At 38.9% G+C, this 72,089-nt stretch overlaps 1 protein-coding gene across 1 annotated transcript; it reads right to left on the bottom strand.

Moving 5' to 3' along the window:
- Positions 1 to 42,138: 42,138 nt before the first annotated feature.
- LOC124971204 (vomeronasal type-1 receptor 90-like) lies at positions 42,139 to 43,034 on the bottom strand. Its single transcript, XM_047534986.1, is given in 2 exon segments — positions 42,139 to 42,791; positions 42,794 to 43,034. Coding segments are annotated over 2 exon segments (894 nt in total).
- Between the last annotated feature and the right edge of the window lie 29,055 nt (positions 43,035 to 72,089).

Below are 72,089 nucleotides of genomic sequence, written 5' to 3'. Positions count from 1 at the left end.
CCTGAAATGTGGCACTCAGATGAGTGAGTTCATTCTGAAAAAAATTTTTATTTCAGCATCAAATAAAAACAGTTTAAAGATGAATCTTACCAATAAAAATACAAACTACTATTAGAAGCCAGTCGTGATATTTTTCTGGAAACAGAGAACACTAAATTACAAATTAATCTTATCAGAAACTATGAGACAATGAAATAATGGCAATAGAAGGTTATCTTTCAGTACAATGTTCAATTAAGTGTAAACTGGACCACAAGTCCTAAAATGAAAATTATCTGTAATGATTATGTAATATTTTTATTTGAAGCTTTTTTCTTATGTTTGATGACTCTATAGGATGTGGGTTTTTTTTGTTGTTGTTGTTTTGTTTTGTTTTGTTTTTACTGGTTTATCCAAAGTCTGGCTTTTAATGTTTGAAATAAATAAACATTAAGGAAATATTATATGAAACATGATTATAATATAATGAGATCGTATTGCTGTTAATTTTTTTTTAACACAGATGAAATCTTATTACAGCAAAGGAGCACTACCTTTCCAAGTCATTGTCTTGGAGAAGTGTAAGAAAATTCCATGTATCTGGCAATTGATCAAAGTATTTAAAAAACTCCCCTTGGAGTTTGTTAGAGCCAATTTGCACACCCCCAGAAAATAGTTTGTTGCTATGTAATTGCACCACATTTGTGAGACAAAATCAGCATTGTACATTTTATTTCCTTTTTAAAATTATTTTTTGATTCATGGTTTACAAATGGGGTACAACTTTTAGTTCTCTGGTTTTACACAAAGTAGTCCCACCTTTTGTGCAATCATACATGTACATAGGGTAATGATGTTTCTCTCCTTTTATTATCTTTCATTCCTTCCTCACCCATAAATTTCCTCTGCACAATCCATCTTTCCTACAATCTTTCCTTAACTCTGCACCCCCCATTATGTATTATCATCCACTTATCAAAAAAATGATTTGGTCTTTGGTATTTTGGGATTAGCTTTTTTCTTGCAGCATGATATTCTCCACCTCCACCCATTTACCAGCAAATGCCATAATTTTATTTTTATGACTAATATTCCATTTTGCATATATACCTCAGTTTTTTTTATCTATTCATCAATTGAAGGACATCTAGGTTGGTTCCACAATCTAGCTATTGTGAATTGAGCTGCTGTGAACATTGATGTGACTGCATCACTGTAGTATACTGATTTTAAGTCCTTTAGGTATAGTTTAAGAAGTGGGCTGGCTGGGTCAAATGGTGGTTCCATTTCAAGCTTTCCAAGGAATCTCCATACTGCTTTCTGAAGTGGCTTCATCAATTTGTAACGCCACCAGCAATGTATGAGTGTATCTTTTTCCCCACAAAAGTACCAATACCTATTGTTGCTTGTATTCTTTTTTTTTTTTTTTGGGTGCTGGGGATCAAAACCAGGGCCTTGTGCTTGCAAGGCAAGCACTCTACCAACTGAGCTATCTCCCCAGCCCCTGTTGCTTGTATTCTTGATAATAACCATTCTAATTGGGGTGAGATGAAATCTTAGGTTGGTTTTGATTTGCATTTCTCTTATTACTAGAGGTGTTGAACATCTTTTTATGTATCTGTAGATCTTCTGTGAAGCACCTTTTCAATTCCTCAGCCCATTTACTGATTGGGTTTTTACTTACTGTTTTGCATGTTCAGAAGCAAAGGATTTCAAAATGCTTAGTTCTGGTGAGAATTCTTTGGTGTGGAGCATCATAGAAGATGGTAATAGCAAAAGCTGATGTGGGTATAAATTCATTTTATCAAAAAGGAAGCAAGAAAAGTAGAGTGGAGCCCATGTTGAGCTTTGCTAGTAACCTCTTATGAGAACATACTAGACTAAGGTAATATTTTACTTCCTTTTGATGCTATCACTTGCAGTGAATTATCAGTCACCAAGGAAAAACAGTCTTTTTAATTCCCAGCAATGGTCACATGGTTGCACTGCAGATCAAACTCTCAACAAATGAACATTTGGGGGAAGCAATTAGATCATATCCAAGCCATAACTTTCTGTCCCATCTCCCAAGATCATGTCTATCTCACAATTCTAAATAAATTGATCTTGTGCCATATAGTTCCAAAACTTGACTGGTTGTGAAAGTACAGACTCCTGTGAGAATTAAGGAATTCTCTTTCTGAATTGAGCCATCTGTAAAAAGTTCCATACTCCTAAAATTCAATGGCTTAGGATGAATTTTTTTTAGTTTTAAGGAAGAAATAGAGAAGTAGAAAGAAGTGAACTCCAAGCAAGACCAAAATACAAAAGGGCAGAGATTAAATTCTAAAGCTCCATGTTTACCATTTTATGTCTATTTTGGTGAGCTATGCTCCCCCAAGGCCCTGGGAAGCTTCATCCCTATAGCTTTATTAGTCTAAGTACCTAGAATCTTGGGCTGTATGGTATATTTTTGACTTTAAAGGCTGGCATAGAAAGTTGGTAGGGAAACTTTTTATGAGAACCTCACTACACCTCCATTAGAAATGTGTTCATCTGGGGTTTTCTGTAGGTGTTCTATTCATGGGGAAATCATCCTGGATTTCCAAACTTTCACCTTATGCTTTGAGCAGAAATGATCATGACTTTATAACTCTTGCATTCTCTGCACCTGCAATCTCAACTCTGTAGGAATGTCAGGACCTGCATCTTGTACAAGATGCATCTGGATCTACTTAAACCTCAGCTATGTTTAGACCTGTTATCACTGGGGTGTCCAGTTGAGGCCCAGGTCCTTAGTGTTCTGAGTAAAAAATTGAGGAAGACATGCAGAACTAACTGGAAAAGTACAGATTTATTGAAGGTGAATGCAAAAGTGAGATAGGAAACTGTATCTTAAGAGAAATGCCCACAAGTCTTTGAGATGCAGTTGTAAGTTGCAACATGACCTTGGCCCATGCCTTGTAATGAGGGAAATATTCAAGGACAGGGGAGTCTGGCATAAAATTGTGATGTTCCATCCTAAATCCAGCTCCAGTTCAACCCCTAATATAGCCCTTCTATAAACGTTGAACCCCCACACCAAGGCAGGTATTCTGACACCAAGGCAGGTATTCTCACTCTTGAGATAGCCCACATTTTCCCTTGAATATGTATCTACTTTCCTAAATAACCTCTGTCTATATCTGACTCATATTCAAATTCTTTTCTTTCTTGTATACCAAGAACCCTGCCGGTCCTGAGTTGAGTTCCCCCCCTCTTCTCTAGGAAGTCCTTGGACACTTCTGTGGAGGCAATTTTTCTTCCATGACAAAAATAGTACTAGACAAGGTACAGCACAGCAGGCTGAATATGAGAGAGAAGCTTAAGACCCTGATGTCTGCAATTTAGAATCATGCTGATCTGTGAGGCATTCTCTTCCCTATACAGACCCAATTGAGGAACTTCCACCATATACTACCATTGCTTACCTTATAATACCTAATTAGAATAATATTCAACTTTCCCCCATTGGTTATTTTAGGAAAGAAAGCATGTGGTGGGAATTATCATGGGCAATAAGGCCTCAGTGGTGGGAGTTTTCATGGTATTGGTACTTCAAGTAAACAAGAACATGATGTCTCATCTCTCTGTCTTGTCCTCTGGCTGCATTTTTTCTGAACCCTGCTTCCACCATCTTGGAGTTCTTAAACTCTTTCCTAAAAGACCCATAGCAGAGTGCCTCACTAGTAAGTGGGATAATCAATGCAGAGGTATTCAAAAGGAACGGTTTATGGAAGTTCCCTCTGGCTATTAGCCTGGAAAGGATTCTTCCCTGAAATATTTCTGGACTTGTGATGGGGGTATAGTGGAATCAAAAAATTCTGAGATTTCTGGAAACCTGTTGTCATTGTCTTAACTTTGGCACATGGTTCCATTTGCTTATACTAATTTATTTACATTAACATACAAAAATTTTCATTTAAACTTTTTTACAAAAATACTCTTAGAACCATTGATTCCTTTAAATCTCTTATATTCACTGTTCCCCTTCTGTTTTTTTATATTTAAATCCACTTTAGAAAAAAGTCAAGATTTGTTTTTTCTCTTTTCTCAGTGAAGTTATATTTTAATGCTTTAATATAATATCTTTATTTTATAGAATTTCTATATAAAATTATATAGATATAATTGATATATATATATCAATTAGAAGTTTTACTCTCAGCAACTTTGCCTTCTAGGTAAAACCTAGGAAATTAGCAAATTTTTAAAGGTGTTTGCCTTATGCCAATGGTTCGAAAATACATATTTAAAAAATTCTAAGAACATGCTTCCATATAACCAGTTTTTACTGTAAAGTATTTATTTTAAAAAGATTTTACAGGTCTGTCAACCTCAAACTTACATAGGTGAATTATTTATTTCTTTCTCTCATTAGATGAGAATTATGCCTCAATCCTGTCTGAAAAAATATATAAAAATAAATCTTTTTAACAAATAAGTATCACCCATATCTTCCTCTATGTAATGTCAGGAGCAAATACAGAAATATACTTTTCTAGTCATCCTCTTATGCCAGATTTAAACCAAAATCATATAATTAAATGATGTGCATCAAATATATATGACTAAAATTGTAAATATATTTCTATAGTAATATGTATGCCTTTGTACAATTGTTAGAATGTGTGCTGTGGGAAAGGACCCAGCCATAAAAATAAGGTAAGAGAAATCCTGAGGCACATCCCTTCCCAGCTGTGCCCCATTTTGATCACACCTGGCATAGCAAATTCTAGTTGATCAGGGTACAGGACACAAGCTCTTGGCCCTTATTGGGGTGATCTGAGAAACACTTCACATATAAGGGTCTACAGGGTGATGCTACCAGTTTAGTACTTTCATGCCCTCTTTTTTTTTATTATTATTGTATACAAATGGGATACTTGTTGTTTCTCTATTTGTACATGGAGTCAAGGCATACCATTTGTGTAATCATAAATTTACATAGGGCAATGATGTTTGATTCATTATTTTTTTCTTCCCCCCACCCTTCCAACCCCTCCCACCCCTCTTTTACCTCTATACAGTCCTTCTTTCCTCCATTCTTACCACCCTCCTTATCCATAACCCTAAACCTAACCCTAACCCTTATACTAACCCCTCCCACCGCCCATTATGTGTCATCATCCACTTATTAGTGATATCATTCATCCTTTAGTTTTTTGAAATTGGCTTATCTCACTTAGCATGATATTCTCCAGTTTCATCCATTTGCCTGCAAATGCCATAATTTTATCATTCTTCATTGCGGAGTAATATTCCATTGTATATATATGCCACAGTTTCTTTATCCATTCATCAACTGAAGGGCATCTAGGTTTGTTCCACAATCTGGCTATGGTGAATTGAGCAGCAATGAACATTGATGTAGCTGTATCTCTGTAGTATGCTGATTTTAAGTTCTTTGGGTATAGGCCAAGGAGTGGGATACCTGGGTCAAATGGTGGTTCCATTCCAAGTTTTCTGAGGAATCTCCATACTGCTTTACAGAGTAGCTGCACTAATTTGCAACCCCACCAACAATGTATGAGTGTACCTTTTTCCCCACATCCTCGCCAACACCTATTGTTGCTTGTGTTCTTGATAATCGCCATTCTAATTGGGGTGAGATGAAAACTTAGGGTAGTTTTGATTTGCATTTCTCTTATTACTAGAGATGTTGAACATTTTTTCATATATCTGTTGATTGCTTGTACATCTTTTTCTGTGAAGTGTCTGCTCATTTCCTTGACCATTTGTTGATTGGATTATTTGTGTTCTTGGTATAGAGTTTTTTGAGTTCTTTATAGATTCTGGAAATTAGCGCTCTATCTGAAGTATGAGTGGCAAAGATGTTCTCCCACTCTGTAGGCTCTCTCTTCACATTACTGAGAGTTTCCTTTGCTGAGAGAAAGCTCTTTAGTTTGAATCTATCCCAGTTGTTGATTCTTGCTTTTATTTCTTGTGCTATGGGAGTCCTGTTAAGGAAGTCTGATCCTAAACCAACAAGTTGAAGGTTTGGACCTACTTTTTCTTCTATAAGATGCAGGGTCTCTGGTCTGATTCCCAGGTCCTTGATGCATTTTGAGTTGAGTTTTTTGTAGGGTGAGAGGTAGGGATTTAATTTCATTCTGTTGCATATGGTTTTCCAGTTTTCCCAGTACCATTTGTTGAAGAGGCTATCTTTTCTCTATGGCATATTTTTGGACCCTTTGTCTAGTATGAGAAAATTGTTTTTATTATCATGCCCTCTTGTGGGAGGTGCTAATATTGTATTTTATGCCCTGGAGGAATCAAGCTGCCCCCAGGCTGGACTTTCTTTCTGTATGGATGTGTAAATCACAGAGAGTCTGATGTGAATTTCCAAAATAGGTCATATTTGAAGAATCTACATCTGGTAAGAGGAAAGAAAGGCCAAATGAGCAGATGAGAAAAACAAAATAAATTAAAAACAGAAAAGTCCATAAAATTCAGAACTTTCATTTTTTAGTGCAGATAATGAAAACTGGGAAAACCTTATGGTCAGACCCCCTTGTATGGATCAAAGAAGCAGTCATGTTAGACATTTTGCCATTCTGCTATCGCCAAAATAATGGGCAGCTTTATGATACATGCATCATCATACGTGTTCCCCTCAAACAAGTGAGAACTGCTCAGGCTGTGGACATGAGCTAGAGGTCAGAAGTAGAGAGAATTATAGGAAGAGGACAACTCTCTGTGAATTCCACTGCAAGTTTAGTTTAATGGGACATTCTGGGTGGGCAGATCCAGGGTGAAGTAGTGAAGGAAGCACACACTTGTTCTCTCATCTGCAGTGTGAGCATCATGTTCCCTCTTAGGGATGCATGACAAGTAAATTCTTTCATTTACTCACCACATAGCTACATAAGTGCAGACTCATGTGCTTTGGATTATCATCACACAGCTCAGCTTCACCACTGTTGCCAATCCTTATCTTCCCCTTCTATGCACTAAGGCATAAGATGGATAATGGGGATCTGGGAGGTGAGACTTGTTCTGCTTCAAACAAGTGTTTTTGGGACTGAGATTCATGTAGGTGGCACCCTCTACCTTATGGCACTACATGTGCTGAAAATCTATGAAGAGTACTAGGGAGCAATGGCTGGCACTTCAGGAAAGGCATAACCATCACCCAGCAGATGTCAGTCCCACAAGCACATAAGCTTTGAAATACCATGAAATCCAGCAACATGATGAACCAAACCCTGGCCAGTGTTTGGGCAAATAATTGACAGCCATGTGTGAGAAAGAGGTGAGTATTATTGGTTGCTTTTATTAATTGTCAGAGTTTTATAATACAGCTCAGGGTTCATATTTACAGGTATGATATTTATATTACCATTATTTTAAATTTCTTCTGAGAAAAACCACTAGAAGAGAAAGTGTTCTCTTAAAGTAAAGAAATAGGAAACCCCAGAGATGCTTCTTTGCAGATCCCAAGCTGTCACTGTCATTACTGTGAAACCCGAGCAGTCTTGCAGGAGAGTCTGTGTCCCTGATTGATGTAGTGATGTATGATTCATATCCTGCTTTCTTGCTCAATCCTCTCTCATTTTGTTCTTTGTTTCTTAGTTAAAGACAATGAGATATGTTCAAGTTGATCTGTTCATGTGACATGAAAAATCAAGTTTGGGAATAAATCTGAAAGTAAGGTTCAGGGAGCAGGACAGGATCCATCCTGTCCACTGATGGTAATGTTCCACTAAACAATATCAGATTCAGATATTTCCACTGTAACAGAAGTTGAAAATGTACCTTTTTTTAAGTGACTAAAATATAAAAGACTAATGAACACAAATATTCTTCCCCAAACTCTCAAGAATTATATTCCTGTGTGCTTTTAAACCAGGAATGGGTAATAACTAGGTTTCTTGTTGATTTTTAAAATATGTAATGTATTTCCAAACCTTTTCATGATTTGGCATTAGATAAGTGATAGTGTAGAGGATAAGGCATTTTTAATAGGTGAAATTAAATTGGATCCAAAGAATTTATGAGAAAATGCAAGTACATAATTGATAGAAATGTGAGATTCCCCTCTATAAATATGGTTCTTTACATAGAATGTCATTTCCTTTTTTAATATTTCAAAACTTATAATGACTCAAACTATAGAAGTTGCTTATATCAATATAATTCTATTTGGTTTATGAAAATGAGAAGCAAAATCATAAGTCATAAGAGTGTTAAATTAAAACTTGTGTCTTCACTGATATCATTTATACCAATATATAAACCTTAAAATCTCTGGATGACATATGTAAGCTATCTGACAAGAAGTGATTTTATTTAGAAAAATGAAAAACTAAAATTAATTGTTATTCCCTATGAAAAAATTGACTAGCAGGATCTTAATTAAAGAAGCAAACCTTAGAAGAATATATCCTCATCATCATAGAAATCACAATCCTCTGGCCCAAATAGGACTGTTGGAGCTTTTGTCTCTTCTGCAGCTATTGGAAATCCCACTACTAGGCTCAAATTCCCTCCTCCTACAGCCTATCTAGGACCCACACACAAACTAATTTTGCATCTGTGGACACAAAGACACTCACCCAGATGACTGAGAAAGGGAGGACTTCGTGCAGCTGAGAAGAGCACAGACAGTTGTAAGTTTTATGGAAAGGATGTCTTTAAGTCCTGTCTCTGCAGGCCTGTAATTTTAATGTCTGCAGGAAGGTGACAAGATCTCACTGGAGAACACAGAACAATGGCTTCTGCAATGGAGAATGTCACCTGTCTCTTAGTTTTACTTTATTCCCTGGTGGATAATGGCAACCAAACTTTTCTCTAAGTTCCCTGGACACATCTGGAGAGGGATCTTGATTGGAATCATGTCCTCATCATTCGACAGATCCAGTTACTCTGATCGTAAGTTCAAGTTAGTTCAGAAATTTTTCACAATTTTCTGTCTCTACTTTGAGATGAGGAATTCCTGGCACCTTCCATCATTTGCCAGTGACTCTGAGTGTCCTCTCCCTACAGTGTGCGATGGGCCCCTATTCCCTTTCTTGTTCCCATATGGAGCACCTGGTGTCTGGGTATTGTTGATTCTGTATGCCATCATTTCCAAACTGCAAACTTCAGATTTCAAGCTCTGAATGAGATATTAAAATCAATTTTGAATGAAATGAAAAATAAAAAAGTAGAGGCAGAGCTGGAAATCACATGTTTATGTGATCAGAGGCAGATTGAGCATCGTTAGAGCTGAGCCAGAGCCCAAGGTGCAAGTTCACGCTAAGAAACCTGAATTATCAGCATTCATTCTTACTAATGGAGATGGGGGAGGGATGCATATACTCAGAGAAACCATGTAAAATTAGACTTGGTTTCTGTATACTTTATATAAAATTTTGTAAAGCTTTAATGTCAAAATGAAGTCCTGTGACCTGGAGTCAAAAAAAAAGTAAAATCCTTTCAAGCAGACTCCATATTTCTCTAGGTGTTGGAATCAGAAGATAGTTCTTTATGACCACCATTATCAATATGTGAAGGGTTAATACAGGTAAGATAACATGAATAATTAGTTACTTCTAGAGAGAATTGGAAACTTGAACAAATGAAAATAAATAAAATGAAAACTGTAACCTCTAGTGGCTAAAATGCCACATGGTTGGGGTTGGGGTGTTTTGAAAACTGCAGAAGAAATTTACAACCAGTCCAAAGCAAGAGACCTCCAAAGCCCTGTTAGAGGAAAATGTTACATAGGAGGAGAGTGCAAGAAGTTGAACAAGCATGCCAGCATATGTGTGAATATGCAAGATGCATCTGGGGAGGAGAAGGCCAAGGGCTTCATTCACTGTGGAAAATTTTACCCCCCACATGCAGCTCAATCCTGGCTCAGTCCCACCTCTGCCTTTGGTGACCTGGGTTTTGCCCTGCTCCTTTGCATAGTGTGATGGGCTGAGAAATCTGACTCCATGAGAATGTTATAGGCCAGACTCTAAGGGAAATGACTAAATAGACTCCATTTTGCTCTGAGACTCCATGTTATGTAGGAAATAAGCTTCTCCCCTGGGAACACACCACCTCTGTGCACATCAATAGTTACTTGGTGTGACATGTTTAATAATATACAATGGCAACTCCTATGTAGTAAAGAATTGCTCTCTTTTGATTCCTATTGCTCCTAAACAATGCACCATGTGAACAGTGATTGTGTGGATGTTAGTAACCATTCTTTAGTTTGTACCTAGGTAAGGGTCATTTTGACCCACTTCCCCCTCTGTTGATGATCTCATGATGTTAATGTGTAATTTTGAATCATAGCAACACTTATGATTAATGTAATTTTTGGTATTAGAACCCCTACAACCCTGTGGTCGGGGCTGTTCTCCCAATAGCCATTTTTTGGGGCATTATGTGAGACAGTCAGCTGGCCGGCTTAATAAAGACTCTCAAATTTGGACTTCTCAGTGGTGATCTGTCTCTTAAGTTGCTCCTCATAACACATAGCATGGTTAAGTTATCACCAAGGTCCCACCTTGAAACCTCTTCCACATGTACACTCATTCCCTGGGAGGCTTCTGGAGTGAGTTGAGGCAGAGGGGTTGGTTTCTGTCCACCCAACTTTGTGGAGTCTGCTTTTTTTGTGGAATCCCTGAGAGCTCTTTGGAGAGATGCAGAAGTATAGGCAAACATCCTTGTTCTACTGTGGACTTGCTATGTGATTTGGGGCAGGTGAGTCCAATCTCTCTTTGTCTTAGTTTCTCTGATTTTTAATAGAAAAATGACTCCATCTGTAACTGTGAGAATTAGGCACCAATATACTGATACTTGAATGCCACACCTTTTTCCTACCACTCCAACTCTTGACACGGTTCTGTTGGAGTAGAGGATCCAACACTTGACATGGTTCTGTTGAAAGATCATCTTCCCTCTTGGGGGGCCATAGGTGTGGCATGTCACCATGTGCAGTTGCTTTTAATACTAATAATATATCCTTAGAAAAAAATATATCCTTAGTTTCAGATTATAGAGAATACTGCAGAGATTTCATGGTGCTGGGACACAAAATAATGTAAAATAAAGTTTAATATTAATACTTAGATGAAATTGTAAATAAGCAATTATGATTTTCTCAAATTTATAAGGAGTCCTGATTTCTTCAGTATACACATTCTCTAAAAGTTATATATAGGTATATAAGAATGTATTCCTCTGAGTTTTGATGTGGTGTTTGGTCTTCATTGCTTTCTTAGGGTTTATAACTAAGTTTAAGAATATTTTTCCCACTTAATAAAAAATAAATAGGTTAATCGTAAATACAATTTGTATTCTTCCTATGACTAGTTCTTTAAAGATCAAAATAGGGATTTACTCTGCCATTGAGTACATGAAATAGAATAAATATTAACTATTAGCTGATTCCTCTCTTCTGTGTTAGTAACAACAAAAACTTTCCACTGTTAATAACTAACAGAGTTCTTGGAAAGAGTAACTTCTATAGAAACTTAATGACATAGTCTTTCAGGGAAATTATAACTAAATAAATCATGGTGCTCTGTACCTTGCTGGGAACATTTTTTTTTTAATTTAAGCTATCATACAGTAAGAACATGTTTCTTGAATAAGATCTTTAATTTTTCTCTTGAAGATTTTTTACTTAACATTTCCTTGTATTAACCATGAAATGATGTAATCAATACCAAAGGAAAAAACATACAAAAAAGATTCTGTGAACAATAAAGATTCAGATTCAGCCTCAGAACACGTGGTGTCTCTGTGTGCTGTTTCTTCACTGCAGATGCCTCCCATCCACCTACGACCCCCAACTGCTATTAGGGCTGGACCCGGCACCTGGTGTTGTGATGGACAATCACTTTGCATCTGTATATCACTTCTGGTAATGTGGCCATATTATCAATATTAATTCTGCCTATCCAAGAACACTGGAGTTGATTCCATTGTCCAGTGTCATCTGTCTTCAGTGTTATAGAAGTTTGACTGTAGAGTGCTTTCACCTCTGTGGTTGGATTTATTTTTAAAGTTTTTAGTTTTATTGTTGAAGGATATTGTGAATGGGTTTTTTTAAAAATTTCTATTTCAGTGGATTCATTATTGATGTCTTAAAAGGGTATTGATTTTCTTATGTTGGTTTTGTGGCTTGATTCTTTCTTGAGTTTGCTTATCAATTTTGGAAGTCTTCTTGTGGAGCATTTGGTTCTTGTATGTATAGGATCTTATTATTTGCTAACAGTGATAATTTGAATCTTTCTTTCCTATTGGTATCCCTTATTTCCTTCTCTTGCCATTTGCTCTGCTAAAATTTTATATTCTGTATTGACTAGGAGTGGAGAGAGTAGACATCCTTGTCTTCCTTCTAATTTACAATTTTTCCCTGCTTGGTATAGTATTGGTTTTGGGTTTGTCATGTGTAGCCTTTTTCATGCTGAGGTAAGTTCCTATTATGCCTAGTTTCTTCAGGGTTTTTATTATAAATTAGCACAATTTTTTTAAAAAATTCTTGTTCGACATCTATTGAGATGACCATTTAATTTTTAATTTGCATATGTTGAACCGTCCTTGTACTATGGAATGAAACAAACTTGGTCTTGATATACAGTCTTCTTAATGTGCTTTGGAATATAATTTGCTAACATTAACTCAAGTATTTTTGCACTCTGTTCTCAGGCATGTTGCTCTGCAGTTTTCTTTTGTTGACGTGTCCTCACCTGGTTCTGGTATCAGTGTAATCTCAGCTGCATTAAATGAAATTTGAAGCATTTTTCTTCTCTTTCTGTTCTGTGGAGTAATTTGAGAAGTAGAGACATTAGTGTTTTTTTTTTTTAAAGTGTGGTGAAATTCAACCAAGGCTATATCTGGTCCTGGACCTTTCTCTTTCATATGACTTTTAAACAAAATATTTTTAACTGGTCCCAGCTGTGCATGCCTGGTATCCCAGTGGCTCAGGAAGCTGAGGCAGAAGGATCGCAAGTTCAGAGTCACCCTGAGCAATGTAACAACACCCTGTCTCAAAGAAAAATACAAAAAAGAGTTGGGGATGTGGCTCAGTGTTGAAGTGCACCCAGGTTCAATTACTGGTACAAAAAAATCATTTTATTAGCATATTATAATTATCTTATTAGTAGGTTCTCTGTGACATATCTGTGTATGTGCAAGACATCATTTGATGGTTTCATTTCTCAGTACCTCACTTTTCCCTCATCCTCCATTCTATGAGCCTCTACTCCACTGTTCTCCATCCTATTTTTGTATGATGCTCTTTCTTCATTTCATTGGAAATGAAGAAAAAATACTTGAGTTAATGTTAGCAAATTATATTCCAAAGCACATTAAGAAGACTGTATATCATTTTTTTTCTAGCTTTCACATTGAAAACACTTGTTACTTGACTCTCTGAGCCTGGATTATTTTACTTAGCATGAAGTTTATTCATTTCCCCACACATGAGATAATTACATTCTTCTTTATGACTGACTGGAACGAGTACATATGTATAGAGATGTGCTGATACACTTTTTAGAAATTTTACCTGCCAACACACTGGACCTCCCATGTTCAATCCCAACCTGCTCTTTTGTGAATCAGGGAACAATGACCCAGGGAGTGTAAGATCTCATATGAAGCCTGTGGGGCCCTCTCATTGTGACTTTCACTGCTTGTATACCACCGAACCAGCCTAGTGACCTGAAGAGTGTCCTTCATTTTCTATGTTGACTACTAACCTGTCTCTGTGGCCCAGATTTTCAATACAGTATTGGGCTGAGAGAAGAAAGTCAGCTGGAAGTTGAAATCTCACCATCCTTTAGGTGTTTGATATAGGACTTGGCCCTTTCCCACAATTCTACCCCTTTTGTTCATTCATTAAGCTATCTTTAGCAACTTTACAGTGGCCAGATCTTCATATAATACTTTTGTTGTTCTGGCCCTAAGTTCTGGTTGGAGGCAGGAAATCGGGGGTCAGAGCAGGCCTGGGCGCACTGGCTGTGTGAATTTTATTAAATGGCTTCACTCTTCTGGAATTCACATTTTCTGTGTTGTGAAGTAGGATTGACAGCTAATAATGGTGACAGTTAATAACAGCAGGGGCCATTAAGGAGCATGTGTTTGACTAAAGTGTTGAGGACTTTTATACCTATTCCCTTCACTGGAAGCAAGAACTCCATGAGCAGAAACCATATGTATATCCATCAAAGAGAAGAGGAATGCTGAACTATGTAGAAGTTAACTTCCTCCAGATCATGCAGCTAGCAAATGGTAGTTTCATTGAAGCTGAGGGGACAGAGATGCAAACACAAAAATGATCATAATAAAGTGATGGCAGGGCTTGATCTTGGACTTGGTGCAGGTGATGGGAGGCTGTGCTATGACTTGGAGTCAGTGGGGTCCCCAAGGAGGTTAGAACAGAGGCCAGAGTGCAGGGCAGAAGCAGGCTGCACTCCTGTCTTAAACAGGTGGCTCAGAGAGGAGCAATGCAGGAGGACTTGACCTGTATGACCATTCGCTTGCAAGGATGGGGCCCTGTTGTTGCTTCAGAATTTGGCATGTAGAAAGGTAGGATGTGGTGATAGGGCCTAGCTGGGTGCCCTGAGCTCCTTGCTGTTTTTTGTACATGTACAAAGGTGCACAGAGGAAGGGAGGCCCAGAGAGTAAATAATCTGTGTAAAACTCGTTCATTTTGGGGTGAACATCTTGAATGGACAGAATTCTCATTTCAAATTTATTTTAATCTACTGGGATTTCACTAAGAAAATACCAGAAACTATGCACTGTATTAACAGCATAAGTTTATTTGTGCACTTCTGGAAACTTGGATGTCTAAGATCAAGTCATAATTAGTGTCTGGTGAAGAATTGCTTCACCACAACTTCATATAGAACTGTGTTCTCAAGCATTTTATCCCCTCAAATGCATATTTTGAACCCATCAATGATGAAGATATTAGGAGGTTGTTTCTTGGGAAGATGATGAGGTCATGAGGCTGAAACTTTCATCAGTGGAATTAGTGAGTTTATGAACAAAGTCTCATAGAAAAGGAGGTCCCTTCCACCATGTCTGGACACAGGCAGAAGCTACCATCCATTATAAATGTCCTCACCAGACATTGAATCTCCTGGTGCCTTGATCTTCCACACTGAAAAATAAACATCTGTGTCTTTTAAACAAGCCAGTCTACTGTAATTGATTATAGTACGCTGTCTTGCTGTTTTGTCAAAGGGTGAAATGAGAGGTCCCTTTTTTTGTTTGTTTTTTGAAGGACAATAATTCCATTCATGTGATTCCACCCACATGACTGAATAACCTCCATGTCCTCACCTCCTATCATCATCTTCAGGGTTTAGGATTTCAACATACAAGTTTGGGAAAGACATTCAGACCATAATAAAAAGTGATGCGCTTTCTTCACTACAAGTGTCATATCATTGCTCAATGAATAGGCCTCAGTGCTTCTTCTCCTTCACTTCCTGTATCCTTGAGGACATGTGTACCATCAAGTGGTCCTCAGGGAGAGTCTGTCTTCGTATTTGATGGAATAGCTGCTGTGCAACCACCCTGGGTTTAAGACTGAGTGTGACATCTAAGTGGTTATCAGCCCACACTGGCAAGAACTTTAGGATCTGGCAGCTGGGCAATAAAACCCAGCCCCCAAAGGGGTGAGGAGAGTGTGTCCAGAAGTGAGTATATCAGTCTTACCCCAGTCTTGGGATAATTGCAGGATGTCATAGGGACAGAGAAATCATATATTGGGCACACAGGAGAGATGGAGAAGAAGTTTGGCCCTGGATAGACATGAGAAATTTTTGTTCTGCCAAGGCTCGTGCTAAGCCACCAAGATATTCAAATATCTACTCATACAGGGGTCTAGAATGGGCCATTTTGTCCCACATGTGTATAACCAAGCAGGACCTGTAAGTAAGTTTTGACTCCTTTCTATTTTGTGGGCATTAAATTGGCAAAGAATCCTTCAGGGATTAAGAGAAGTATCTGTGTATTCATCAGGGTAGTCACTCTGAATTTGAAGTGGCCCCTGTCCTTGTGGCCTCCAGTCTAATGGAGAAAGCATGAAACCCATGTGGCCCCTTATGCTGACAGTAGACATTGCTAATGAATTGTGGCACCATTCATTGCCAAAAGCTGACTAGCACTGTTATATAGAGACAGCATTGCTACCTCAGGTAAAACTTGTGTGCACATTGGACTACAAAATCCTGAGAATCATCTAAGGTTAAGGAATCATTTGTCTGAATAGCTTGGCTTATGCTGTGGTGGTCATGCTTGCCTGTCTGTTGGGCCTCATTTTTGTCTCTTTGATATAATTCCATGTTTCAAACATGTAAGCTGCTTATGTGGTTTGAAGTTAAACCCATGGTGAAAGTACACTGAAGTCTTGGCTCTACCCTTGTCATGTCTAGTTCCTCTCACTTCCCTTTGTGAATATCTGCTTAAGTGGTTCTGCTTTCTACTGCTGCTTGTTCTGGTAGGTGGCAAGCATAATGATATGTTCTTAAGTTCCTTCCTTTCTTACCCAAAAGGTAGTGCTACTTTATATACTGTCTGTCCCTTGCTTTTATACTTGATGAAATAACCTGAAATTACTCCACATCTCTAAAACTTTTAATTTTCCATGGTGTCAATAGGCCACAGTGTATTGGAACTGATTTCCATGATAGACATTAGGACTACTTCTGAGCTTAATTTCTTAACAATTTTGTTGTAATGAATGGCTCTGGGCCTCTACTTTATTGTCCTGCAAATGCATCTTCAGGGGTCCATTTGTACAAGGAATATTTCTTGAACAATAAATAAATATGTCTTTGATGTTTAAAAATAGAACTAATTTTCTGAGGAGTTGCATAATTTCACTATATCCCAGAAGGTATAAAAGGTTATTTTTCTCTGTAGACTCCACTGTAGAAAATGGCCAACCTGTGGAAATTCTGTGCATGATCACAATGTACTTGTCATTTTGTCTGCATTTTTTTGAGGGAATCATTTTTCTTTTTCTCTATGTTTTTTTTTTTCCTTTTTGATGTGGTTGATACCATGCCATGGTTATAGAAAGAAATAGCTGTGTGCTACCCTTAGTATTTCCTGAACAAAGAAAGAGAGATGCTGAAACCCACTATTTCTTCCTAATATGATGATCACCAAGACCACAGTGAGTTTTGGTAGCTTGTGTATTTCAATGAAGTAATTAATTTAAGTTCTCAATTCTATGGACTGAGAGTTGTACACAATTTTTTTAAATTTAATTTTATTTTTTTAATTTATTTTTATTGTAAACAAATGGAATACATGTTGTTTCTGTACATGGAGTAACAGCATACCATTTGCATATTCATACATTTACATAGAGTAATGATGTTTGATTCATTCTGTTATTTTTTCCTTCCCCCCACCACTCTCACATCTCTTTTCCCTCTATACAGTCCCTTCTTCCATTCTTGCCCCCCTCCCACCCCCCATTACATATCATCATCCGCTTATCAGTGAGATCATTTGTCTTTTGGATTTTAGAGATTGGCTTATCTCACTTAACATGATATTCTCCAATTTCATCCATTTGCCTGCAAATGCCATGATTTTATTATTCTTTATAGTTGAGTAATACTCCATTGTGTATACATATATATATATCTCACAGGTTCTTTATCCATTCATCAATTGAAGGACATCTAGGTTGGTTCCACAGTCTGGCTATTGTGAATTGAGCAGCAATGAACATTGATGTGACTGTATCTCTGTAGTATGCTGATTTTAAGTCCTTTGGGTATAGGCCAAGGAGTGGGATAGCTGGGTCAAATGGTAAGTCCATTCCAAGTTTTCTAAGGAATCTCCACACTGCGTTCCAGAGTGGCTGCACTAATTTGCAGCCCCACCAGCAGTGTATGAGTGTACCTTTTTCCCCACATCCTCTCCAACACCTATTGTTGTTTGTATTCTTGATAATCATCATTCTAATTGGAGTGAGATGGAATCTTAGTGTAGTTTTGATTTGCATTTCTCTTATTACTAAAGATGGTGAACATTTTTTTCATATTTTTGTTGATGGCTTGTAGATCATCTTCTGTGAAGTGTTTGTTCATCTCCTTAGCCCATTTGTTGATTGGGTTATTTGTATTCTTCATGTTGAGTTTTTTTAAGTTTTTTATATATTCTGAAAACTAGTGCTCTATCTGAAGTATGAGTGGCAAAGATATTCTCCCACTCTGTAGGCTCTCCCTTCACATTGCTCATAGTTTCCTTTGCTGAGAGAAAGCTATTTAGTTTGAATCTATCCCAGTTATTGATTCTTGCTTTTATTTCTTGTGCTATGGGAATCCTGTTAAGGAAGTCTGATCCTAAGGCAACGAGTTGAAGATTTGGACCTACTTTTTCTTCTATAAGATGCAGGGTCTCTGGTCTGATTTCAAGGTACTTTGTCCATTGTGAGTTGAATTTTGTGCAGGGTGAGAGATAGGGGTTTATTTTCATTCTGTTGCATATGGATTTCCAGTTTTCTGAGCACCATTTGTTGAAGAGGCTATCTTTTCTCTATTGCATATTTTTGGCCCCTTTGTCTAGCATTAGAAAATTGTATTTATTTGGGTTTGTGTCCATGTACTCTATTCTGTACCATTGATCTACCTGTCTATTTTGGTGCCAATACCATGCTGTTTTTGTTACTATTGCTTTGTAGTATAGTTGAAGTTCTGGTATTGCGATACCCCCTGTTTCATTGTTCCTGCTAAGGATTGCTATTCTGGGTTTCTTATTCTTCCAGATGAATTTCATGATTGCTTACTCTATTTCTGTAAGGTACGTCATTGGGATTTAAATTGGAATTGCATTGAATCTGTATAGCACTTTTGGTAGTATGGACATTTTGACAATATTAATTCTGCCTATCCAAGAACATGGGAGATCTTTCCATCTTCTAAGGTCTTCTTTAATTTCTTTCTGTTGCTCACTGTCAAGCAACAAGGTCCGATGTATCTCCTCAGGGCCCGCCTGAGGAGAATATGGGGCTGACCATGACTGGTTACTTTTTGTTTCTTGAGGAACCTATACAATTTTCCATAGTGGTTTCACTAATTTGTGTGCCCAGCAAGAGTGTGTTTTCTTTTCTCCACATCTTCAGCACCATTTGTTATTTACTGCTTTTTTAAAAATGGCCCTTCTAATTGAGATGACATGATATCTCATTAAAGGTTTTCCTTGCATTCTCTTGAAAGCTAATATATTGAACATTTGTGTATAAATTTATTGGCCATTTATATTTCTTATTTTGATAACTATCTACTCAAATATTTTGTCCAGTTTTGAATTGAATTCTTTGATTTTTTGAAGTTCATTCCTCAGTTCTTTTCTTGTTCTTGATATTAATCTAGCTTCCTAAGAATAACTGACAAATTTATCCCACATTGAAAATTCGCTCTTCACTCTTAGCTGTTTTCTTTGCTGTGCATCAGCTTATTTGTTTGCTGTAATCACATTTATTTGTTTTTTTTTGTTTGTTTGTTTTTCCTTTGTGTTTTGGAGGTCATTAACTTTAATGTAAATCATTAACATTCAAAAATTATTTGTCCAAAGTATGAAATTATTTTCCCTATGCTTTATTTTATTTTCAGAGATTCAGGTCATAGGTTGAGGTCATATATTGAGGTCTTTCATGGTTTTGAGTTGATTTTGTATGGGTTGAAAGATAGAGATCCACTTTTATAGATTATATAAAACCAAGACTGTAGATTATAGTATAAACCAAGATTAGCAATTGGGAAACATGAGTCTTCCAATTTTGTACTTTTATTAAAGTTTGTGTTGATTAAATACAATTCCCTAAACTTCCATATTAATTCTAGTGTCACCTTTAAATTTTGTGAAAAGGGAAGGATGAGAGTTTGATAGGTTTGCATTGATGTGTAGAGCAAATTGGCATTCATAATTTAACATTATATCCTCTAATCCACATGAAATTCCTGTTTATTAAGTTCTCAGATTTTTTTAATAAAATTTTCAGCAAATAGACTTGGAATTGTTTTGTAAATTAATTGCTAAATATTTATATCTTTGATACTTCTATACATGGAATTTTGAACTTAATTTCATGTTTTTTTGTTCACTGCTAATGTACAGAATATGACTTACTGAATGAATGAATTTATTTATTGGTGCCTTGGATTGAGCTCAGATTCTTATCACTGAGCTATATCCCAACATTTTTCTTTTCCTTTTTAAATTTTTGAGACAAGGTCTCACATATTTGCTTAGAACCTCACTAAGTTGCTGAGCCTGACATTGAACTTAAGGACCTCATGCCTCAATCTCCTGAGTTGTTGAGGCCACAGTTGTGTGCCACCACACCCAGTTCAAATTTATTTTTCATGCATTGGTTTTAGGTCCTACAACCATTCTGAACTTTTTACTCTAATCATTGTTACATAGATGACTTAGGATTTTCTATGCACATAGTCAAACTATTTGTTAATACAGATTCATATTGAAATTCTCATTTAGATGTCATATATAGCTTCATTGCTTATACATTCTCTATCTGTTATAGCATCTTTAGATTTTTCTATTAGTTTTCAAATCAGTTTTGGTAGCTTTGTTTCTAGGGATTTTTCTATGTCATCAAATGTATCTTCTTTCCTTTTTTTATTGTAAAAAAATGGGATACACGTTGTTTCTCCGTTTGTACATGGCGTAAAGGCATACCATTTGTGTAATCATAAATTTACATAGGGTATTGTTGTTTGATTCATTCTGTTATTTTTTCCCTTCCCCCCACCCCTCCCACCCCTCTTTTCCCTCTATACAGTCCTTCCTTCCTCCATTCTTGCCCCCCTCCCTAACCCTAACTCTAACCCTAACACTAACCCCTCCCACCCCCCAGTATGTGTCATCATCCACTTATTAGCGATATCATTCATCCTTTGGTTTTTTGAGATTGGTTTATCTCACTTAGCATGATATTCTCCAGTTTCATCCATTTGCCTGCAAATGCCATAATTTTATCATTCTTTATGGCAGAGTAATATTCCATTGTATATATATACCACAGTTTCTTTATCCATTCATCAATTGAAGGACATCTAGGTTGGTTCCACAATCTGGCTATTGTGAACTGAGCAGCTATGAACATTGATGTGGCTGTATCTCTGTAATATGCTGATTTTAAGTCCTTTGGGTATAGGCCAAGGAGTGGGATAGCTGGGTCAAATGGTGGTTCCATTCCAAGTTTTCTAAGGAGTCTCCACACTGCTTTCTAGAGTGGCTGCACTAATTTGCAGCCCCACCAGCAATGTATGAGTGTACCTTTCTCCCCACATCCTCGCCAACACCTGTTGTTGCTTGTATTCTTGATAATCGCCATTCTAATTGGGGTGAGATGGAATCTTAGGGTGGTTTTGATTTGCATTTCTTTTATTACAAGAGATGTTGAACATTTTTCCATATGTTTGTTGATTGCTTGTAGATCTTCTTCTGTGAAGTGTCTATTCATTTCCTTAGCCCATTTGTCAATTGGATTATTTGCATTCTTGGTGTAGAGTTTTTTAACTTCTTTATAGATTCTGGAGATTAGTGCTCTATCTGAAGTATGATTGGCAAAGATTTTCTCCCACTCTGTAGGCTCTTTCTTCGCATTACTGATAGTTTCCTTTGCTGAGAGAAAACATTTTAGTTTGAATCTATCCTACTTGTTGATTCTTGCTTTTATTTCTTGTGCTATGGGAGTCCTGTTGAGGAAGTCTGGTCCTAAGGTGACATGTTGAAGCTCTGGGCCTGCTTTTTCTTCTATAAGATGCAAGGTCTCTGGTCTGATTCCGAGGTCCTTAATCCATTTTGAGTTTAGTTTCATGCATGGTGAGAGATATGGGCTTAGTTTCATTCTGTTGCATATGGATTTCCAATTCTCCCAGCACCATTTGTTGAAGAGGCTATCTTTTCTCCATTGCATATTTTTGGCCCCTTTGTCTAGTATGAGAAGATTGTATTTATTTGGGTTTGTGTCTGTGTCCCCTATTCTGTACCATTGATACACCTTTCTATTTTGGTACCAATACCATGCCGTTTTTGTTACTATTGCTTTGTAGTAGAGTTGAAGATCTGGTATTGCGATACCCCCTGCTTCACTCTTTCTGCAGAGGATTGCTTTAGCTATTCTGGGTTTTTTATTCTTCCAGATGAATTTCATAATTTCTTGCTCTATCTGTAAGGTACATCATTGGGATTTTAATTGGAATTGCATTGAATCTGTATAGAACTTTTGGTAGTATGGCCATTTTGACAATATTAATTAACAATAATAATTAACAAGAATTAACAATATTAATTCTTCCTATCCAAGAACATGGGAGATCTTTCCATCTTCTAAGGTTTTCTTTAATTTCTTTCATTAGTGTTCTGTAGTTCTCATTGTAGAGGTCTTTCACCTCTTTTGTGAGATTGATTCCCAAGTATTTTATTTTTTTCGATGCTATTGTGAATGGGGTAGTTTTCCTAATTTCTCTTTCTGAAGATTCATCGCTTATGTATAAAAAAGCCTTAGATTTATGTGCATTGATCTTATATCCCGGTACTTTACTGAATTCACTAATGAGATCTAAAAGTTTTCTGGTGGAATTTCCTGGTTCCTCTAAGTATACAATCATATCATCTGCAAATAGGGATAGTTTGAGTTCTTTTTTTTCTATTCGTATCCCTTTAATTTCTTTGGTCTGTCTAATTGCGCTGACTAGAGTTTCAAGGACGATATTGAAAAGAAGTGGTGAAAGAGGGCATCCCTGCCTTGTTCCAGTTTTTAGGGGGAATGCTTTCAGTTTTTCACCATTTAGAATGATATTAGCCATGGGTTTAGCATAGATGGCCTTTACAATATTAAGGGATGTTCCCACTATCCCTATTTTTTCTAGTGTTTTGAGCATGAAGGGGTGCTGTATTTTATCAAATGCTTTTCCTGAAACTATTGAAATAATCATGTGATTCTTGACTTTAAGTCTATTGATATGGTGAATTACATTTATTGATTTCCTGATGTTGAACCAACCTTGCATCCCTGGGATGATACCCACTTATCATGGTGCACTATCTTTTTAATATGTTTTTGTACACGATTTGCTAAAATTTTGTTGAGAATTTTTGTGTCGATGTTCATTAAGGATATTGGTCTGAAATTTTCTTTCCTCGATGTGTCTCTTTCTGGTTTAGGTATCAGGGTAATATTGGCTTCATAGAATGAGTTTGGAAGGGTTCCCTCCTGTTCTATTTTATGGAATACTTTGAGAAGTATTGGAATGAGCTATTCTTTAAGGTTTTGTAGAACTCGGTTGAGAACCCATCTGGTCCCAGACTTTTCTTTGTTGGTAAGCATTTGATAACTTCTTCTATTTCATTACTTGAAATTGGTCGATTTAAATTGTGTAGTCCTCCTCATTCAATTTAGGCAATTCATATGTCTCTAAAAACCTGTTGATGTCTTCGAAATTTTCTATTTTGTTGGAGTACACATTTTCAAAAGAGCTTCTAATTATGTTTTGTATTTCAGTCGTGTCTGTTGTGATATTTCCTTGTTCATTCCGAATTTTAGTGATTTGGGTTTTCTCTCATCTTCTCTTTGTTAGTGTGGCTAAAGGTTTATCAATTTTGTTTATTTTTTCGAAGAACCAACTATTTATTTTGTCAATTTTTTGTATTGTTTCTTTTGTTTCAATTTCATTGATTTCAGCTCTGAGTTTAACTATTTCCTGTCTTCTACTACTTTTGGTCTTGGTCTGTTCTTCTTTTTCTAGGGCTTTGAGTTGTAGTGTTAGGTTGTTTATTTGTTGAGTTTTACTTCTTTTATTAAATGCGCTCCATGAAATAAATCTTCCTCTAAGTACTGCTTTCATAGTGTCCCAGAGATTTTGATATGATGTTTCTTTGTTCTCATTTACCTCTAAGAATTTTTAAATTTCCTTCCTAATATCTTCTGTTATCCATTCATCATATAATAGCATATTGTTTAATCTCCAGGTGTTGGAGTAGTTTCTGTTTTTTACTCTTTCATTTATTTCTAACTTCAATCCATTATGATCTGATAGAATACGAGGTAGTGTCTCTATCTTCTTGTATTTGCTAACATTAGCTTTGTGGCATAATATATGGTCTATTTTAGAGAATGATCCATGTGTTGCTGAGAAGAAAGTGTATTTGCTCTTGGTTGGATGGTATATTCTATAAATGTCTGTTAAGTCTAAATTACTGATTGTGTTATTGAGATCTATGGTTTCTTTGTTCAATTTTTGTTTGGAAGATCTGTCCAGTGGAGAGAGAGGCATGTTAAAATCACCTAGTATTACTGTGTTACGGTCTATTTGGTTTCTAAAATTGAGAAGGATTGGTTTGACATACATGGATGAGCCACTGTTTGGGGCATAGATGTTTATGATTGTTATATCTTGCTGATTTATGCTTCCCTTAAGCAGTATGAAATGTCCTTCTTTATCCCTTCTGACTAACATTGGCTTGAAGTCCACATTATCTGAAATGAGGATGGATACTCCAGCTTTTTTGCTGGGTCCATGTGCATGGTATGTTTTTCTCCATCCTTTCACCTTTAGTCTATGGGCATCTCTTTCTATGAGATGAGTCTCTTGCAGGCAACATATTGTTGGATCTTTCTTTTTAATCCAATCTGCCAGTCTATGTCTTTTGATTGATGAATTCAGGTCATTAACATTCAGGGTTATTATTGAGATATGATTTGTATTCCCGGTCATTTGGTTCATATTTAAAATTTTATTTATTTATTTTTTGACACATCTTGTTTCCTCATTTATTTGACAGTTCCTTTAGGATAATTCCTCCCTTTTATGATTTGCTTCTTTGTTTTTTATCTCTTCCTCATGGAATATTTTGCTGAGAATATTCTGTAATGCTGGCTTTCTTTTTGTAAATCCTTTTAGCTTTTGTTTATCATGGAATGATTTTATTTCATTGTCATATTTGAAGGTAAGTTTTGCTGGGTATAAGATTATTGGTTGGCATCCATTTCCTTTCAGAGCTTGAAAAATGTTGTTCCAGGCCCTTCTAGCTTTTAGGGTCTGGATTGAAAAGTCTGCTGATATCTGTATTGGTTTCCCCCTGAATGTAATTTGGTTCTTTTCTCTCACAGCCTTTAAAATTCTGTCTTTATTTTGTATGTTCGGTATTTTCATTATAATGGGCCTTGGTGTGGGTCTGTTGTAATTTTGTGTATTTGGAGTGTTATAAGCCTCTTGAACTTGATTTTCCATTTCATTCTTCAGATTTCAGAAATTTTCTGATATTATTTCATTGAATAGATTGTTCATTCCTTTGGTTTGTTTCTCTACGCCTTCCTCAATCCCAATATTTCTCAAATTTGGCCTTTTCATGATATCCCATAGTTCTTGGAGATTCTGTTCATGATTTCTTACCATTTCTCTGTTTGTTCAACTTTGTTTTCGAGGTTAAATATTTTGTCTTCAATATCTGAAGTTCTGTCTTCCAGGTGTTCTATCCTATTGGTTATGCTTTCTATGGAGTTCTTAATTTGGTTTATTGTTTCCTTCATTTCAAGGATTTCTGTTTGGTTTTTTTTTTCAATATCTCTAACTCTTTATTGAAATGATCTTTTGCTTCGTGAATGTGCTCTGTTAACTGTCAATTGGTGCGATCATTCAATGCCTGCATTTGCTCTTTCATCTCATCATTTGCTTCCCTGAACATTTTAATTATGTACATTCTTTTAAGTTCATTTAATTATGAACTTCCTTCTGTCATTTCTTCTGCCTTGCTGTCATTGGATTTTATTGATGTAACATCTAGATTTGATTGGGGCATTTTCTTCCCTTGTTTTCTCATATTGTTCAGGAATCAGTGGGTCATTAAGATATTGCAGATTTCCTCTATTGACTTATAATGTCCCTGAAGATTGCTAGTATATCCCCTCTTATCCTTCAGTAGCCTGAAGTCTTGGAGGAAGTTGATAATGCGGAGCTCCACGAAGAAGCTGCCTCTCTAGGGGTGGTGATCCTGAGGTGGGGTATATTCCCTGATAGTGGGCAGAGGTGCCTTCACTTGTTGACCAATGGTCATCCAACAGGGAACTAGGCTGTGGGCTGAGGCAAGGCTTGTTTGTGCCTGTGTCTCTGGTTTTACTGTCTCTGTGGGAAAACCTCACCCGGCAGGGAAGACTCACTCGGTGAGAACATCTCGCTGGTCAGTTCCCCTCCTAGAGGTTCCCCTCAATCTACAACTACCGCCTGGGCTGGGCTGTCTTCCTCTGCAACATTCCCAGGGGCCCGGACCTACGTCCTGGACCTGGGAGCCTCACCCTTCGCAGGCGAGTCTCCTTAGGCTGCCTCTCCCAGAGAATCTGCCCGCAGTCCTGGAAACTTCGCTCTGCCCCTAGGCGTGTCTCTGTGCGGATCTTCTAGCAAGAAACCGCCTAGCTCCTGGGACCCTGCTCTGCACCTAATCTCCTGGCTATGTGGCCCCTCCTCTGAGCCGCCACCTGGAGCTCTGTACAATAGCTCCGAGACCCAGAGACCTGCCACACACCTCCTCCTCCGGACAGCCACCCAGTTTCCGACACAGTCACTAGGAGTCCAAGCAACTCACTTCATGTCTCCTCCTCCCGCCAACTGCCCGTAGCCCTAGGCAGTCACTCCAAGTCCAATGACCCGCCCTGTTCCTCCTCCTCCTCCTCGGGGTAGCCCCCCAGGTGTTCAGGAGTGGTGGCTCCAAGACCAAGGGACCCACCGCGCTCCTCCTCCAGGCAGGCCACCCGTGATCAGGAGCGGTCGCTTTGAGTCCAATCAACTCACCACTTTCCTCCTCCTCTGGCAGCCACCTGTGGCTCTGATGCAGTCACTCCTAGACCAAGTGACCCACCGTGCTTCTCCTCTTCCTCCAGGCAGGTCACCGGTTTTCAGGAGCGGTCCTTCTGAGTTCAAACAGCTCACCACGCAGCTCCTCCTCTGGCAACTGCCTGTGGCTCTGATGCTGTCACTCCTAGGCCTAGCGACCTGCCGTGCTCCTCCTCTTTCTCCGGGCAACCCCCCAGTGTTCAGAAGCGGTCATTCTGAGTCCAAACAGCTCACCATGCAGCTCCTCCTCAGGCAGCCGCCCGGAGCCCCAGTGGTCACTCCAAGTCCAAGTGCTGTGCTGAGCCGCCTCCTCTAAGATGATCCCAGTAGTCTGTGTTTACCGCTCCAGTAGGGGGAGTGGCATCTCGCTGGGCAACTCTACTTCACAAAGTTCCCTGCATTCCGGGGCTACCACCCCATCCGGGACGTCTCCCCAACGGGAGAGACTCACCCAGCGGCTTTGAGTTGGTCCCAAGACTCTCACTATCTCCTCCTTTGAATCCTGCATCCTGGAGCAACGTGAAATGCAGCCGTCCTCTAGTTCGCCATCTTGAAAAACCTGTATCTTATTTCTTGACACACAATTCTTCATAAAATATTATTAATGGCTTGTAATGGTTAATTTGACTTGCCAACTTGATTGAATTAAGAGATGCTGATGATTAAAAGTCCTCTGTGTGTGTCCATGAGAGCATGTCTAGGAATGATTACTATGTGGGATAGTGAACTAAAGAGAAGTCCCTCCCTAATCATGGGAAGCCCTGCCCAATAGGATGGAGCAAAAACTGGATGCAGATGTAGATGTAAGCTCAGTTTTTCTTGAACAGATTCTTGATGGCTGCTTTGGTTGTCTGAGGATATCAGACTTTCACTTCTTCACTCTGCTAGAGAATCTCCAAGTAGTTTCCAGAAGCCTTGTTTTCAGACTAGGGTAGCACTGTTGATCTTTCTTGTTCTGGGACTTCTGCCTCTTGGACTGCACAGCTGCTGTTTCTTCCAGTTCTCCAGCCTGCAGATGGCCATCGTGGAAAATCCAGCTTTTGATTATGTAAGCCAATCTAATAAATCCCCATTTATAATCATACTTCCAGGTTGATTCTGTTCCCCTAGAGAACCCTGAATAATACATTGTTTTTTTGTCAATTCCATATTGATAAACTATTTTACTTCTGACTTTGTTAATTTGAGTCTTTTTCACTTTATTCCTGGTTTTAATAATTTTTTCAATCTTTATAAACAATCAATTTTGTTGTCCTTCAATCTATTTTCTGTTCTCTATTTTATCACTGCTCTGGTTTTTGTTGTATTTACCTTCTTATGCTAATTTTAGGTTTACTTTTTTTCTTTTTCACTTAAATTATAAAGTTAGGTTATTCATTTGAAAGCTTCTTTAATAACGTAGGGTTTTATAGCTCTGACTTTCTGAGGAGATAATGACTGTCACCAGATAAATGTCCCTGTGCTGCATCAATGTAGAATGCTGATTTAACATCCTTTTGATATATGCTGAGGAGAGGGGTAACTTGGTCAAATGTTGGCTCCATTCACCAAGTTTTTGGAGAAATCTCCATACTACTTTCCAGAGTGGTTGTACCAATTTACAACACCACTGACCATGTTTGAGTGTACAGTCTTACCAAAATTTTTTCTTGCTTTTGTTATTAATACTTGCCATTCTGACATGTGTGAGTTTATATCTCAATGTAGTTTTAATTCACATTTCTCTAATTGCTAGAAATGTTGAACATTTTGTCATATGCTTTTGACTATGTGTTTTTTGAGATGAGTCTGTTCAGTTTCTTTGTCTCTATTGATTGAATTACTATTAATTTTTTGGTAAGTTCCTTGAGATCTTGGTATATTTTGGAAATTAATGCCCCATGCAAGGTGCAGGTGGGAAAGGTTTTCTCCCATTTGACAGGCTCTCTCTTCATATTCTTGTTTCCCTTGTTGAGAAGAAGAGTTTTAGTTTTGTGCCGTCCAATTTATTGCTTTTTCAATTTAATGCTTGCACTTTAGAAGTCTTATGAAGGACGTCAGTTCCTGAGCCAATATGTTCAAGTGTTGGGACAACATTTTATTCTTCTATGTGCATGGTTGCTGACCTAATTCCTAGGTCTTTGATCCACTTTGTGTTGATTTTTGTGCAGTGTGAGAGATAGGAGTTCAATTTCTGTCTACTACATTTGGACTTCCAGTTTTCCCAGGACCATGTGTTGAATAGGCTATCTTTCCTCCAGTGTATGTTTTTGGCATCCTCACCTAGTATGAGATAACTGTATTTATGCATTTTTGTCTCTTTGCCTTCTGTTCTCTTCCATTGTCTTCATGTCTGTTTTTGTGCCAATACCAAGCCATTATTGTTACTGTAGCTCTCTAGTAGAATTAAGAACAGGAATGGTGATGCCTCCAGTGTCACTGTTCTAAGAATTGTTTTGCTAACTCTGGGCCTCTTATTTTTCCAAATGAATCTCATGATGGCTTTTCTGATATCTATGAAGAACATCATTGGGATTTTAATAGCAATTGCATTAAATCTGCATAGAGCTTATTGTAGTATGGCCATTGTGATGTTAGTTTTACCTAACCAAGAACATGATAGATCTTTCCATATTCTAAGGTTTTCTTTAATTTCTTTCTTTAGTGTTCTGTATTTTCACTGAAGAGGTGTTGCACCTCTTTTGTGAGATTGAATTCCAAGTGTTTTATTTTATTTTTTTACCTGTGGTAAATGGGACAGTTTTCCTAAGTTCTCTTTCAGCTGACTCAACATTTATGTATCAGAATGCATTTGATTTATGTGTTTTGATTTTATATCCTGCTACTTTTCTGAATTGGTTTATGAGTTCTAGAAATTTTCTAGTGGAGTTTTTGGGAGTCTTCTAAATATAGAATCATGTCATAGGCAAATAGAGATAGTTTGAACTGTTTTCCTATTCATATCCCTTTAATTGCTTTCTTTTATCTGATTGCTCAGGGTAGAATTTCCAGAACTGTGTTAAATAGAAGAGGTTAAAAAAAAGGCATCCCTACCCCATTCCTATTTTAAGAGGGAATGCTTTCAATTTTTCCCCATTTAAAATTTTGTTGGCCTTGAGTTTAGTATATATAGCTTTTACAATGTTGAAGTATGTTTCTACTATCCTGGTTTTCTGGTACTGAAAGGATCCTAAATTTTGTCAAATGATTATTGTGCATCTATTGATAACTGTGTGATTCTTGTTTTTAATCTATTGATATGATGAATTATGTTTATTGATTTCCATGTGATAAGTCCACCTCATTTCCCTGTGATAAACCTCAATTGGTCTATCATTTTAATATGCTTTTGTTTGTAATAGGCCAGTATTAATTTTTTTAAAATTTATTCATCAGTGTTATTGGCCCGTTTTGCTTTCCTTGATGGATCTTTGGTTTCAGTAACAGGTGATATTAGCTTCATAGTATGAGTTTGGAAAGGTTCCCTTATTTTCTATTTCATGGAATAATTTGAGGAGGACTGGTGTTAGTTCTTTAAAGATCTTGTTAAACTCAAATGAGGCTCTGTCTGGTTCTGGGTTTTTCTTTGAGGTATTCTTTGATGGTGCCTTTAATTTCATTGCTTGATATTTATTTTGTTACTTTTTCTGTGTTCTCCTGATTCAATTTGTTTAGGTACTATGTCTCTAGACATTTGTCAATGTCTTCAGGATTTTCTCTTTTATTGGAGTATAAATTTTCAAAATAGTATTTTGTTTTTTAAATTTTTATTTCAGGAGTGAATGTCATAATATTTTGTTTTATTTTTTTAAACAGTTTTGTCATTGTAGATGTGCAGAATGCCTTTATTTTATTTATTTATTTTTATGCAGTGCTGAGGATCAAACCCAGAGCCTTACATGTGCTAGGCAAGCACTCTGCCACCGAGTCACTGTCCAAGTCCTATGATATTTTCTTCATAATCTTCAGTAATTTGAGTTCTTTCTCTCTTTGTAATTGTTAGATTGGCTAAGTGCTTATCAATTTTATTTATTTATACCAAGAATCAATTTTTGATTTTTATGAACTTTCTTGGTTTGTTTCAATTTCATTGATTTGTGGCTCTGATTTTTAATTATTTCCTGCCTTCTGCTTTTTTTTTTTTTCAGTGCTGGGGATTGAACCCAGGGCCTTGTGCTTGCAAGGCAAGCACTCTACCAACTGAACTCTCTCCCCAGCCCATGCCTTCTGCTTTTTTGATGATTTCTTTTATACCTAGGACTTTGAGGTTAAATGTTAAGTTATTTGTGGACTTTCTATCCCTTTAGTGAATGAGCTCAATGCAGCAAACTTTCCTCATAGAACTGCCTTCATAAACAGATGAGGCAGACAAGTTTCATTTTAAAGCACTGTCCCCCATATGGAGATAAACTCCTTTCACTTATTCCCTATGATACAGTTACAAAAATACTGAATATTACAATAAAGGTTTATGGATAACAAAAGAGACAAATATAGAAACTAGCCTACATCAGATAATCTGGCACCAAAATACTCTTATGGCATGCTTCTTAGGATTGTTCTTTATTCTGACCTCTGTTGTCCCCCCATGCCACCCAAGCAGCCAAACCACCTTTAATACCTTGAAGCATCATCAGTCATGTTTAGATACTTTGAAACCCAAACTGAGACAATGGAGAGAGACACAGTTTCTCCCATGAGTTTCAGACAATTTTGCAGTATTTCAAATGATCAGTTGATTCATTCTTTTATTTTCCAGGTATTTGTTGAGTGTTTACTAGACATTCCAATAGGGCTGAAGATGACGTGATAGAAAACCTCTATCTTTGCCCCCATGCTATTGTGTTTGGTGATCTATAGGTTTTGTTTTTGTTTGTTTGTTTTTGTTTTTTGCAGTGCTGGGGATTGAGCCCAGGGCCTTGTGCATGCGAGGGAAACACTCTACCAACTGAGCTATATCCCCAGCCCTTTATCTATAGGTTTCTGCAGAAGTCAATGGAGGATCATGCTTCTGTCCTGAATAATTTTTATGATTTTATCAAATGTCATCTTCTATTCATTTCAGTCCTCCCCCAAAGGCTGAAATTACAGAAAGGTCTCAGTGGCCACTTGTACTTTGGTTGGAGTGGGGTTGATGATCAACTGTCTTGGATGACCTTAGTGTCCTTAGTTCTAATTATCAATATCACAGATAGATCCAACAAACACTTTGAGAGGAATTTTTTGTGTGTGTGTTGTGCTGGGGATCAGACCCAGGGCCCTGTGCTTAACCCAGGGCCCTGTGCTTGCAAGGCAAGTATTTTACCAACTGAGCTATCTCCCCAGCCCCGAGAGGATATTTTTCTATTAAAGCATGTTGTGTGTTTACTCATAGCATTGCATTAGGCATCATGGCCTAATGATCATAATCTCTGGATATCTTAGGACTCCAGAGGGACTCCTTTGGCCCTGGGAATTTTTATTACATGTACTCCACCCAGGGATATTGATGGGACATCTCTTCCAACCTAGGAATTCCTGAAAGTTGGATTAAGGCCAACTTGGACCAAGGATGTGCAGGGTCTTAAGTCAAGTGAGAGGTCAGGGAACAAATCTCTGTTTCTCTCATATCTTTCATGTCTGGGATGGTCAGACTCAGCTCAGTATATGCATTAGTGTGACTAGAAAGGGGCACATGACAGAGGGGATACCTAAGGTGGAATAAAAGAGCAGAAGGTTTCTTCCACCTGAGTCATCCTCATAAACACCCCTATATGGGGATACTACACAAAGTCCTAGCTCTGTAGTCTGTCCCCTTTCAATTTTGATTCCCCATAGCAGATTTACAGAGTTCCTATGGGTACTTACTACTTCCATCAAACAGAACAAAATGATAGACACCATTGTATGTTGTTTTTAAAGTGTTTCTCATAATAGTTTCTATTAATGTATAGCACATTCAAGCCTATATTTTTCTTGTATTCTAGAAGTGTGCTATATTTCACTATTTGAATTCCAGGAGGGTAATTGCCCATTGGGTTATTGATTACTGATTTCACTACATGTAAAAATTTTGGGGCAATTTGATTTTGCCTTCCAAGTGGATGTTGTGGATAAATAAGGAATGTTTTATTTTTTTTAAAAGAACTACCTTCATAATATCCCATAGATTTTGACATGTTATATCATTATTCTCATTTACCTTAATTCATTTTTTAATTTCATCTGTGATTTCTTCTGCTACCCAGTAGTCATTCAGTAGTGTATTATTTAGTCTTGTTGTATAAGAGTAGTATCAATTTTTATTACATTGTTGATTTCTAGTTTCTTTTCATTATGATGTGATAGAATGCAAGGTATTATCTCTTCTTTTCTGTATTTTCTAAGAGTTGTTTTTGGCCTAAAGTATGGTTGAATTTAGAGAAGGATATCTGTGTGTGATGAGAAAAAAGTGTATTCAGTCACTGATGGATACAATATTCTATATATGTCTGTTAAGTCTAAATTATTAATTATGTTTCTTAGTTCTCTAACTTCTTTATTTAGTTTTTGTTTGGAGGATCTATCCAGTGATGAGAGACGTGTGTTAAAGTCACCTAGTATTATTGCTGTGGTCTGTTAGATTCTTGAAATTTAGAAGAGTTTGTTTGATGTATGTAGATGCTTCACTGTGGCATAAGTATTTATGATTATTATGTCTTGTTGATGCATAATTCCCTTAAGCAGTATAAAATGATCTTCTTGGTCTCCACTGATTAACATTGGCTTGAATTCACTTTCTCTGATATGAGGATAGAAATCTGTTATTTACAAGATCCTTGTGAATAATGTGTTTTTTCCCATCCTTTTCCCTTCAGACTGTGGATATTTGTCTATGTGGTTAGTTTCACAGAGACAGCATATTGTTGGATTTTGTTTTTTAAGATGCCAGTCTCTGTCTTTTGATTGATGAGTTAGCCATTTACATTCAATGTTGTCATTAAGAAATGACATTTATTCCCTATCATTTTGATTTATTTCTGGTTTTTAATTTCATTTAGTTTATCCTTTGACCATTCGTCTAGTGTAGCTTCACCCTCTTCTGATTTTCATTTTTATTCTCCATTTGTTCTTCATGAAATGTTTTATTAAGTATGTTTTCTAGTGCTGGCTTTCTAATTGTGAATTCTTCTAAATTTAGTTTATGATGGAAGGTTTCTACTTCATCTTCAAACCTGAAACAATATTTCTAGATATAGTTTCATTGGTTGGCATCTATTTTCTTTCAAAACTTGGTATATATTATTCAATGACTTAGCTTTTAGTGTCTAAGTTGGTTTACCTCTCAGTGTTACCAGGTGTTTTTTTATGGCCACTTTAAAAATTCTACTCTTTCTCTGCATGTTGGGTCTTTTCATATTTATGTGTGCCTAAGCTGGGTTTGTTCTAGCTTTTTATGTTTGGAGTCTTGTATGCCTCTTGTATTTGATTTCCCATTTTATTCCTAAACTTTGAAAATTTTTCTGATAGCTTTTTAAAAAATGTGTATTCCTTTAGTTTATATTTCCAAGCCATCATCTACTCTGATGCATCTTAAATTTGGCCCTTTCATATTATACCATATTTCTTGAAAATTGTGTTCATGATCTCCTAATATCTTTTCTCCATGGTCCACTTTATTTTCAAAATTATATATTTTGTCATTGTTGCCTGAACTCTCCCTTCCATGTTGTGGGGTCTGTTGATGATTATTTCCATTAATTTTTAATTTGGTTTATTGATTCTTACACTTTGAAGATTTCTAATTGATTCTTCTTCAGAATGTCTATCTCCATATTGAAGTGATTTTAACTTCTTGTATTATATCTCAGATTTTATTCCTTTTATCATTTTTCCCTCATAGATCAGTTTAACCTCCACTGTGATATCAATGTGGTCTATTGTTAAGGTATTCTGTATTGTGTGGGATGGTTTGTTCCCTTGCTTTTTGATATTATTTGTGTGTCCACCCATCTATCCAGATGGATCTGAAGCAGCAGAATTTCTACCCTATGAGGTTATAATATGCATGTAGGTCTCTAGTACCTTACAGATTTGAGTGGAGCACAATAACTTCAACAACCTTTGCAAAAAATAGCAAGAGACTAGGTATCTATTTCCTATCATGATTCTACAATGTAAGCAGAAATAGTAGGATCAGCAATTTCCATCAGAAAAACAGTAATCATAGATTATGTGTAGCATAAAATGAAACAATAGGTATTCTCTATGACTTACCCCATATAGTTACAGCTATAGCATCAGTGGTAGGAACTGGCATCATATAAACCAATTACTGTTGAGATGTGTTAAGGATAAAATAATTAAGAGAAAGAAGAAGAGATATGAGGGTAGTAAAGTGTGGGATGGGGGATCTTGTCCATCACTGCTTGTGTTTCTCATGGATACTGCCCTTCCTGGCCTCCTGGAGTCAGTTGCTAAATGACACACAGAAGGTGCTCAAAATGTGCTGAACCATATGCTAATAAAGTATTATCATCAGCTGCACTGTGTAAACAAAAAGAATGTTTCTCAGAGTTGAGCGCCATGGTCCAAGTTCCATTGGTGATGTGAAGCCCTGAAGTGACCAGACCATTTGTCCCTCAGTCTAAGCAGTGTTCATGACCACAGCCAACTCTATAAAACCCTTTTCCTTCATTTCAGACAGAGTTTTCAAGAAGCAGCAGAGTAGCCAGGTGGGTCATGTGGTGGCAGGTGTAGGAATGAATTTGATTGAAGAACATGGCTAATCAAGAAGAACAGAGACATTTGGGATACTACAGGATGTCAGTGGGATTAGTCAAGACAGACCACCACTGAGATTTGTGGTGTAGGTCCTGTGAGGTAGGTAAGGTTGACTCTCTGATGTGCGTATGGAGTTCTGAATAAATTGTGCAGAAATAATCTATGAGGGTTCTCAGAGTGTTTTTGAGTGACAATGCTGACTCCATTGTGTAGAAAGCGTCCTTTGAAGTGAGTAGTGAAATATCTCTCAGATGAGTATGAAGAACACCCCAAATTATAATGGGAGGATAGTTTGAGGAGTGTAGAGAAAATCTCTTAAATGTTCAAGGAAGGCACCCAAAGGAGCATCCCAAGGGCTCTCTGAAGTGTATAGGTACAGCTCTTGATGGTATGCAGGGCGGGATTGTTGAGAAGTAGTGAGGTCTGTATGAAATGTGTACTTTGGGTTTTCTGAGGTGTGTAGGAATGGCATTCTGAGATTTGTATGGAAGGCTATATAAGATGTGAAGGGAGCACTCTCTGGGTTGTATAGTGTGGGTGATCTTAGGTGACTGTAAAGGACACAAGGTACATAGGGACAACCCTCTAATGTGAAGAGTGAGAACCTTTTGAGATAAGTAGGGAGAACACACAGCAGTTTACAGGAGGGCTCTATGAGGTGTGTAACAGGGCTTTCTGAAATGTAAAGTGAGGGTTTTCTGTGGTGTGTAGAGAGGCTGTATGTGATGTGTACTGAGGGTTCTCTGAGGTGTGTAGGAAGAGCCTTGTGAGGTTGTAGGCATGGTTGTAGTGTGGATGAAGTGTCTCTAAGGTGTGTATGGATAGCCTTCTGCAGTGTGTAGAAAGAGCACTCGGTATGAGTAGGGAGGGCATTCTGAGGTGTGAACAGAGGTGACTGTGGTGTGTAGAAATGGTTCTCTGAGGTGTAAATTTAGGGCTCACTGAGGTATGTAGGGAGGGCCCACTGAAGTGTGTAGGTTGGCTTTATGAGGTGGGTAGCAAAACCTATTGATGTGAGAGTGCAGTTTTAGGTAAGTAAGGGTTGTTTGAGGTAAACTGGGAAGGTCTCAGTGGTGAGTAGAAAGGACTTTCTCAGGTGTGTAGGGAGGACACTGTGACATAGTAGAAAGGACTCATCCACATGTGTAGGTACTGCCCTTTAAAGTGATTAGTGAGATTTCTAATATGATTAAATGGGAAAACTGAGGTGTAAAAAAAAGTGCTGTATGAGTGTGTAGCAGGGCTATCTAAAGTGTGAAGGAAGGACTTTCTGAACTTTGTAAAGATGCTGTGTGTGGTTTGCAGTGAGGGTTTTCTGAGGTGTGTAGGAATGACATGAAGAGAGTAAGAACTGCTCAATGAGGTGTGTAGAAAGCATCCCTATGTTGTGTATGGATGGCACTGCATGTGTGTAGGAAGGGCTTTCTTATTTGTGAAGGGAGGGCACTGTGTTGTGTGGTTAGTAGTCTCTGAGCTGAGTAGGGAATGCTGTCTGAGCTTTGTAGTGTAGGTCCTCTGAGGTGTGTAGGAGGGATCTTTTAGGGGTGTTAGAGGGTTTTTGACTAAGAGTACTAACTCAGTTATGTAGAAGAAACCACTGATGTGATTAGTGAGATTACTCTGAGATGAGTAGGTAGAATACATTGAGTTGTGATGGGAAGACATTTTTGGGGAGAGTAGAAGAAATCTCTGAGGTGTTCATGGAAGACAATCAAAGGAGTATTGTGAGGGCTCTCTGAGGTGTGTAGGTACAGCTCTCAGTGGTGTGAATAGAGGAATTTGTGGTGACTGAGTGTCATCTGAGATGTGTACTTAGGGTTTTCTGAGGTGTGTAGGATGAGCATTCTGAGGTATGTATGGAAAACTTTCTGAAATGTGAGAGGAGGACACTTTGGAGTTTGTAGGGAAGACTCTTTGGGTGTCTAGAGTGGGAGTTCCCATTTATTTAGGGTTGCTCAATTAGGTGTGGAGGAAGAGTCTCTAAGGTGTGCATGGATGGCACTTTGAGGTGTGGAAGAAGTTTCCTTTTTGAGTAGGGAGGGATCATTTAGGTATGTAGGGTAATGCCTTTGAGGTGCATAGGAAGTGCTCCTTGAGGTGTGAAGGGAGAGCTTTCTTAGGTGTGTAGTGGGGGCTTTCTGAGGTCTGTAGGGAGGGCACTTTGAAGTGTGTTGCAGGACCTTATGAGGTGTGTAGGAGAATTTCTTGAAGTCACTGGAAGTGTTCCCGTAAGTGAGGAAGGAGAGTTTTTGCAAAATATGGGAAAGACCTGTGTGGGAAGACAAAAGGGCTCTGAGGTGTGCAGTGAGGGCTCCAGATGTGTGCAGCAATGATGATTGATGTGAGTAGGGAGGGCTTTCTGAGGTGTGTAGGGAGGTGACTTTGTGTACAAAGCACTTTCTGGGGTGTGTAGAAATTGTTCAATGAGGTGCAGAAAAACCCTGTCTAGGGTGTATAAAGATGGCCCTGTGTAGGAAGGGCTTTCTGACCTGTGAAGGGGGCTCTGTGGTGCATAGGTTGGAGTCTCTGAGATAAGTAGGGACAGCTCTCTGAACTTTATAGTGTAAGTTCAAATGAGTTGGGTAGAGAAGGTTCTCTGAGCTGTGAAGGACTCTCTGATGTTTGGAGGGACTGTTTTTGAGGTTAGTAGTGAGGACTTTCTGACATTCATAGTGAGGGACCTCTGATCTCTGAAGGACATTCTGAAGTTTGTGTAGAAGGCTCTCTGAAATTGTGAAGATCTTGCTGGTGTGTATTGGGTGGGCAATTCAAGGTGTTTAGGAATTGCTCATTGAGTTGTGGAGGAAGTCTGTCTATATTGTGCATTCTATGGCCCTCTGAGGTGTTTAGGAAGAGCATTTGATGTGAGTAGGGAGGGTTTTCTGAGTTGTGTAGGGAGGTGTCCTTCAGTTGTATACTAATGGCTTTCTGAGGTGTGAAGGGAAGACTCAGAGCTGTGTAGAGAGATGTACTTATGAGTAGAGAGGTCTACATGAGGTGTGTAGGCAAGTTTCTTTGAAGAATGTAGAAAGGGCTTTCTGAGTTGAGAAGGGAGGGCTCTCTGAGGTATGTCAGATGTGCATGCACAGGAGTAGATTGAGGACTTACTGAGGGATATAGGGGCATCTCTCTGAGTGTATAGAGTGGTCTTGAGGTGAGTAGTGAGGGCTGACTGAGATGTGTAGGGAAAAGCACTCGTGTATAGGGAGGAATCTTTGAGGTTTGTAGGGAATGGCCTCTGAGCAGTGTAGGGAGGGCTTATTGACATGTAGGAGGGCTCTATTAGGTGTGTCAGGGGGTGTTTTGACATGTATGGGTGGGCCCTCTAAGGTTACTAGGAATGGTTCACTAAGGTTTATAAGGAGGGTACACTCTAGTGTGTATAAATGGCTCAGTGAGTTGTATACAGAGGAAATTCTGAGGTGAGTAGTGAGAGTTCACTGAGATGAATAGGGAGGAAACACAGATGTTTCAGGGAGGCCCCTATGAGTTGTGTATGGAGGGTTCTATGAAGTCTATAGGAGGTCTTCATGAGGTGTGAAGGAGGGCACTTGACCCAAGTTGGGAGTGTGCCCTTAAGTGAATAGGAGGGCTAATTGAGGTATGGGAACATCCTCTATATAGAATAGAAAGGGCTTTCTGAGGTACATAGGCAGTTGAGTTTGAGGTGTGTACTAGAGACTCAGGTGTGTAGGGAAATCCTTTGATGTATGTATGGAGAGCACTCTAAAGTTTGTAGGAGGGCTCCATAATGTGAGTGGGAATGTTCCCTAAGATGAATAGGAGGATTAGTTGAGGTTTATGGGGAAGACTTCTGTGGTGAGTAGAAAGGGCTCACCATGGTGTGTAGGTTCTGTCATCTAATATGAATAGTGAGAGATTTCTGAGATGAGTAAAGAGGAAACACTGAGTTTTGAAAGGAGGGCTCTACTTGATGTATAGCAGGGCTCTCTGAAGTGTGTAGGGTTTGCTCAATTATGTGCAGAGGAAGCATCCCTAGGGTGTGTATGGATAGTCATGTGAGGTGTGTAGAAAGGGTTTTCTGAGGTATGAAGGAAGGGATCTGTGATGTGTGGGTGGAGCCTCTGAGGTGAGTAGGGAGGACTTTCTGATCATTTTACTGTAGAATCTATGAGGTGTGTAGGGATGGCTCCCTGAAATGTGAAGATTGGGCTCTCTGTGGTGTGGAGGGAAGGTGCTCTGTGGTGTTTAGGTTCTGTCATCCAATATGAATAGTGAGAGATTTCTTGGAGAAAACTCCAAGATGAGTAGGGTGGGCTTTCTGATTATTGTGGTATAGTTTCTCTGAGGTGTGCAGAATGGCTTTCTCAGATGTGAAGATAGGGTTTCCTTGAGTGTATATGGAGGGCTCACCGAAGTATGTAGTGAGAGTCATCTGAAGTATGTGGGAGGGCTCTTTAATGTGAGAGGGCGTGCCCCCTGAGGTGCATAAGGAGGGTTATTTGAGGTGTATAGGGAAGGCCTGTGGTGAGTAGAAAGGACTCTCTGAGATGTGTGATGGCTCTCTGAGGTGAGTAGAAGGGACATTCTGAGATGTTTAGTGAGAGCTTGCAGAGTAGATTGAGAATTCACTGAGGTGTGTAGGGTATGCTATTGGGGTGAGTAGTGAGGGCATTCAGAGATGTGTAGGGAGGGCACTCTGAGATATGTTGGGAAGGATCTCTGCTTTGTAGGTAAGAAGCTCTAAGCTGAGTAGGGAGAGCTTTATGAAGTGTGTAGAAGGGCTCTATGAAGTGTGATAAAGGGCTCCTTCATGTGTGTGGGAGAACCATCTTCAGTTAATAACTACAGTTAATAACTCCCTAATAGGGAGGACTCCCTGAGGGTTATGTGGAAGGCAATCTGAGGAGAGCATGAAGGGCTCAGTGAATGGGCTCTGAAGGGACTTTTGAGATGAGTAGTGAGAGTTCACTGAGATTAGTATTAAAGATGTTGAAGGAAGGACTGTCTGACGTGTGGGGTGATTACTCTCTGCAGTGTGTAGGTAGGACTTGCTGAGATGAGTAAAGTGGTCTCTGTTTCATAGTGTGGTATCTGTGATGTGGGTGGGGATGGTTCTCAGATGTGTAGGGAGAGATAAGAGATGCATAGGAATAGCAGTTGATGTGAGTAGGGAGGGCTTTCTGAGGTGTGTAGGGAGATATCTTTGTGGTGTGTAGGAAGAACTCTCCGAAGGGCGAGTTCCCTGAGGTGTGTAGTGAGCACTCACTGAGTTATGTAAGCTTGGTCCTCTGAAATATGCTGGAGGGCTATATGAGGTGTGTAGGCAGGCTCCTTGGTGTTGAGTAGGAGGGCTCCCTAAGAGGATTTAGGAGGGCTATTGGGTGTATAGGGAAGGCCTCTGTTTTGAATAGAAAATGCACTGTGAAATGTAGTGAGGGTTCTCGGAGATGAGTAATAGGGCACTATGAGGTGTTTAGTGAGGGTTTGCAATTGGATAAAATGAGGACTCAGTGAGGATTGTAGGGACATCTTTCTAAGGTGGCTTAAAACTGCTGTTGGAGTAATTAGTGATCCCCAAAATGTGTATTGGTGTACACTGAGTTGTGTCATGAGGGAGAGCTTAGGTTTGTAGAGATGGGCCTCTAAGCAGTGTAGTGAGGTCACTATGACATGTGTACAAGGGTTTTATGAGGTGTGTCAGAGGGCTCCTGGATGTCTGTGGGAGGGCCACCTCAGGTAATAAGGTAGGACTCACTGAGGTATTTATGGAGGGCAGTTTGAGTTGAGCAAAGAGGGCCCAGTGAGGTGTGTATAGAGGCACTTTTGAGGTGAGTAGTGAGTTGGTTCTTTCTAAAAATAGTTTTAGTTGTAGATGGACACAATACCTTTATTGTATTTATTTTTATGTTGTGATGAGGATGGAACCCATTGCCTCACGCATTCCAGGCAAGTGCCCAACCACTGAGTCACAACCCAGTCCCAGCATTGATTCTTTAGTGACTGACAGTTCAGCTGCAATAATATCTCCAAAGTTCATGAGATACTCCCTCAGGCATTTATGTTTCTTTTCCAGGCTGAATAATATTCCAAGGTGTGACCAGAGCACATTTTGTGTATACATTTATATACTTTTATGCATTGACTTGTTTTCAATGTAGGTAATTATTAGAAATGCTACTATGAGAATTGGTGTACATACTATAAAGTGAGTCCCTTCATTCAATTATATTTTGGCAGATCAATAAAAAGACATCTGGTGGATCACTTGATAATGAATGGCATTGAACATTGACATATTTAGCTTGACAAATTACAGCTAACTGGAGCATTTACTTAAAAGTACTTTACACTCAATGTATTTATAAGTGGTTAACCCATGCCTTGAAGGTGACACACAATTCATAAGAATCACTTGCTGACACAAAGAAGATATATTGTGCCTTTGTATTAAATCAAAAAGGTCCATTATTGACATTTCTATGACATTTTTTTCACATGTCTCAAAGTAAACAAATTTAACAAAACATGCATATCTCCACATTGATTTAATTCAGAGAGCATATATTCTATGCCATGATTTATTGTTCAGAAGCCAGTATACTGGCAGATTAGGAGAACTTGTTTATCACTTAGTAAGTTAAATATATACTATCTTCCCCCAAAACCATTTCAACAAGTGAATAATTTGTTTTTCAGTACAGAGGAGCAGAAAAGGACTTGTGGTTGCATAGCCACTTGCCACCATCATCTGGATAGAATGACAAACAGGGTCATTGTTCCACATAGTTCTTGAAGAGGAGAAGATGCAGTCCAAACAGTACATGAACACAAAGAAACTCATGAGAAGAAGGATGATCCAGGTGGCCCTCTGTACAGGGGATGCTTTTGGAGAAGGGCAGGTACTGTGAAGTTGCTGGATGTGCCTCTTATGCCTGACCAAGAGGGTCACCATGTACCCACTCGAGAGGGCCATGAGCCCTATAAGAAAGACATCCCGGAATGCACCTAGTATAAAAAATAAATGCCTGAGGAAGTAACTCATTGGTAAAATCATGCAGGATTCAGTAATAAATATAAGACCATGTGAAGTCACATTGAGGATGACAGTAGAAGAGAATGAGAAGTGAGCACTAAAGGACATATAGAAGACCCACAGGAACACAAGGGAACACAAAATCTGATATGGAGGTTTATATTTGAACTTTTCCAGGCAGGAGCTTCTGGGGCTGAGGGTGATGGCCTGGAGGACACTCAGCAGGCAGGTGGCACAAATTGAGAGTCCCCTCAAAACTTGTGCAAATAGATTAGTACTTTACATTTTATGTCATCCCAAATATTCTGAGACACAAAAACATCTGTAGTTATGAACCCCATAATTATCAGCATCCCTATGTGGATTAAGGCCAAGAGACAAATGATGAGGTCAGTGGGCTTCAGCCTGTGCTGGAGAAGGAGCGTGAAGATGTGGAAGAGAAGAAGGATGGTGTTGGCTGAGATCCCAATGCCAACTTCAGAGAAGAATGCATATCTCATACTAATAAAATCATATAGTTGGTTGGTCACTTCATCTTATAGGCAAGAAATCACATAGTGTATATCTTAGGAGAAAATGAAGAAAAAGTCTTTATTTCAAATAATATCACTGTCATGAATTTCAACCTACACTCTTACCATCAGGAAATGGTAATACACACACCCTTTTCTCACTTTAGCCCTCAAGTCTCTCTGACACACTCCAGGTTCCATTTTGCTAATAATACCAAATCATGTCAAAGTATGTAAATATTTTTGGACTCCCACTGTACACGAGCTTTTCTATACATTCAGAATTACCATTTAGTTTTGAAAATAGTTCACTTATAATCTCACCTTGAGATTTTCCAGGGTAGTGTCTTACTTGTTTTTCATCTTTCTCTTCTTGATTAAGTACCAGGTACACATGGAAACTCTACAATTTTTGGTGAATTCAAATGGGAGGATTGCATAATAATAGAGAATTCCAGAACTCTCAAGAAATTAATCTCAATGGAGTAGTTGTACACATAACTATATTATTTCAGTGCTGTCTTTATTCTGGTTTATAACCAGATGTAATATCCTTAATACAACTGACCCAGTATTAAGAGGTATGCCCTCTATGATACATTTTTTGAAATTTACTTTATAATTTTTCATTGAGTTCAAGTGTGACCTTGATGCTAAATATGACCATCTCATCTATACAATATGAGCAGTCATTTTGCCTATCTTCTAGACAGGTTAGCCATTATGTTTAAATTTTTCAGTTCTTCATACCTCTGACTTGGGAGATTATCTTGGTTATTTTAATAATGACCACCTCTTTTGCTGCCTCAGTAAAACCTCCATAATGTTAGAACTTCTTAGCAATTTGTTCAGAAAGATCTCTGGTGGTATTTTCGGAATCTGTTTGAATTCCAATATAGCTTTACAGGTTAGATTTCTGTTATTATAGAATAACTATCCTATGTGAGTCAAGTTCAGTTATCAAATATTACTAAGAATATATCCTAGTGTTTTCCCCTCAGTCATCTAGAGTCAGAGTGGTTAGTAAAGTCACAGTTAAAATAGATTCAGAATCATTCCATTGTAAGGTTTCCATTAGAGAAAAAGCATTGGATCCAAGACTAAAAGATCTACCTCCTAAAGAGTTCAAATTTTCTTCTCTTTTAAGTAAGCAGTTCTCCAGATGAGAGGCCCAAGAACAAATGATACAGAAAATTTGATGTCGACCTACTGGTGGAATATTTTCTCTACATGACATTTTTGTGCTTTAATTCAAGTGTCTAAAATAGTAGGTACCTACTTTAAATTATTTACAGCCACATACTGAAAAATAATAATCATCAGAAAATCATGCATGCGAGGCTAAATCATTTCAGAACTCTTTGAACTGTAGACCTATAAGGCAAGATATTAAGAAAAAACAGAAAAACTATTCATGAACATGGGACACCATATAAAAATCTGAAGTGATGTAGATACTTCATTAAAACATTAAATTGTTGATTTTTCTTTATTTTAATTTTTACTTGGAATCTACTAATTGTTCTTGGATATGGGACCTAGCATTATAATTTAAGGGTGTGGGTGTACAATGTGTATACAGTGTGTAGTGATCAAATCAGGGCAATTTCCATCTTCTCAAATATTATCATTTTGATAATTGAAACCTATATACTGTTGTGTTTATTATGAGTTGTATAAGTGATTGTCATAGACTATAATCACCCTATTATGCTATAAAACCTAAGAGTTAGTTTATCCTGTTAACTATTTTTAGCATTCCTTACCCACCATCTCATTTCTTTTCTTATCATAGATCTAGGAAACTTTTCTTTTCTCAACTTCTGTGTGATCAAGTTTTTCAGTTTCAATGCATGAGTGCCAACATACATTATTTGTGGAAAACTAAAACTCTCTACCATCACTAGGAAAAGTCAGTCTTATCCCCAGTTAATGAGATAAAATTTTCTGCTTTTACTCATTCAGTGTTTTGGTGTTGTCTCCAATGATAAGTCCAGAAAAAAATAGAAGATATAAATCAATTGTCCATATGTCTAAGCTTTTAGGGGTTACATTTGATCAATAGGACATAATTCTCTTATTTTGTGACATCTGTGTATATTTAAATGGCTTATGCTCATTCTTATAAATTTATTTCACATATCAAGTGTGAATATATTTATAGTGTAAGTTTAAATGTATACATATTAGCATGGGTTAAATAACTTTAAATAATTGTACTAGGCCAGGCGCTGTGGCAAATGCCTATATTGCACTGACTCAGGAGTCTAAGTTAGGAGGATTGCAAGTTGAAAGCCAGCTTCAATAACTTAGCAATACCCTAAACAACTTTGTGAGACCCTACCTAAAAATTTTATAAAAGGACTGGTGATGTGGCTCAGTGTTTAAGTGCCCTGGATTCAATCCTTGGTACTAAGAACAGACAAACAAACTTTAAAAATTGTCTTCTCTGAAAACACACACAAAAGTGTATTATAAAACAAAAGCAAAGCATGCATTCTATGATATCATTTCTGTGAGTGACTTACAAGATCTGCTTTAATTAGTTTTAACCTTTGGACCTTACAAAAAAAAAGCATTCTAACACTCATTGAATGATATTTTTTAATCACCTGTGACTCAAGGCCATTGGATGACATAAGTTCAGTATGACCAGGGATTTTTCAATTCTACAAACATGAGTAATGAAATGCAGGAGTATACAGTGCCATGAATTTGCAATAATATTCAGGAATTCATGGATTTCTTTGTTCATTGTCTTATAACCACTGGAAAATTGTTTTCTGAAAGTGAGTGTCTGTATTAGTAGCAGGAAAAACACTCTCTGCTGATGTTATGCATCAAAAGGACACATTTTGATGTAATCCTAAGCACAACTAATTCTCCTAGTAATGCCAGGAGAAAATACAGAAAAATACTTTTCTTGTCATCCTGCTATCTCCAATTTTAAACAACATTCATATCACTAAATGAGGCACATCAAGTATGTGTAATTAAAATTATGTAAATATTTTACAGTAAGTATTATAAAGAAAGGTTCATAGTAGTGTATGCTGATGTACAATTATTGTTAGAAAGCATTCTGGGCAACAGGAATCATTCATACAAACAAAATAAGAAAAATCCTGAGACACATTCCTTCCCAGTTGTGCACCATTGTGACCACACCTGGCACAGCACAGTCTAGGAGATCAGGGGAGAGAACACAAGCTCCTTGCTATGATTGTAGTTATCTGAGAAACACTTCTCAAATTAGGGTCTATGGGTTGATACTGCCTGATTGGTACCTGGATGCCCTCTTGTACCAGGTGCCAATATTGTACTTTATACACTGATGAGATCAAACTTCTCCCAGACTTGACATTCTATATGTAAGGATGTGTAAATCATAGTGAATCTAATGGTAATTTCTGAAATAGATCAGATTTGAAGAATCCACATGTGGTAAGAGGAAGGAAAGACCAAGTGAAATGATGGGAAAATCAGATCACACATGGAAAAAAAATGTTCAAAAAATTCAGAACTTTTATTTGTGAGAGCAGATAATGAAGACTGGAGACCTTTATGTTTAAGACTCCCTTTATTATCTGTATCAAGGAAGAAGTCCTGTTAGTCACTGTGCCATCCTATCACCAAAATCAGGAGTGGCTATATAATACATGCATCATAATACATGTTCCCTCAAACCAGTGCAAGCTGTTCCAGCAGTGGACATAAACTGGAGGTCAGAATGGAAATAGAATTACAAAAGGAGGACACCCTCTGTGGAACCCACTGCAAGTTTGGGTTCTAAGGACATTTTAGATAGGCAGATTCCAGTGTGAAGTGGTGACAGAGGCACACATCTGTTCTGTGTGAGCATCATCTGGTCTCTCTCTTAAGGATGAGATGACAGATAAATATTATTTACTCACCACTGATCTATGCATGTGCAGCCTCACATGCTTTGAATTGTCATTATCACACAGTTCAGCTTCACCACTGTTGCCCAACCTTCCATTCAGTAAGAAAAAAATGGACAAAGGGGATGTGGGAGATAAGACTGGTCCTGGTTCAAGCAAGTGGGTTTGGGACTGAGGTCAATGTAGGCAGTACCCTCTTCTTTGTGGCACTACTTGTGCTAGAAATCTATGAAAAGCACTAATCAGAAATAACTAGCACCTCAAGGAAGGCAAAACCATCACCCAGCAGTTGGCAGTCCTGCATGCACATCTGCTGTGAAATATATGAGCTCCAGCAACATGATGAGCAAAATCCTGGGCAAGGTTTTGACATATGAATGGCAGATATATGTGAGTAATAGAAGTATTATTTGTTGCTTTTGTAAATTGTCAGGGCTGTAAAATAAAACTCAGGTTTCATACTTCTTACCACTATTTTAAATTTCTCCTGAGAGGTTGGGGTTTTGGCTCAGTTGTACAGCACTTGCCTATCATGTGTGAGGCACTAGGTTTGATTCTCAGCATCACATATAAATGAATAAATAAAATAAAGATGTTGTGTCAACTACAATTAAAGAGTAGAAATTGTTCTTTTAAAGTAAAGAAGCAGGAAGTCCCAGAGGTTCTTTTTTGCAGAACCCAAGCTGTCATTACTGGGAAACCCAAGCAGGAGAATCTATCTCCATGATTAAGTAATGTAAGATGCAAGTCCTACTTTCTTTCTCAACAAGTTTGGCTTTCCTGTCTCATCTTATTCTTTACATCTTAGTGACAAGAAAAGATGGGTTCACATTTATCTGTTCATGCTAAAGACACCAAAAATCAAGTTTGGAAAGAAAATTTAAAGGTACTATGAACAGGGCAGAATGGTATTTCACTGTCCTAAATATTCCTCTAAACAAAATAAGGTTCAGACTTTTCCATTGTGACAGAAATTGGAAAAGATACCTTTTTTAAGTGACTAAAACATAAAAGACTAGTGAACACAAATATCCTTCCCCCAAACTCTCAAGAATTATTTTCCTGGGTGTTTTGGAGGCAGAAATGGGAAATTACCAGCTTGTTCATTTGAGTTTTTAAATATTTAATGTAATTACAAACCTTATCATCATGGTACTCTAATTTGACATTTCCAACCTGATAGAGTACAGGGTCAGGGAGTTTTAATTTGTGAAATTTAATATTGCATGAGAAAATACAAGTACATAGTTTGTATGAATGTGAGATTCTCCTCTATGAAATGAGGTTTTGAATGTAGAATGACAATTCTTCTTAAAGATTTCAAAACTTAAAATGACTCAAACTATAGAAGTTTGTTACATCAATAATAATTCTAGGGAACTGGAGTTGTGGCTCAGTGGTAAAGTGCTTGCCTAGCATGTGTAAAGCACTGGGTTCAATTCTCAGCACCACATATAAATAAATTAGTAAAAAAATAAAGGGCTACCAACATCTAAAACATATTTTAAAAAATAATAATTGTACTTAATTTATGAAGATGACAAAAGCAAAATTATATTAAAATCATTAAATTAAAACTCATGGCTTCCCTGATAATATGCATACCAATAAGCAAAGTTTAAAGTCTCTAAATGACATGCCATCTGTAAATTGTCTAGCTAGAAGTGATCAAATTAAAAAAAATAAAAAAGTAAAATTAATTGATATTCCCTATGAAAAAAATTGACTAATTTTAGAAAGATCTAAATTAAAGAAGCAAGCATTCTTATAAATAAATTTACTCATTGCACCATACAGAACACAGTCCTCTGGCCCAAGTAGGACTGTGGGAATTGATGTCTCCTGTGCAGCTACTGGAAACCTCACTAGTAGGGTCAAATTCTGTCATTCCACAGTCTTCACACTAATTCAGAATCTGAGGACACGGAGGAACTTACCCAGATGGCTGAAGCATAGGAGGTCTCCATGCAGCTGAGAAGAGCCCAGTTGTAAGTTTTAAGGAAAGGGTATCTTTAAGTCCTATCCTTGAAGGTCTATAATTTTAGTCTGTAGAAAGATGACAAGATCCCCTGGAGAACACTTAACTCTGACTTCCCCACTGGAACATGTCACCTGTCTCTCAATTTGCTTTATTCCTTGGTGGATAAAGGCAATCCTGGGAGAGCTGGGCTCCAAACTTTCTCCTAAGTTTGGAAATCTGGAAAGAAATTTTGATTGGGATCATGTCCCTATCATGTTGATGATTCCAGTTACTCTAATTCTTATCCTAAGGTCAAATTAGTTCAAATCCATTTTAAAATTTATAATGCCTCTACTTTTGAGTGAGTGAATCCTGGTAGCTCCTGTGGTTTCCCAGTGGCTCTGAGAGTCCTCTCCCTACAGTGTGTGATGGGCCCCTCTTTCCTAGTTTCTTCCCACATGGGGGACCTGGTTTCTGGATAGTGCTGGTTTTGTATGCCACCATTTCCAATGTGGCAGTATGAAGTTTCAAGCTCTGAGTAAAATATTAAAGTCAATGTGAAATGAAATAAAAAATAAAAACATAGAGGCAATTCTGAATGTGACAGGTGGAGGAGATGACAGGCACTTTGAACATAGTAACCTAAGGGAGAGCCCAACTTGGGAATCCACCCTAAGAAACCTGTATGATAAGCCCTCATTCTCACTAAGGGAGAGAGCAGGGAGTTCTGCACGTTCTCTGAGAAAAACTGTAAAATTAGGCTTAGTTTTCTGTGTACTTTTCATGAAGATATATAAACTTTTAAGAAAATGTGGAGCCCTGTAACCTGGAGTCAAAAGAAAGTAAAATCACTTCAGGCAGACCCAGTGATATTCCAGGTGCTAGAATCTGAAGATAGTTCCTTAGGACCACCATTATCTACATGTGAAGGGTTAATACAGGTGATAATAAATTTAAAAATTGTCATTTCTATAGAGAATTGGAAACTTGAAGTAAATGGAAATATATAATATGAAAATTGTAATCGCTACAGTTTGAAATTCTCCATGGATGGACTTTGGGATGTTTGAAAACTGCGGAAGAAAGTTGCAATAAATGCCAAAGCATGAGCAAACCATTCACTATTGGTTTTCTTTTTTTTTTTTTTTTTTTTTTTTTTTTGTAGCACATCTGGCTTTTATTTTATTATTATTTTTTTTGTTTTTTTTTGTTTTTTTTTTCTTTTTATTGTAAACAAATGGGATACTTGTTGTTTCTCTATTTGTACATGGCGTAAAGACATACCATTTGTGTAATCATAAATTTACATAGGGTAATGTTGTTTGATTCATTCTGCCATTTTTTCCCTTCCCCCCCTCCCCTCCCACCCTTCCCCTCCATCTATACAGTACTTCCTTCCTCCATTCCTGCCCCCCTCCCTAAACCCAACTCCAACCCCAACACTAACCCTTCCCACCCCCATTATGTGTCATCATCCACTTATTAGCGATATTCTTCCTTTGGTTTTTTGAGATTGGCTTATCTCACTTAGCATGATATTCTCCAGTTTCATCCATTTGCCTGCAAATGCCATAATTTTATCATTCTTTATGGCTGAGTAATATTCCATTGTATATATATATACCACATTTTCTTTATCCATTCATCAATTGAAGAACATCTAGGTTGGTTCCACAATCTGGCTATTGTGAACTGAGCAGCTATGAACATTGATGTGGCTGTATCTCTGTAATATGCTGATTTTAAGTCCTTTGGGTATAGGCCAAGGAGTGGGATAGCTGGGTCAAATGGTGTTTCCATTCCAAGTTTTCTAAGGAATCTCCACACTGCTTTCCAGAGTGGCTGCACTAATTTGCAGCCCCACCAGCAATGTAAGAGTGTACCTTTCTCCCCACATCCTCGCCAACACCTGTTGTTGGTTGTATTCTTGATAATTGCCATTCTAATTGGGGTGAGATGGAATCTTAGGGTGGTTTTGATTTGCATTTCTCTTATTACCAGAGATGTTGAACATTTTTCCATATGTTTGTTGATTGCTTGTACATCTTCTTCTGTGAAGTGTCTATTCATTTCCTTAGCCCATTTGTCAATTGGATTATTTACATTCTTGGTGTAGAGTTTTTTGAGTTCTTTATAGATTCTGGAGATTAGCGCTCTATCTGAAGTATGATTGGCAAAGATTTTCTCCCACTCTGTAGGCTCTTTCTTTGCATTGCTGATAGTTTCCTTTGCTGAGAGAAAGCTTTTTAGTTTGAATCTATCCCAGTTATTAATTCTTGCTTTTATTTCTTGTGCTATGGGAGTCCTGTTGAGGAAGTCTGGTCCTAAGCCGACATGTTGAAGCTCTGGACCTACTTTTTCTTCCATAAGATGCAAGGTCTCTGGTCTGATTCCGAGATCCTTAATCCATTTTGAGTTTAGTTTTGTGCATGGTGAGAGATATGGGTTTAGTTTCATTCTGTTGCATATGGATTTCCAATTCTCCCAGCACCATTTGTTGAAGAGGCTATCTTTTCTCCATTGCATATTTTTGGCCCCTTTGTCTAGTATGAGAAAATTGTATTTATTTGGGTTTGTGTTCGTGTCCTCTATTCTGCACCATTGATCCACCTTTCTATTTTGGTACCAATACCATGCCGTTTTTGTTACTATTGCTTTGTAGTAGAGTTGAAGATCTGGTATTGCGATACCCCCTGCTTCACTCTTTCTGCCAAGGATTGCTTTAGCTATTCTGGGTTTTTTATTCTTCCAGATGAATTTCATAATTGCTTGCTCTATTTCTGTAAGGTACATCATTGGGATTTTAATTGGAATTGCATTGAATCTGTATAGCACTTTTGGTAGTATGGCCATTTTGACAATATTAATTCTTTCTATCCAAGAACATGGGAGATCTTTCCATCTTCTAAGGTTTTCTTGAATTTCTTTCTTTAGTGTTCTGTAGTTCTCATTGTAGAGGTCTTTCACCTCTTTTGTGAGATTGATTCCCAAATACTTTATTTTTTTCGAAGCTATTGTGAATGGGGTAGTTTTCCTAATTTCTCTTTCTGAAGATTCATCGCTTATATATAAAAATGCCTTCGATTTATGTGCATTGATCTTATATCCCGCTACTTTACTGAATTCACTTATGAGATCTAAAAGTTTTCTGGTGGAATTTCCTGGTTCCTCTAAGTATACAATCATATCATCAGCAAATAGGGATAGTTTGAGTTCTTCTTTTCCTATTCGTATCCCTTTAATTTCTTTGGTCTGTCTAATTGCTCTGGCTAGAGTTTCAAGGACGATATTGAATAGAAGCGGTGAAAGAGGGCATCCCTGCCTTGTTCCAGTTTTTAGAGGGAATGCTTTCAGTTTTTCACCATTAAGAATGATATTAGCCATGGGTTTAGCATAGATGGCCTTTACAATGTTAAGGAATGTTCCCACTATCCCTATTTTTTCTAGTGTTTTGAGCATGAAGGGGTGCTGTATTTTATCAAATGCTTTTTCTGCATCTATCGAAATAATCATGTGATTCTTGACTTTAAGTCTATTGATATGGTGAATGACATTTATTGATTTCCTGATGTTGAACCAACCTTGCATCCCTGGGATGAAACCCACTTGATCATGGTGCACTATCTTTTTAATATGTTTTTGTATGAGATTTGCTAAAATTTTGTTGAGAATTTTTGCGTCGATGTTCATTAAGGATATTCGTCTGATATTTTGTTTCCTCGATGTGTCTCTGTCTGGTTTAGGAATCAGGGTAATATTGGCTTCATAGAATGAGTTTGGGAGAGTTCCCTCCTCTTCTATTTTCTGGAATACTTTGAGAAGTATTGGAATGAGTTCTTCTTTAAAAGTTTTGTAGAACTCGGCTGAGAACCCATCTGGTCCTGGACTTTTCTTTGTTGGAAGGCTTTTGATGACTTCTTCTATTTCATTGCTTGAAATTGGTCTATTTAAATTGTGTATGTCCTCCTCGTTCAGTTTAGGCAATTCATATGTCTCTAGAAACCTGTTGATGTCTTCGAAATTTTCTATTTTGTTGGAGTATAGATTTTCAAAATAGCTTCTAATTATGTTTTGTATTTCGGTCGTGTCTGTTGTGATATTTCCTTGTTCATTCCGAATTTTAGTGATTTGGGTTTTCTCTCGTCTTCTCTTTGTTAGTGTGGCTAAAGGTTTATCAATTTTGTTTATTTTTTCGAACAACCAACTATTTATTTTGTCAATTTTTTGTATTGTTTCTTTCGTTTCAATTTTGTTGATTTCAGCTCTCAGTTTAACTATTTCCTGTCTTCTACTACTTTTGGTGTTGCTCTGTTCTTCTTTTTCTAGGGCTTTGAGCTGTAGTGTTAGGTCATTTATTTTTTGAGTTTTACTTCTTTTATTAAATGCGCTCCATGAAATAAATCTTCCTCTAAGTACTGCTTTCATAGTGTCCCAGAGATTTTGATATGTTGTTTCTTTGTTCTCGTTTACCTCTAAGAATTTTTTAATTTCCTTCCTAATATCTTCTGTTATCCATTCATCATATAGTAGCATATTGTTTAATCTCCAGGTGTTGGAGTAGTTTCTGTTTTTTACTCTGTCATTAATTTGTAACTTCAATCCACTATGATCTGATAGAATACAAGGTAGTGTCTCTATCTTCTTGTATTTGCTGACATTAGCTTTGTGGCATAATATATGGTCTATTTTAGAGAAGGATCCATGTGCTGCTGAGAAGAAAGTGTATTCGCTCTTGGTTGGATGGTATATTCTATAAATGTCTGTTAAGTCTAAATTATTGATTGTGTTATTGAGATCTATGGTTTCTTTGTTCAATTTTTGTTTGGAAGATCTGTCCAGTGGTGAGAGGGGCGTGTTAAAATCACCTAGTATTATTGTGTTATGGTCTATTTGGTTTCTAAAATTGAGAAGGATTTGTTTAACATATATGGATGAGCCACTGTTTGGGGCATAGATGTTTATGATTGTTATATCTTGCTGATTTATGCTTCCCTTAAGCAGTATGAAATGTCCTTCTTTATCCCTTCTAACTAACATTGGCTTGAAGTCCACTTTATCTGAAATGAGGATGGATACTCCAGCTTTTTTGCTGAGCCCATGTGCATGGTATGTTTTTCCCCATCCTTTCACCTTTAGTCTATGGGTATCTCTTTCTATGAGGTGAGTCTCTTGCAGGCAACATATTGTTGGATCTTTCTTTTTAATCCAATCTGCCAGTCTATGTCTTTTGATTGATGAATTCAGGCCATTAACATTCAGGGTTATTATTGAGATATGATTTGTATTCCCAGTCATTTGGTTCATATTTAAAATTTTTGACACATCTTGGTTCCTCCTTTATTTGACAGTTCCTTTAGGATAATTCCTCCCTTTGCTGATTTGCTTCTTTGTTTTTTATCTCTTCCTCATGGAATATTTTGCTGAGAATGTTCTGTAATGCTGGCTTTCTTTTTGTAAATTCTTTTAGCTTTTGTTTATCATGGAATGATCTTATTTCATCGTCAAATTTGAAGGTAAGTTTTGCTGGGTATAAGATTCTTGGTTGGCATCCATTTTCTTTCAGAGCTTGAAAAATGTTGTTCCAGGCCCTTCTAGCTTTTAGGGTCTGGATTGAAAAATCTGCTGATATCCGTATTGGCTTCCCCCTGAATGTAATTTGGTTCTTTTCTCTCACAGCCTTTAAAATTCTGTCTTTATTTTGTATGTTAGGTATTTTCATTATAATGTGCCTTGGTGTGGGTCTGTTGTAATTTTGTGTATTTGGAGTCCTATAAGCCTCTTGGACTTGATTTTCCATTTCATTCTTCAGATTTGGGAAATTTTCTGATATTATTTCTTCAAATAGATTGTTCATTCCTTTGGTTTGTTTCTCTAAGCCTTCCTCAATCCCAATAATTCTCAAATTTGGCCTTTTCATGATATCCCATAGTTCTTGCAGATTCTGTTCATGATTTCTCACCATCTTCTCTGTTTGTTCAACTTTGTTTTCGAGGTTAAATATTTTGTCTTCAATATCTGAAGTTCTGTCTTCCAGCTGTTCTATCCTATTGGTTGTGCTTTCTATGGAGTTCTTAATTTGGTTTATTGTTTCCTTCATTTCAAGGATTTCTGTTTGGTTTTTTTTCAATATCTCTAACTCTTTATTGAAATGATCTTTTGCTTTCTGAATTTGCTCTGTTAACTGTCGATTGGTGCGATCGTTCAATGCCTGCATTTGCTCTTTCATCTCATCGTTTGCTTCCCTAATCATTTTAATTATGTACATTCTGAACTCCCTTTCTGTCATTTCTTCTGCCATGCTGTCGTTGGATTTTATTGATGTAACATCTAGATTTGTTTGGGGCATTTTCTTCCCTTGTTTTCTCATATTGTTCAGGGATCAGTGGGTCATTAAGATATTGCAGATTTCCTCTATCAACTTATAATGTCCCTGAAGATTGTTAGTATATCCCCTCTTATCCTTCAGTAGCCTGAAGTCTTGGAGGAGGTTGATAATGCAGAGCTCCACGAAGAAGCTGCCTCTCTAGGGTGGTGACCCTCAGGTGGCGTATATTCCCTGCTAGTGGGCAGAGGTGTCTCCACTTGTTGACCAATGGTCATCCAACGGGGAAGTAGGCTGCGGGCTGAGGCAAGGCCTGTTTGTGCCTATGTCTCTGACTTTACTGTCCCTGTGGGAAAACCTCCCCCGGCCGGGAAGAGTCACTCGGTGGGGACGTCTCGCTAGTCAGTTGCCCTCCTAGAGGTTCCCCTCAATCTACAACTACCCCCTGGGCTGGGCTGTCTTCTTCTGCAACGATCCCAGGGGCCCGGACCTACGTCCTGGGCCTGGGAGCCTCACCCTTCGCAGGCGAGTCTCCTTAGGCTGCCTCTCCCAGAGAGTCTGCCCGCCACCCTGGAAACTTCGCTCCGCCCCTAGGCGTGTCTCTGTGCGGCTCTTCCAGCAAGAAGCCACCTAGCTCCTGGGACCCTGCTCTGCACCAATCGCCTGGCTATGCAGCCCCTCCCCTGAGCCACCACCTGGAGCCCCGTACAATAGCTCGGAGACACAGAGACCCGCCACACACCTCCTCCTCCAGACAGCCGCCCGGTTTCCGATGCAGTCACTAGGAATCCAAACAACTCACTTTGGGTCTCCTCCTCCCACCAACCACCCGTAGCCCTAGGCAGTCACTCCAAGTCCAAGTGACCCGCCCTGTTCCTCCTCCTCCTCCTTGGGGTAGCCGCCCGGGTGTTCAGGAGCGGTGGCTCCGAGACCAGGTGACTCACCACGCTCCTTCTCCAGGCAGGCCACCGGTGTTCCGGAGCGGTTGCTTTTAGTCCAATCAACTCACCACTCGCCTCCTCCTCTGGCAACCGCCTGTGGTTCTGATGCAGTCACTCACAGACTAAGCGTCCCACCGCTCTCCTCCTCCAGGCAGGCCACCAGTGTTCTGGAGCAGCTACTCTGAGTTCAAACAGCTCGTCACGCAGCTCCTCCTTCGGCAACCGCCCGCAGCTCTGATGCAGTCACTCCCAGGTCAAACAACAAGCCACGCTCCTCCTCCTCCTCCGGGCAACCTCCCGGCACTCAGGAGCGCTCGCTCTGAGTTCAAACAGTTCACCACACAACTCCTCCTCTGGCAACCGCCTGTGGTTCTGATGCAGTCATTCCCAGACCAAGCGTCCCGCCGTGCTCCTCCTCTTCCTCCGGGCAGTCCCCCGGCGCTCAGGAGCGCCCACTCTGAGTTCAAACAGCTCACCATGCAGCTCCTCCTCTGGCAACCGCCCGTGGCTCTGATGCAGTCACTCCTAGACCCAAGCGACCCGCCGGGCCTCTCCTCCTCCTCCGGGCAACCCCCCGGTGTTCGGAAGCGGTCACTCTGGGTCCAAACAGCTCACCACGCAGCTCCTCCCCAGGCAGCCGCCCGGAGCCCCAGCGGCTGCTCGAGTCCAAGCGCTATGCTGAGCCGCCTCCTCTACGATGATCCCAGTTGTCCGTGTTTACCGCTCCAGTGGGGGGAGGGGCGTCTCGCCAAGCAACTCCACTTCACAAATTCCCTGCGTTCCGGGGCTACCGCCCCATCCGGGATGCCTCCCCAACAGGAGAGACTCACCCGGCAGCTTTGAGTTGGTCCCAAGTCTCTCACTATCTCCTCTTTTGAATCTTGCGTCCTGGAGCAGCGTGAAATGCAGCCGCCCTCTAGTCCGCCATCTTGGCCCGCCCCACCTCACTATTGGTTTTCTAAGTCTGAAGTTATTAGGGAGGGCTCACTGGGGTGTATATAGAGGGCACTCAACTGAGTAGAAAGGGCTCAGTGAGTTGTGTACAGGTAGCTTTCTGAGGTGAACTCTGAGATAAGGGAGAACACACTGATATAAAAGGTAGTACTCTCTGAGGTTTAGAGGAGGACTCTGGAATGCATATGTAGTGCTCTCTAGGATGAACTGGCAGGGTGCACATCATGAGTAGACAGGATACCCAAAGTATGTAGGAATATACCCCTAATATGAGTAGTGAGAGATCTCTCAGTTGAGTAAGGAGAACAAACTGAAGTGTAAAAGAGGGCTTAATGAGGTGTGTAACAGTGATCTCTAAAGCATGCAGGGAGAAATTTTTGAGCTGTGTAAGAAGGCTGCAAATGGTGTTTATTGAGCATTCTCCATGGGTTATAAGAAAAGCTTTCTGACATATGTTGATATTGTTCAATTCTGTGTGGAGAAAACATCTCTAGGGTGTCTATGGTTGGCCTTCTGCAGCGTGTATGAAGGGCTCTCAATGTGAGTAGGGAGGGTATTCTGAAGTGTTAGGGAGGTGACTTTGAAGTGTGTAGAAATGGCTCTCTGAGGTGAGTAAGAGAGGACCTTTGAGGTAAGTAGGGAGGGCACAATGAAGTGTGTAAAGGGCTTTTTAGAGTGCTCCATAAGGTGAATAAAGAGTCATTTGAGGTGTATAGGGAAGGCCTCATTGGTGAACAGAAAGAATTCTATGAAATATGTAGGGACAGCTTGCATAGGACTCTAGTGAGGACTCTGGGGTGCATAGGGAGGACTCTGAGGTGTATAGGAAGGGCACACTGAGGTGAGTAGAAAGAGCTCTTCAAGATTTAGGGACTGCCTTTTAATATGAATAGTGAGAGATTTCTGAGGTGAGAAAAAAACACTAAGATGTGAAAGGAAAGCTCTATTAGCAGTGTATCAAGGGTCTGTGAAGTGTGAAGGGAAGGCTCTTTGAGTTTGTAAAGAGGATCTGTGTGGAGTTTAGTGGAGGCTTTCTGAAGTGTGTAGGAAGAATTTTCTGTGATGTGTAGAAATTTCTCATTGAGGTGCAGAGAAAGAATCTCGAGGGTGTCTATGGATGGCCCTCTGAGGTTTGTAGAGGGGGCTCTCTGAATTGAGAAGGGAGGCCTTTGTGGTGTGTACTAAGAGTCTCTGATGAGAAGGAAGAGCTCTCTGAGCTTGTAGTGTAGGTTTTCTAAGGTGTGTAGAGTGGCTTCTCTGAGTTGGGTAGAAATGGCTTTCTTATGTGTTGGTTGAGCTTCAGTTGTGAGTAGGAAGGGTGATTGACATGAGTAGGGAGGGCTTTCTGAAGTGTGTAGGGAGGTATTTTGAGGTTTGTGGGAAGTGTGATCTCCGGTATGTAGAGAAGACTCTCTGAATTGTGTGGGAGGGGTTTATGAAGTGTGTAGGAGAGCTCCTTGACATGAGTGGGGGTGCTCCCTAAGGTGAGTGAGGAAAGCTACTTGAGGTGTATAGGGAAGGTCTCTGTGGTGAGTAGAATGGTCTCTCTGAGGTGTAGTGAGGGTTCCCTGAAGTGAGTAGAAGGGTACTCTTAGGGGTTTAGTGAGGACTTGCAAAGGAATAGAGTGAGGATACACTGAGGTGTGTAGGGACTGCTTTTGAGGTGAGTAGTAAGGGCTTTTCTAGATATGTAGAGAGAACACTCTGGGTGTGTAGAGAGGGCTCACTGAGCTGTGTAAGAAGGACTCTATGATGTGTGAAGGAGGTCAATATGGGGTGTGTCATAGGGATCCATGATGTGTGAGAGGGCCCCAAAGTTTATTAGGGAGGGTTTGCTGATGTGTATATTGTAAGAAACCCACGAAAACTATGCCAGACATGGAAAATCACATAAGGGAGTTTATTAAGCAAACAGAGAGTCTCCCTGCAGGGTAACAGAGAAAATGAGAGGAAAAGAGAGAAAAAGAGAAAGGGTGCATGCAAGAGAGAGTGTGAAAAGTGAGGAGGAGAGAGAAGGAAAGTGAGTAGGAGAGAGAAATCATGAGAAAAAAGATGGTGGGGTAGCTACCCTTAAGCAGTTTAATTCTGCAGGGTTAACAGGGGACCAATAATGGAGAAGGGTACTTGCAAGCTAACTGATGAACCAATAGCTATCTAGGATGTTCACAGACTGACAAGTAGTTGGGAGGCGGGGAAATGACTGCAGCAGAAAGAGCGGGGAAAGTAGCTTTCAGACTGACAAGCTAGGTTGTGATGCTGTGGAAAGGTGCAGCTTTGTATTATATATATGAATGGCACTCTGAAGTCATTTAGAAAGGGCTCAGTGAGCTGTGAACAGAGGAAATTCTGAGGTGAGTAGTGAGAGGTGCCTGAGGTGAGTAGGGATGACACACAAATGTTGAAGGGAGGGTTCTCTGAGGTGTGTAGGCAGGACCCTCTGAGATGACTAGAGTGGGCACTCTGGTTTTTGTAGTGTAGGTTCTCTGAGGTGGATAAGGTTGGCTCTCTGAGGTATGTAGGGAAAACTCTGACTTGTGCAGCAGGGATTTATGAGGGGTGTAGAAGGGTTTTTTGATTAAGTCACAGTGCTCTCAGTTGTGTAGAAAGGGCCCTATGATGTGAATAGTGAGATCTCTGAGTATGAAGAACACATGAAGGAGTCATACGAGGGTTCTCTGAGGAGAGTAGAAGGAATCTCTGAGATTTTCATGGAAGACATTTAAAGTAGTATTTTGAGCCTGTCTGAGGTGTGGAGGTATAGGTCTCAGAGATATTCATGGAGGGGTTTCTGGGGAGTAGTGAGGTCTTCCAGATATGTAGGTAGATGTGTTTCATTAAGTTTGTAGAAAGGGCATTCTGAGATTTGTACAGATGGCTCCCTGAGATGTAAAGGGAGAACTCTCTGGAGTGTATAGTGCAGATGATCTGAGATTAGTACTAAGAATACACAAGGTGTGCAGGGGTAACCCTCTAATGTGAGAGTTATCTGAAATGAGTATGGAGAACACTGAGGTGTACATGAGGGCTCTCTGAAGTGAGAAGTGTGGGAATTCTGGGGTTTGTAGAGAGAATGCAGGTTTTGCATACCAAAGAATCTCTGATGTGTGTAAAGGGCCTTCTGAGGTTTATAGGCATTATTCAATGCTCTGTGGAGGAAGAATCTCTAAGGTATGTATGGATGGACTACTGCAGTGTGTAGGAAACATGCTTAATGTTAGTATGGAGGGCTTTCTTAGTTGTATAGAAATGTGTCTCTATGCTGTGAAGGAATGACTCTGAAGTGTGAAAGTAGAGCTTTCTGAGGTGTGTAGAGAGGTCCTCTGAGGTATAAGAGGAGGGCCTACTGAATTGTGTGAGAGGATTTTATGGGGTGTGTCAGAGGGCTCATTGACATGAGGTGGAGTGCCCCCTAAGATGAGTAAGCAGGGTTATTTGAGGTATATAGGAAAGGACTCTGTGGTGGATAGAAAAGACTCTCTGAGGTGTAGGAAGGGTTCCCTGAGTTGAGCAGAAGGACCCTCTGAGTTGTTTAGTGAGAGTTTCCAAAGGAATAGAATGAGAATTCATTGAGGTGTGTAGGGATGACAGTTTTAGTTGTAGAGTCTGCTGTTCAAGTGAGTCATGAGAATTTTCTGAGATTTTAGGGCACTCTGAGTTGTGTAGGATGGGCTTTTTGAGGTTTGTAGGGAAGGACCTTTGAGCTGTAAAGGGAGGTCTCTGTGATGTGTGTAATAGGGCTCTATGAAGTGTGTCAGAGACCTCATTGACTTGTGTGGGAGGGCCCCCTGTGGTATATAAGGAGGATGACTTGAGGCAAGTAGAAAGGGCTCATTGGGGTGTGTAAAGAGGGACTTATGAAGTGAGCAGTAAGAGTTCTCTTAGATGAGTAGGGAGGACACACAGAAGAGAGTGGTTTCTGAGGTGTTTAGGAAGGATTATCTTTGAGCAGGGAGGGCACTCTGAGTTTTGGAATGCAGGTTTCCTGAATGGCAAAAGGTTGACCCCATGTGGGTACAAAGGTGTTTATGAGGTGTGCAGGAGGGATCTATAATGGTGTAGCATGTTTTTTGACTAAGAAAGAGTGCTAACTCAGTTTTATAAAAATGACCCTCTGAAGTGAATAGTGAAATATCTCTGAGATTAGTAGAACCCACTGAGTTATGGTAGAAGTTCTTTGAGGAGAGTAGAAAAAATATCTGTAAGGTGTAAATAGAGTTCCCTCACAAGAGTATCATGAGCACTCTCTGAGGTGTATAGGTATGGCTCTCTGTGGTGTGCAGGGAGAATATTGTGGTGAATAGTGAAGGCCATGTATGATGTGAAGACAGGATTTTCTGAGGTGTGCAGGAAGGAAATTCTGAGGTTTGTGTGGAATGCTTTCTGAGATATGAAGGAAAGACTTTCTGAAGTGTGTAGAGCAGACCCTCTGACATGTACGACATGGGTAATTTGAGGTGAATAGAAAGGACACACAAGGAGTGTAGTGACAAGATTCTCATGTGAGTAATGAGGAATCTCTGAGATGAGTAGAAAGAACACTGACGTGTGAAAGGAGGGCCCTATCAGGAATGTTACAGGGCTCTCTAAACTGTGAAGGGAAGTGTTCTGACATTTGTAGAGAGGCCATATGTGCTGGGTAGCAAGGGTTCTCTGAGGTGTGCAGGAAGGGCTTTCTGAGATTTATAGGGATGGCTCAATGTGGCATGGAGGAAGCATCTCCAAGGTGTGTATGGATGTCCTTCAGCAGTGTGTTGGAAGGGTGCTTAATGGGAGTTAGGAGGGCTTTTTGAGGTGTGTATGTGAGGTGTACAGTGAGTGCCTCTGAGGTATGTAGGGAGGGCTGAATGAAGTGTGTAGGAGTGCTTTATGAGGTGTGTAGAGGGCTCCTTTATGTAAGAGGGAGTGCTCCCTTAAGTGATTAAGGAGTGCTATTTGAGGTAGAGGGAAGTCTTCCGTGGTGAGTATAAAGAGCTCTCTGAAGTGTGTAGGGATGGCTTGCATAGGACTATGGTAAGAAATCTGGGTGTGTATGGATGTACCTCTGAGGTATACAGGGAGGGCACTCTGAGGTGAGTAGAAGGGACTCACCGAGGTGTGTAGACTGCCCTCTAATATGAGTAGAGAGAGATTTCTGAGGTGAGTAAAGAGGAAACAGTGAGGTGTGAAAGGAGGGCTCTATGAGGTGTGTAACAGGGCTCTCTAAAGTGAAAGGAGGGCTTTTTGAGGAGTGTAGATGCTGTGTTTGCTGTGTAGTGAGGGCTTAGGTGTGTAGAAAGGCCTTTCTGAGTTGTGTAGGTATGGCTAAATGAGGTTCAGAGGAAGTACCTCTAGGGTGTATATGTACGGCCCTGTTAGGTGTTTAGAAAAGGTTCTCTGAGTTGTGAAGGGAGGGCTCTGTGGTGCGTAGGTAGGAGCTTGTGAGATGAATACAGAGGGCTCTCTGAGTTTTGTAGTTTAGGTTCTTTATGTTGTGTAGAGAGGGTTTTCTCAGCTATGAAGGGAGGACTCTCTGGTGTTTAGATAAAGCTTCTGAGATAAGTAGGAAAAACTATTTTTTTTCCTCAATTACTTTTATTAGGCATGTTTATTCCCTTCCCCATCCTACTTGAAATACACTTCATGGGTACAAACCTCAGCCCCAAAAACTTTCAGAAACTGAAGTGATGCCACATTCAATCTTCTATCCCAAGAGAATCCATTCCAGCTGCCTTTCTAAGGATTGTAATGTGCCTGCAGGTGTCACAAAGGCCCTTAAAGATCTCAGGATTTCACACACCTGCACTTTTCCAATCGTGAGGCAACTATATTTCTTCAGCTGACCCACTGACTCCTGGGCTCAGGCAATGGTCATGCCTCAGGCTAATGAAGATGGAATTACAGGCATATAAAAACCTTGCCCAGCCTCACTCCTGCCTTTGCTTACAACTTCTTACACACTGCTTCCCAAGGTGATTCTTTGTACCTTTATTTAAAAAGGTCTCCAAACTGGTCCCAGTCACACCATCCACATCAAAATGTATGTCCAGTAATAGAAAAATAAAGCTGGTCCAAACAAATCAGACTCCATCATTTCTACTTCTGTTCTATCTAGTACCTTGTGCCCAGATATTGAGGCTGCTTAGGACCTCTGTACTCATTCCTTTGGCATATAACTGTCCACAAGATGCCATGTGGTGTCATACTGCTGCTACTCCAGGAAGCTGAAGCATTTCAGAGGACACCCTCCTACCGGAAAGACTCACAGCCCTGAAAGACCGAAAAACTGTATTTTGCAGTGTAGGTTCTCTGAGGTGGTTAGGGATGCACTTCTGAGGTGTTTAGGAAGGACTCATGAGGTATGTAGGAAGGGTGATTCATGTGAGTAGAAAGGCCTTTCTAAGGTGTTTAGGAAGGGCTCTCTGTGTTGTGAAGGGAAGTCCTCCAAAGTATGTTGGTATGACTCTTGGTGGCGTCCAGGGAGGGATTTTGATGGGTAGTGAGGACTCTGAGATGTATGTTAGGGGTTTCTGAGGTGTGTAGTAAGAACATTCTAAAGTTGATGTGGAAGGCTCTCTGAGATGTGTAGAGAGGACTCTGAGCTCTATAGGGTGGGTGATCCAAGGTAAATAGAGGAGGCAAATGAGGATTGTAAGGATGGCCCTCTAATGTGAGTAGTGATCTCTGAGATAAGTAGAGAGAACAAGCACACTGAGGAGTGAAAGGAGCAATATATGAGGTATGTAACAGGACTCTCTGAAATGTGAAGAGGGGGTTTCTGATGTTTGTACAAAGGCTGTGTGGTATGTTCTTTGAGGTGTGTAGAAAGGATTGCTGACATGTGTAGGGATTGCTTAATACTGTGGGGAAGAATCATCTCTTAGGTGTGTATGGAGAACCCTCTGCAGTGTATAGGAAGGGTGTTTGATGTGAGTTGGGAGGGCTTTCTGAGGTGTAAGGGGAGGTGAATTTGAGGTTTGTAGAAATGGCTCTCTGAGATGTGAAGGTAGGGTTCTGTGAGTTGTGGAAAGAAGGCCTCAGGGATATGTAGGGTGGGCCTAATATACTGTGTAGGAGGTTTGTAGAAGGGTTGCCTAACATTAGTGGGAGTGCTCCCTTTGGTGGGTAAGAATGGCTCCTTGATGTATAGGGAAGGCCTCTGTGTTGAACAGAAAGGGCTCTTTGAGGTGATAAGAAGGGTTATCTGAGGAGTTTGTTTAAAGCTTCTGAAGAGGTACAGTGAGGACCCATGGAGGTGTTAGGGATGACATTCTTAGGTGTATTGGGGCTGACTTGAAATGAGTTGAGAGCTTACACAGATGTGTAGGGAGGGCACTGAAGTGTCTAGGGTGGGCTCTCTGAGGTGTGTAGGGAGGGTTCTCTGAAGTCTGTAGGAGAGCTCTATAAAGTGTGCAGTAGGACTCCTTTACATGAGTTTGAGCACACCCTTACGTGACTAAGGAGAGTCACTTGGAAAGTATAGAGAAGGCCTCTGTGGTGAGTAGAAAGGGCTATCTGAAGTGTGTATTGAGGGCTTTCTGTGGTAAGTAAAATATTTTCTGAGGTCTTTATTCAGGGCTTGTAATGGTGTATAGTGAGGACTCACTAAGGTGTATAAGGACTGTTCGTGAGAAGTATAGTGAGTACTATCTGAGGTATGTAAGTAGGACAACCTGAACTACATAGAGAGGGCTCTCTGAGGTTTGTAGGAAGGGATCTCTGAGGTGACTTGAAGTGCTGAATGGTGTTTAGTGAGGATTTATAAAGGTGTATAGTAAAGATACACTGAGGTGTGTAGGGCTTGTTCATAAGGTGAGTAGTGAGGCATTCTGAGATGTTTAAGAAGGGCACTCTAAGCTGTGTGGGGAAGGCTCACTGAGGTGTATAGTGACTGTGCTCTGAGGTGAGTAGAAAGGGCTTAGTGAGCTGGATACAGAGGGCCTGCTGAGGTGAGTAGTGAGAGCTCTCTGAGATGAATTGGAGAAACACATTGATGCTGAAAATAGGGCTGTGTGATATGTGGAGGGGAACTTTCTGTAGTGTGTAGTTAGGACTCTGTGATGAGTAGCCAGGGCACTCTGAGCTTTGTAGTAGGTTCTCTGGTGTGTGTAGGAAGGTCTTTATGAGATCTCCTGGAGGGATTTATTGGTGGTGTAGGAGGGATTTTTGACTGACTGGGGGTTTTAGTTAGTTTTTCTTTGCTGTTGCAGCTAAATGACTCAACCGGAACAACTGAAGGGGAGGAAAAGTTTATTCAGGGGCTCATGGTTTCAGATGTCTCAGTCTGTAGACAGAAGTTTACATTCCTGGGGGTTTGATGGGAGGAAGAACAACATAGTGTAAGAGTATGGTAGAGGGAAGCAGCTCACAAGTGGTCAAGAAGGAGAGGAATATATTCCACTAGACAGATAAAAATATAACCTCAAAGCATGCCCCCAATGTCCACCTCCCCAACCATACTGCACCCCTTCAGTTACAACTCTGTTAATTCACTGATTGAACTGAGAGTCTTACAACCCAGTCATTTCTCCTCAGAACATTTTTGCCTTGTGTCACATGTAAGTTTCTTGGGGACACTTCACATTCAAACCATCCTGGTAGGAGTGCTGTCAGTTGTGTAGGGAGGGCCCTCTGAGGTGATAGTGAGATCTCTCTGAGATTGATAAGGACACAGTGAGGTGTGATGGAAGGGTAGTTTGAGCAGAGTAGAAGGAAGCTCTGAGGTGTTCAGGGAGGATATTTAAAGAAGTATCATGAGGGCTCTCTGATGAGCAGAGGTATGGCTCTCAAATGTACATGAAGGCATTTGTGAAAAGTAGCAAGGTCTATGGGATTTTTAGGTAGGGATTTCTGAGGTATGTAGAAGAGCATTCTGAAGTTTGTACAGAAGGTTATCTGAGATATAAATGAAGGACTCACTTGGGTGTGAAGGAAGGACTCTGGTGGGTATAGGAAGTGTGATGTGATCTGAGGTGTGTAGGAACCACTCTGTAATATGAATAGTGAGAGATCTCTGAGAAGAGTAGGGAGAATACACAGAAGTCATATATATTTAGGTTATTTATGAAAATCAAGCCTCATCAAAATTTTATGTCATCTGTTTCTCTGACAGTAAAAAATCCTAAAAGAAGTGAATATTACAGTTTGTTGTTGTGTGTGTGTTTTCGTAGGGGTTACCAGGGATTTAACTCAGGGGCATTCAACCACTGAGTCACATCCCCAGCCCTATTTTTGTATTTTATTTAGAGAGAGGGTCTGTTTTGCTTAGTGCCTTGTCATTGCTGAGGCTGGTTTTGAACTCACAATCTTCCTGCCTCAGCCTTCTGCATGGCTGGGATTATAGGCATGCAACACTGTGTCTGTCTGGACATTACACTTTAATAAAAATTTTATAGCTCTCAGGTCTTGTACAAATTGTTGCTCATGAGTGTGATGGTTTTTAACAGATGGAAGTAGGATATGTGGCAAGTCTGACTCAATTTACATTTTAAATAATTGTCCAGAAGAGAATGAATCCCCAGTAATGCCTCTTTCTTAAGGAGTTATTTTTTCCCCCTGGGTAAGATATTTCCCCTAAAACAAAATCTTGGTTAAGATAACACTGGTCACCTTTCTCAGGGTCTCTCTCTCCTAAAAGGTCTTGTTAACTTATAGTAAACCTCTAACAATGCAGGCTATGTTTCCTTTTTCTGAGATGCACATGCAAATGAAGTTGTTGCTCTTTGGAAGTGTTCTCTACATTTAATGTACCAACAAATATTATCCCAGAAGAGGCTTTGGACAGTCTGGTACATAAAAAAAATAACTGTGCCTTAAACTTTTTTCCTTCCATTTTGGACTCATGGGTTTAGAGCATGGGATATTGTTCTTTAACCAGTCTCCCTTATCATTATAATGCCATCTACAAGTGAGTTCCCCACTGTCAATTGTATAGAGACTCTTTCTTTATACACATAAATATGCAGAGCACTCTGTCCAATGAAGGTCATATTGACCATACAGAGATTGTTAGGAAACTCTCTCTGCAGAAATCAGCAGAGCCAAAATAGGATACCTTCTCAAATCTTAAAAGGTTATAATTTAATACTACTGGAACCCATTTCCACATTCTTTGTGACTGGCAGCTTTCATTCCTACCATCATAAAGATAGGGCAGTCAACTGTCAGATAATGAGTGTGATTGGCCCCAAATAAGGTCTTTTGGTTTTTAAATGTGAAGTCAACCCTGTGAGGTTAAGCATTCTAGTCCCCTCCTTTGTACAAGGGAAGATGGAAATGGGGGTGGGCTAAAATGGAGGTAACATGAAATACAGACTTAGGGACTAAAATGAAACAAATAGAAAGCCATGGACCTGCATTCCTTCCAAACATCTGTACAGCATACATTTCAACAAGTAGCCCCAATGCTTTTTAATATCTGTTCAGCATAGATTCTGATCAATGCCTTAACCCCAAGCCTTAAGTCTCAAGATCAGTGTAATCAAGTGAAATAACTTTCTTTTAGTTTCCTCCCTCACATCAGGGGGAGTGTGTTAGGGCTAATAAAAGAGTTTTCCAGTGTCAAAACAGGATATATTCTTCTATAGTGCCAGGAATCATACACATAATGTACACAGCAAGTAAGATTGTTGGAATTCTATTTTCCTTAATCAAGGCCAACCTGTCCCATTTAAATTTAGGATGCACCATCCATGCTCTCAGAATCATAGCAAGCATGATTAACTTTGGAACTGTAGTTTCCTGATGTTTTGTCTCCATCCTGCTTGAGAGATCACGCAAAACAAGAACAGAAGAAATTAACAGTATAGTTAGAGCTAGTTACTCAGCTATATGTTTAGGAAAGTATTCTGAAGAGTTAAGATGATAAATCCCTTCAGCTAAACCACCCCAAACTTCTTTATTATCAAAAGCAGGCATTTTGGCATTGGCCATGGTAAAAACATGAGACTGTAATTTCAACACAATCAAAGAAACATGAAAGTTATCAAGTCCCATTAGGTAAATGTATACAACTTGCCATTAAATCTCAGTGTCATTATATGTAACTCTAGTAACACAAAATTGGGTAATATTTTTAGGGCCCTGGAGTCTCTGGGCCCATCCTAAATCTTCTAAAATCTTTAATTGTTGAATTTCATTCAAAATTTTCTGATACTTGAGTTTACCAGGTCTTAGTAAAATCCTTTCTCCAATGACCCTCCTCTGTACAGCAGGTGTACTGATTGACTTGTGTTCTCCAGTGGTCTCATTAATCTTTCTGATTGGGAGGTTATGTGGCCCAGAGTTAACAAGTATCCTTAGATAAGTTCCCATGTTCTCTGGATTGAACCCAGGGCCTTGTGCTTGCGATGCAAGCACTCTACCAATTGAGCTATCTCCCCAGCCCAATATTGACTTTCTTGATGTTTTATTTTAACCTTAATCTTTAAGTCTTGGTCTTAAATATCCAGCAAGCCTGTCTCACCAGTTTTAAAGTAAGAGTACTAGACTTTAACTTCAATATCAACAAATTTAGAGTTATTTACCCCTTTTATTTAATGGGGTCTGTATTATACTGGAAGCTAGCATTATATTCTCTCTGTCCTGTGGGTGATGGCTTATTATCTCAAGTAAACCAAGGTTGTATGTTCTTGAAGCCATACCTCTGCAAAACATTAACAGGAAACAGTTATAAAGTTTACAAGGAAATTACAAAATAAAATTAACAAGAGTTAAACATATTTAGTTTGTGTAATAGCTACCTTGAATTTTGGCTGAGTTATACATTATATCCCATGTTTGAGATCACAGTAATCTTTACAGAAAACATCAATCTTTGGAACATAACTTTAAATGAGATGAAGACTGTCTTATTTTTGAGCCATTCTAACATGTGGTAAGATGTGAGGCAGAGCCTTATCTCAGGTAAGGCAGAGCTCTTGACAAATCTTAGATAAAGTGTTCTAGTTTTGAAGCAGATCTTTGCCTCTTTCTTAAATGTAATTTTACAAAGTTGCATATATTATTTTCTGAATCTATATGAACGTTAGATAACATAATATAACATTACATTTAATACATAAATCAAAGAGGCTGAGCAAGTTTTTACTTTCTTTTTGTGTGGAAAAATCCCAAAATGCTTCCATGTTTCACAATATTAACTTTTAAAGAGATTTGACTCTCATTATCTTATAGAAATATATTTACATTTTGTACCAGTGTAAAAAACAGCATTAGGTTCAGGTTTGATTACAGAACATTAAATGACATGAATATATCCCCAATACAATTTCCAATTCTTATAAGTCTAAAATTACCATTACAAACAATTCTAGTTTAGAGAATATCATCTTGATAAAAATGTCCTTTTAAACCTCCTGCTTTTAAGACTTGTACACCTGGAAGTCATGAATATATTTAGTATGTTATACTAATGGTTTTATATTCATCAAGTTTAGCTTTTAAAGGAAAAAATTAGACTTTGTAATGTGACATAATACTCAAAAATAATGGTTGTTGCTGTGTAACCACTGTTCAATAGATCACAATTTCTTTACAATTAGTTGCTCTAAAGAGTTAGCAGACACAATGTTAAGAGTAAATTAATGTTTTAAGAAGTCATTGTCAGGTGAACACATAGATTAAACCTTGGTTTTATATTAGTGCTTTAGTATTTGACCTCAGGGAAAAACCTTAAATAGATTTAACTGATTGTTCTACATACATATAACCAACTTAGTTACTAACAAACTTGTTGAAATTTGCCCTTTTCTCACACAGACCTTCTTATTACTTAAACACTCTTATTTATTTGATCATATACTTTCTTACCCAGAAACATTTTATCTTCTACTAAATATATTTCCATTCCTAGAAAGTTCTAATTTTTCTTTTCTATCTGTTGACCACTTCTCTTAATTTACATTCTGAGATAGCCCTCATGAAACTTCTGAATTTAGACAAATTACTCCACTTTAATAAGAAGAAATACTATGTTATTTACAGTACTCTAATTGAAACACAGTTGCAACTTTGGAGACTTTGTATGTAGAATCATATCTGTTTGTTTGCCAGCTCATGAAAACAGAAAGCAATGTTCAAGTGTAACACCCCATGGAGTTCAAGAAGAGTACATGATGTTATATTTAACAGTTAGAATTTTATCTTTTTAAATTAATCAGATGCTTTTAGAAAACACATTTAAGAAGGTTAAACCCATATATGTCAAATCTAATTTACTTACTAAGAACCAAGGTGTTAGACAAGTATATTAAACAGCATTCACCTCTTCCTTGTTGAAGAAAAATCCTAGAAATGATGGACTTATAGATTATATTTTTATTAGTTGCTTGATCACCTGTAAACACCTGTGCAATAATGATTTTATGGGTATCCTTTGTTCTCACTTGTTTATGCAATTTAAATTGAACCCTCTAAATCACATGAATTAAAGCTGTTTGGACCATACTTTTAAATTTTACTTTATGAGTTCATTCATTTATATGACAATTTTTATACACAAACACATGCAGAGAGGGTAATACACTAGTGTACACACATACATTGAACAAGCCAATGTAAAAGTTAATTGGGGGCAGCTATAAAATTAAGGGGTCAGCAAATAAAGAGAGGAGCACACAGGATGGCATACAGAAAGAAGTGGCTCCCTTGGGAAAGTCAGTTCAGTTTTATTATCCATTTCATGGTCATATCAACTTACATTAAGTAGTATTAGTGCAGTTAGCTTTGCACATGTGCAGATCATATAACTTGCTTGCTTCTCAGAGTCCACTAGTACCAAATGTTTTTCTAATAAGATAATGTCTCCAGGCCTGAAGGACAGAGGAGTTGCAGAGTGTTTATAATCTATTCAAACAGAAGGCCTTTAATGTCCTGAGGTGTTTGCCCACTCAAAGGAATTAGGCTCCTCTGTACTTTTTGACTGGCCCGAATCTCTACAACTTCCCTTTTTGTTTTGTATGCCTTTTGAATAGACAAGACTTGTCTTTTGTGTAAGGAAGGTGGAGGGAGAAAGCAAGGCAGATATTGGCAAAAACAAGCACAACATAATAAGACAAGTATCAATAAACATCCTTCAATGAAAAGCTGTTTTGGGCTGGGGATATAGTTCAGTTGGTAGAGTGCTTGCCTTGCAAGCACAGGCCCTGTGTTCAATCCCCAGCACCACTAAAAAAAAAAAAAAAAAGAAAAGAAAAGAAAAGCTGTTTTATCTATACAAAATTTGGTAACCATGAGGTTAGCCAATGTAATAAATCCCAACCTCCATCATCTATTTGCACCTTCTTTATATTGTCTTTAAGATGACCCGATTTCTTTTGAATGAGATTACTGTTTTCAGTTAAATTAAAACAATATATATTGTTAAATTCATGGCACCCCTTATGATATAACAACAGCAAGTAATCAATAGCAGTCCTATTATCAAGAATATTTTGATGAATATAATTTTTCAGAAGAATTAACAATTTCCACTGAGCAGTCCCAAATATTATAATGAGTGCAGGAAGCCAAAGATGAAACAGTTTTTTGTACAGGATCACCTCCAACAGGGATACAACACAATAATTTTGGGTAAATTTTGCAAACAGAGATGTAACCAAATTTTCTGATGTACATTCTAAACCTATCTGGGTTGGAAATTATTGAGCAGATGTTGTTGACCTATTTATATCCCCCAAGTCACTAGAAGATTCAAAGATAGGGGTCTCTTGGGTCCCTTGTTCTTGTCAGAGGTTTCTTCTTTGAATCAGGTTCCTCTATCTAGGACCTAATAGAATTTGGGAATCAAATTGTGAAGTCTTTGATGCCACCACATGATGATTGATGGATCTCACAGCTTGGGAGGAATCCAGACAGAACCTGTAGGAGTAAAAACAGTAGGATATCCCCTAATCCATGTATTGAATGTACAGGATCCTGCCATTTTGGATCTGTTGGAACTCAATATTTTACATAAATATTTCATAGTGGTACTGTAGGGGTAAAGTG

Source organism: Sciurus carolinensis, chromosome 19 (assembly GCF_902686445.1).
Source record: "Sciurus carolinensis chromosome 19, mSciCar1.2, whole genome shotgun sequence".
Lineage (NCBI taxonomy): Eukaryota > Metazoa > Chordata > Mammalia > Rodentia > Sciuridae > Sciurus > Sciurus carolinensis.
The sequence above is the reverse complement of the archived record's forward strand: the minus strand, read 5'-3'. Positions and strand labels throughout refer to the sequence as shown.